This window comes from Phacochoerus africanus, chromosome 9, assembly GCF_016906955.1.
Source record: "Phacochoerus africanus isolate WHEZ1 chromosome 9, ROS_Pafr_v1, whole genome shotgun sequence".
NCBI lineage: Eukaryota > Metazoa > Chordata > Mammalia > Artiodactyla > Suidae > Phacochoerus > Phacochoerus africanus.
The window spans coordinates 21479237-21540184 of record NC_062552.1 but is presented as its reverse complement, the minus strand read 5'-3'; the positions used below and the strand labels follow the sequence as shown (position 1 = coordinate 21540184).

The following is a 60948-nucleotide window of genomic DNA, read 5'->3' as shown; positions in this document are numbered from 1 at the left end:
AGTCAGGTCCATTACCTGGACTGCAGAGCAACTTTGGGCTCTGAGATACCCGGAGGGGTCGAGGTCCACATCCGGCACCTCAATGGAAAGAGGCGGGAAACCTTCGTGAGGCATAACAACGAGGTACACCCTTTCCAGTTCCGGCCTGATCTACCTGCGGGCAGGTGTCAACCCAGGGAGGGGCCGGCCAGTAAAGAAGCTAATTCCTGAGTCACCCTCTACATTCTTTGTTGGTTCTTCTTCCCTCCCTCCCACCACGACTTTCTGTTAAGGATAGTATTTTCAGAAGTCATTTGACCCGGGTATATCTAAAAAGCCCTCTTTATAATCTCTCCCTCCATTTATATGTACATGTGTGCGTATATATCTATATGCATTACATAGTTTCCTTTGGATATGCCCTGCTAAAGTGTTTGGTACCCGGTATTCACTTTTTCCCCCCTAGAAATGAGAATCACATCCGTTGACTAGCTAAATTTGCCATTTATTCTCTAACTTTCCATTTCAATCCTTTGCTTTTAATATCATAAATATCAATGATTCTTTGGTCCTTTATCATCTTTCACTAACTTTATATTTTGAATCAGGAGTCTTTATTTGTTTTGGTCTGTGCTGAAAATTCCGAACGTTTGTAGAGCAGAACCTCATTGTAGTAGCTATCATTCTTGTTTTACAAGGGTACTTGCTATGGTTAAGTGATTCTTGAAAACCTGGGCTACATTCAGACTTACCTTGATAGTAGGCCGCACCCACTTGCTTTTGTCATAGGTTGTTCCCCAGGAAGTAGACACTGAGATGGAGATTTGTGTACAGAGTGGGGGGGGGGGGGCATTCTTAGAATTAACAGCAATGAGAGGGTGAAAGAAGCAGAATTGGGAAGAGTCAGAAGTTGAACTTCATGTTATAACAGAGGCCTCACCTGACCCCTCTGCAATATCTGAACCTGAAATGGCCCTTTACATATGTTCTGAATTGAGGCTGGAGTTGAGCCACACCCAGGGGCAAGTGTAACTTTGAGCATGTGCCTCTTTTCTCTTGAGGACAGTGACCAGAGACCAAACCAGTTTTAGGCCATCAGCAATCTACATTTCTAAAGTTAAGAAATAAGTGCTGATATCCTGGAGGGTGATTTGACAGATGCAACCCAGTGCTTTTAGCAATCATGTATCAAACATGTGCAAATTTTTAACCAGTAACCTCTCCTTCAACACACTAACAAAGAAGAGAGCAGGTATGGTTATAACAAAATGATAGTTAATAGAAAGTCATTTCATTTTTTTCTTTTAAGGGTTCAACAAAGGTCTCTGATCCTCCCCCGCTTGCCAGATTTATAGTCTAGTGGATCCAGTGGTGTCCAGGCTAGAACAATTTCTTAAGAGAAGATAGCTGTCTTAATCCACTCCTGGTATTTATTCTTCCAAAAGAACATTTTTCTTTTTTTATATATATATATTATAGTTGATTTACAATGTTGTGTCAATTTCTGCTGTATAGCAAAGTGACCGTTATACATGTATATATATTCTTTTTCTCACATTACCCTCCATCACATTCCATCACAAGTGATTAGATATAGTTCCATGTGCTATACAGCAGGATCTTATCCACTCCAAATGCAATAGTTTGCAATTACTAACCCCAAACTCCCAGTCCATCCCATTCCCTCTCCCTCCCCCTTGGCAACCACAAGTCTGTTCTCCAGGTCCATGAGTTTGTTTCTTTTCTGTGGATAGGTACATTTGTGCCATATATTAGATTTCAGATATAAGCTGTATCCTATGGTATTTGTCTTTTTCTGACTTACTTCACTTAGTATGAGAGTCTCTAGTTCCATCCATGTTGCTGCAAACGGCATTATTTTGTTCTTTTTTATGGCTGAGTAGTATTCCATTGTGTATATATACCACATCTTCTTAATCCATTCATCTGTCGATGGACATTTAGGTTGTTTCCATGAATTGTGAATAGTGCTGCAATGAACATGGGGTATGTGTGTATTTTTCAATGAAAATTTTGTCCAGATATATGCTCAGTAGTGGGATTGCTGGATCGTAGGATAATTTTTTTTTTTTTTGTCTTTTTGCTATTTCTTGGACCGCTCCTGCGGCATATGGAGGTTCCCAGGCTAGGGGTTGAATCGGAGCTGTAGCCACCAGCCTACGCCAGAGCCACAGCAACGCGGGATCCGAGCCGCGTCTGCAACCTACACCACAGCTCACGGCAACGCCGGATCGTTAACCCACTGAGCAAGGGCAGGGACCGAACCTGCAACCTCATGGTTCCTAGTCGGATTCGTTAACCACTGCGCCACGACGGGAATTCCATCGTAGGATAATTCTATATTTAGTTTTCTAATGTACCTTCACACTGTTTTCTATAGCAGTCGTATCAATTTATATTCCCACCAACAGTGTAGGAGGGTTCACTTTTCTGCATACCCTCTACAGCATTTGTTATTTGTAGACTTATTAATGATGGCCATTCTGACTGGTGTGAAGTGGTTCCCCATTGTAGTTTTGATTTGCACTTCCCTAATAATTAGCAATGTTGAGCATTTTTTCGTGTACCTGTTGGCCATCTGTACATCTTCTTTGGAGAAATGTCTATTCAGGTCTTCTGCCCTTTTTCATTTGGGTTGTTTGGGGGTTTTTTGCTGTTGAGTTGTTTGTATATTTTGGAGATTAAGCTCCTGTCTGTTGCATCATTTCAACTATTTTCTCCCATTCTTTAGGTTGTCTTTTTTTTTTTTTTTTATGGTTTCCTTTGCTGTGCAAAATAGGTTCCATTGGTTTATTTTTGTTTTTATTTCTATCGCTTTGGGAGACTGATTTAAGAAAACATTTGTACAGTTGATGTCAGAGAATGTTTTGCCTATGTTCTCTTCTAGGAGTTTTATGGTGTCTTATGTCCAAGTCTTTAAGCCATTTTGAGTTTCTTTGTGTGCCTGGTGTGAGAGTGTGTTCTAGTTTCACTGATTTACATGCAGCTGTCCAGTTTTGCTCAGCACCACTTCCTGAAGAGACTTTTTCCCGTTGTATATTCTTGCCTCCTTTGACAAAGATTTATTGAACAGAGGAGTCCAAAAGAACATTTTTTTGGTTTTGATTAAGACAAATTTTCTTTTTTGTTTTTTGTTTGTTTGTTTTACTATTAATCACCCAGCGAACCGGTTACTGTAAACCCTTTTGTCCTGTCACTTCATGCATTTATTGTTTCTTTGTCTACAAGATAAAAATCTACCTGCTCTGGTCATTTTTCTTTGTTCTTTGTAGATGAAGAATCCCATCTACATGTAAAAATCCAATAAAATTTCTATGCTTTTCTCTCATTAATCTGTCTCTGTAAGTTCAGGTTTAAGACCCAACCAGGGGCCTTAGGAGGGTCAAGGAAAACTTTTTCCTCTCCCACAGAAGTAATTTACCTATCTGATTTCTGGGTTTTAAAAATGGCTCTTAAAATAGGAGTGTTTCTTCTAAATGGACAGGGGATCACTAAGTTACTATTTGTCAGGCATTTTGCTAGATAACTTGGTAAACATTATGATTTTAATTCTCATTATTACACTATGCACTAGAAATTAACATCTCCACTTTACCAATGAAGAAACTGAGCGGATCCTCGTGTCGGGCTCCGTGGCTTAGCTGGTTAAAGCGCCTGTCTAGTAAACAGGAGATCCTGGGTTCGAATCCCAGCGGGGCCTGTACCGTCCATCTAGGGTGTGAATTTTACGGTCTAACCTGACAGATGTACCCCGCCAAGTGAGTTTAAACGAACTTGAACTGATCCTCCAATATTCAGGATTTAACCTCTGTTTACAGGAGATAAGCAGGATTACCTGAGGTTTGTCCAGCTGTTTGGAATGAAGTGAGGAAAATTCAGCTTTAGGCTCTTACCTTTTAAGATACCCTTTATATTTGCCTGATTACTGAGAGATTTAATTGTTCTTGCAATATATTTACCACTCAGAATGGAGTTGGCACTCAATTTTTTATTTTTATTTTTTACAATGGAGCAGTAAATGACGAATGTCTTTTCTAATTTCAAGGTAATTTGAAGAAGTATTTATCAAATATCTCGGAGAAACAATGGATAGTTCACTGAAGGCAGAAACTCATGGTCAGTGGTGATGAGTTTAAATCTTCTGCTGCTGAATCATTCTTGGTACTTACCACTTCCAGTAAATCTGACGTTTTCTCTTGCATTTTTGCTCTTAGCCCTATTCTAAAGGGGGGAGGGAGAGAAAGAGCTAAAAAAACTAATTGAACTTTGAGTACTGAAAAAGGTGCTTCTACTTTTTCAGTGACTCTGGACTCTAGGACATCACTGAAATTTTTGAAAAGGGAGAAGATGATGTCATCTTAAAAGAAGAATGGTTAGCAACAAAACATATAAAGCATCTAAAAAGAATTTAGAGGCAAATGAAAAAGCATTTTGAGACTGGAAGTCTCAGACTCTTTTCTGGACAGATTTTTACATAAAGGTTCTGAAAATGACATCAAATCCTAAAAACATAAGTCTTTCTATTTTACCTGCTCTCTTTCATTTGGTATTCTAAGATGTAATCTGAAAAAAAAAAATCTGTCAGATTCTGCAAATGCCCATTCCTCAGTACTTAGTAATATGCACAGATTTCGATAGGCAATGCTTGCATCATAAGTAGCTTCTTGCTTCTCACTGTCATGTCCCAAAAGATTAATAACTCCTTTGCTGAGCATCTAGGAATGCAAATACATCAAAAGACTGACATTTTAAGGAAAACTTTTAAAATAGAATTGAATCTAATCAGTGATAGCCTATACCTCCAGAAGTGTTCAGTACTAAGTAGGACTAAATGAAAAGATTGTTTCTCTATAAGACAGTTTTAAACAAATCACGGACATTCACAATTGCGTCTTTGTTAAAGGGTCTTCTCTTTAATTGAAATACCATTTCTTCCTTGACCTAAATTATTCTTCATTCAAAATTCCTCCCCCATTAAAAGTTCTCTGGCTTGGAATCCTCAAATGAACAGGATTTTGTGCTCTTGATGTAGGTCTGACATCGTCCTAGGCCAGCTGTGTAGTTCTTCTTCAATTCCAGGTATTCGTTCCCCCATCTTGGGCACTGGGTAAACTTTGGTGAACTGATTTGTATGGAATGACCCTTAAAAAGGTGAAAAGTTAAGGCATGGTAATGATGGAAAATGTTGGAGAAAGAGAAATGATTAGGAAGTGTTTCCACTTGATGCCCAAGCAGGGAACTTTAGGTGTGCAAAGTGAATATGTTAACAATACACTATGGAAAACTACTTCCAAACATTGTTACTCTGCAGACTCAACAAGATCTGGATTCAACTGTCCTTGTTTCCTGTTATCATTCTTTCATCTCTGGGTTTGCAATTCCACACAAGCAACATCTTAGGCATCTTGAACATCCACAGATTGTTGAGTTTAAAGTTCTCTGAGTCTCGTACCCCAACTACAATAAAACATAGAAAAATTGAAAACACTTGGCACTTTCCAGGGCTGGACATTTACATCTTGGCTCCACTGTGCAGTTTCTGGACCTGATCTGTCTTTCAAAATATTCATGTCTGAAAAGTGGTCTCTCCCTAATTCCAAACTCATATTTCCATTTCCACCTGGACTTCATATAAGTATTACTTGCACAGTACACATGAACTCAACTGATCATCAATCCCACTGGAAAGCTGTGGTTAAACATGACTCCTTCTGCTGCCTCACCCCCCAATCAAATCATCACAAAGTCTTCCTGATTTTACCTTCTGCATATGAGTGATATCTTTCCCTTCTGTTCATTTATTGATTCTTATTTGGATCTTCAATATCTGTTTACCGCAATCCACAACAGCCTCCTCCTGTTCTCCCTGTCTTCAAGACTTGACATCAAAAGCCATTCTCAATGCAGCAGACAAAAATTCTGGCTTAAAATACAAATATCATTTCCTCCTTAAAGTTTTCCAATCTTAAACATTTCTTCTTCAAACATATGTATTCAAACCTATATGTTTCCCTCTAAACATTGCTTTAATTGCCTGTGGTATTTTCATTCTTTCAGTTCAAAATATTTTCTAATTTCCATTGTACTTGTACTTTATTTAGAAGTGTAATGCTTAAGTTTCCCAGTATCTTATTATTTTCTACTTATCTTTTTTGTTATTGACTTCTAGTTGAATTCTGTTACTGTAAGAAAATATTTTTTTAATTACTTTAATTCTTCAAATTGCATTGAGACTTGTTTGCTGGCCCGTGTTTGTTTTGGTGAGCCTTCAAGAGCATGAGGGTAGTTTCCAATTTTCTGGCTGTTCTAAACAGCTTCTCTGAACATTACCAAACGTATCTACATCACAGTAGATACACGCATTTCTACTGGTATGTAATACCATTGACTTCAAAAAATTGTCAGACCTAGGGTATCAAGGAATATTTATATTCTCCTTTCTGAAGCGTTTTCAGCGCGAGGTTTCCGTAGTGTAGTGGTTATCACGTTCGCCTAACACGCGAAAGGTCCCCGGTTCGAAACCGGGCGGAAACATCCTGTCTTTCCTTTTTATTTCGAGTCATTTTCGATTTTAGCACATCTGTAGCCAGCCAGACTTAAGAACACAGCTGGACATGTGACCTTTGGAAGTCCAAGAGTTTAAAATGAAAAGCTGTCCCGAAGCCACAGCCACCTGCGCTTAACTCGCAGTTTCCCCCCTTCCCAGCCCGCTCGCGTCGCGGGCGCCTCTGCTGCGCTCGGCGTCTTCCCGCTAGAAGGGAAGGGCCCGACTGGTGTCAACCGGGGGAGACATCACTGCACAGGACCCCGCCTGCGCCGCGCAGGCGACCCTGGCTCCCTCGGACGTGTGGGTTTTCTGCAAAGTGACTTTCTCCTGAACTTCAGAGGAAGAAAAGTGCTTCCACTTCGAAACAGCAGCGACTGCACAGTAAGAGTCTAGCTATTATTATGACTATTAGTACCGTACAGTAGTTCCAAAGTCATCAGGCGTGGATGGAGAAGAAGCGTTGTGGGAAGGGCGGGGAGTGGAGGGATAAATAAGAGGAGATTCCTGCCCTCAAGAACTCCCCGAATATCTGTCCTGAAGAAAGGAGACCCTTACGTTCATGTTCGGACCGGCTCTCTTCCCTCGGTTCCCACCACCGCCAGAAAGATCCTCTGGGACAGTTTCTCCGAGAGGCTTGATCTTAGGTTACTCAGTTCCAGTGGGTGTCCCCCAAAGGGGGAAATGCAAGACCCCAGGCCCAGGGCGAACTCAGGCCCTCGCTTGTCTCCGGGAGCCTCCTCTTCAACGGAATCAAGGCGAAGTTCTTCTAAAACAGCATCTGGCATCCAGCTCCGCCCCAAGTCGGCGCCCTGCAGCCAGAGACCATCGAGGATGAAAGGTAAGGTCCTGGGACATTCCTGGAATCAGTTAGGTATTAGCGCAGTTTGAGGGATTTCCCGGACATAAGAAAGGATTGAAAGGTTTGGTGACTTGTTTGTGTGTAGTTCCTGGCATATTTTTGCTAAAAATCACTTAGGGAGGACAGGTTTTTCTTTTGGAATGAACGTAACCCTGGAAGGAGAGTGCTTCTATTTTCCTGACCCAAGTTCAGCGAAATAATTTCCTCTTATCTATCGACTGGCATTAAACTCAGTTACCATTCGCGCCTGCACTTAGTGACCACACGGTGGCGACAGAGACTGGTATCTCCGGATGGGACTCAGGCCCTCAATTTGCCCCCATCGAGGACAAGGAGGAGTCTTTGAGGTCTTTCTGACGTGAATTCTTTCAGACTCATTGGTGGGGGGAGTTAATTGGTTTTCCCTTAGAGGTTAAGGCACACCATATCTCATGTTCTGGGTATTTTTGGCTGGATAAAGGCAAGAGGAGGCAGAAACTAGCACTTTAAGAGACTGATACATATTACAATTGTAGATGTCATATTTAACAACACATTATGTAAAACCACCCAAAATGCCAACTCTTGAGTATCACATCTTCTGGTATCAGAGATGAGGAGGGGAACACCTTCACAAAGGGAAATTTATGCCCCGCTTTTAGGTAGAGAGGGAGACAGAGAGCCTTTCCTGTGTTTGCTTTTTCTCCATTGCCTTCAAAACCATCCTTATGGCAATGGCATATTTGGGGTGGCATATTCTGATCCCTTCGCATGCTGTGTTGTTGAAACTTGTAACAGGAAAGAAATAGCTACCATTTATTACCAGCTATTAAATCAAGTAGTTGTGGATTTTTCATAGATAAACTAAGGAGCAAGCCTAAGGGGGTAGGTGCTATTGCTATTGGCAATCTCTTTTACTTGTATCATTGCAGAAGCTGAGGAGTGGTGAGGTTAGATTACTTGCTTAAGATTACCCTGTTTGGAGCCTGTATTTGTACCATGAGTGTCTGACACTAAAGTGTTCCACATTATTGTAGTTTTCTAAAAGAAGTATGAGCCTGTAGAAAGACATGGATATTTAGAGGATGAAACTGAGTATAGAATATGAAAGTGGTTTTTCCAGTTTAGGGAGAAGCAGAGAAAACCAGATATGAATAGTCTCAGAAGACATGGAGAGTAACCAGAGATAACTCTAGCAAACATACGCTTGCTGTTGGTATTTTTCCATACTAATAAGGAACAATTGGACATTTTCAGGACAAAAGGAGAGTCGAATTTTTCCGTTTAAGGGAATGGTTATGAACAACAGTCCTGATGCTGAGGCAGTTTTCCCTAAGACAAATCACATAGATTTCTGCCCATGTACGTGAGCATCAAAAAAGTTCTAGTCAAATACATGGTTCTTGCAGAAGAAGATGTTTGTTCTGAATCATCCCAGTCCCTCATAGTTCTCCCTCTTTCCCCAAGTCAGCCAAGATTGCTTCATTATCCTCCCCCTCAACTCCATCCCGAACCCTTAAGGCACCTCTGGAAGAGTAGAAAGATCTTTTGGCTGGAAGGCTGAACACTGGGTTTCAATCTTGGTTTTATTATGCTGCGATCCTGGGAAACTCAATAACCTCTCTGGATCTCATTTTCTCGTCTGCAAAATGGGACATTAAAACTCATTTCATTCATTTTCAACAAATATTTATTGAATGTCATCAATGTACCAGACAGTCCTCTAGGTACTGGTAGCCTTGCAATATACAGATAAAAATCTCTGCCCTCATTGGAGTTTGCACTATCATAGAGAAGAGAGAAAATGTCCAAAATAAATAAGCTAGTTAAATAGTGCATTAAATGATCATGAGTGACATGGAGAAAAATAAAGCAGAGAATGGGGAGGAGAAGCACTGGAATGAAGGGAGTTTATAGTGAAGGGAGTTTCACTGACAAGGTGATATTTGAGAAAAGATCTGAGGTAGATAAGGTACTGAGTCACACATTTATCAAAGCAAACATTACCAGCAGTGCAAACAGTCAGTGCAAAGGCTCTGAGACAGCACTGTGTCCGTTATATACTATGAAAAACAAGAAGGCAAATAGTAGCTGCAGCAGAGTGGGCAAGAAGGAGTACAGCCAGAGAAATGAGATCACAGACAATCCAGTAGGCTCAGTGAGGACTTTGGCATGTCCTCTGATGAAATGAGGAATTGATGATGAGTTTTGGCCAGAGCTTGCCATTAAGTATTTTAGAAGGATTGCTAGTTCAGAAGGATCTCTCTGATTGCTTTTCACAGAATGTTTTGTAAGGATGAAAAATGGTGGAAGAAAAGAAACGCATTTAAGATTTTTGAAATATTCCATGTTAGAGGTGAATGTTTCCTGCACCAGGGTGGTAGCAGTCGGGGCGGTGAGTTTTTCATTTTGAAGGTACAAGAAAATTCCCTCACATCTGAGGAATGAAAGAATAATTGGAGTAAAAAATGTTGTCAAGATTTTTTTTTTCTTCAATATTTGAAAAGTTGAAATTACCATTAAGTGAAATATGCAAGCCTGGAGTTGGAGAAGGTTTTCTCGGGGACATTCAGGAACCAATGGTCCTATCTTTTCTTCCACCTTGTGTTTTAATGATGCGTACTTATCTTTAGCCTAAGCAGTGGAAGCTCAATCAGGAGAGGCTGTGATGGCCGAGTGGTTAAGGCGTTGGACTCGAAATCCAATGGGGTTTCCCCGCGCAGGTTCAAATCCTGCTCACAGCGGTAGTTTTTGCCCGGTGCGATTTCCCCTTTTAAGCTCTCACAGAGAAATCCCTTAGGTGGCAGAACCTAAATTTTTAGAGGATGGACGCCAGGCAGATTTGACCTCCATCATTCCTTCTTGTTGTGTGATCATCGGTGAGCCTCCTGAGCCCAACCTCCCTACTGTACACGAGCTCCGGGCTTAAAAATGCTGGCTACGTTGGGAAGATGTTTGAGACCACAGCAGCAAAGTGAACAGAGACATTAGTTGGAGTTTCAGGGGGTAGTTTCTCTTTGCGATCATAGAAAGCCAGTAGCTCCCGTAAAACATTCCCAGGCAACAGTCTTCAATATTTGTCCTGACATCGGAGACCGGTGAGAGTCATAAAAATTAAGATAATCCATCACATTTGCCAAGCTTTCTTTAAGAGTAGCACTTTATACCAACGAGGAAATTGAGGCACAGAGAGGACATATTTTAACTTCTGACTTTAGCTTGCATTTTAATCCATACAAAACCTCGCCTCTTTTATAAGCGCTTTTGTGTTTAGCTCTTTTGCCAACTTTGAACGACTAAGTACATTTTAAGCCAATTTTATATGTTAGTAAATGAATTCCTCTTTTCAAAGTTTCTTCATCAAATGAGAACCTTAAAGTGTATTCTTTTACTGAATTCTTGTCTCCTAATTGCATCTTGTGTTTACTGCATTTTGTGGGCAAATGAATATTCTGAAGAAGAAAAAAAGAAATGAAAAAAGCAATACTAAGCACTAATAGAAGCTGGATAAGAGAATGTGAAATGGAGTGAGTAAACAGGGAACAGAGGGAATTGAGTCCATAGAGATGAGTTCAAGCAGCAAAAGCAACTACATATTGAGCACAAACGTTTCCATTGTTTTCAAACAAAACATTTTATATAAATGTACATTATGCAACTAAATCACAAAAGAAATCATGCTTTCCCAAAATCAATACAGTCTCTTCTGGTTTTTATCCCTTGCTAAATTAAAACCAACCAACCAACCAACCAAAACACCCTAATTATTTCTTTGGCTGGCATAAACTGCGATCGTAATGAAAATAATAATATGAAAAACCTTTTACGGGTGTGGGCCAGTGGCGCAATGGATAACGCGTCTGACTACGGATCAGAAGATTCTAGGTTCGACTCCTGGCTGGCTCGGTAAAATAAGCCCACTTTTTCCTTCACATTACCCTAGGTCCTTTTCTCAAAAGGATATTGAAGTAATTTTTAACCGAATGTATTTTCACTTTCCATCTCAGAAACATCGAAGGACCCATCCTGAAAGATTTTCTTCCTACCTATCATCTTTCGTTGAGCTTGATAAAGGCGATTGGCTGAAAAAGACCATTTGAAGGAAAGTTTTAACATCAAAGAAGCTTTAAATAAAAACAAATGGGGGAAAAAAATGTCCTACCAGTATCTTCTCCATCAGTATTTTTCCCCATTGAAAAGAGTTTTCACTCATAGGGGACTCTCCTGCACAGCTCTTTCCTCGCATGGCTACCAGCAAAAAGAAAAGGCACATCTCCTGGGGAAATGTTGAGTCAAGAAAGGATCAGCTTGTGGGGACGCGGGATGCAAAAGCTCTTTGCCTCAGTTGGGCCCTTTGGTCAGAGCTTGGCCCTGAATCTCAGCTAATGCCACTCTCTCCCACCAGCCCCAACCAGCCATCTTCCGGACAAAGGCAGGAGCTGGGGAGGAAACTGGAGAACCAAGACAGAGTCCAACCCTCCTCCGCCCCACTTATTTTGGTAAACACCCCAGGAGAAAATGAGGCGGTAAGGCAAACGTGCGAAGGAAGCTTTGGAGCGGCCACTCTGAACAGATGTGCCTCATTTCTCCGTGTCTTGACACAGCAGAGAGGCTGGGTTGAGAATCATTGCCAAGCAGAGGAAAATTCCTGTAAATAAACCAAAAGAGCACCTCAATACGTGGGTTGATTTCCGAATGTGTAGCTTATTTCCTCGCTCTGCATCGCAGGTAAATTTATTAAAGTTGCCAGCGTGCTCTCTTAGATGCACAAAGCCTGAAGCGCGCTCTGGCTCCAGGGTCCCAAGTCCGTTGGGCTGTGAACAGGTGGAAACTAGAGCATTCCATTCCTGGCTCTTTACTGCTAAAAGGAGAGAAGATTTTCCGTGAAACCAAGCGGCAACCTCACATGGAGCGGGCATTTACCTTGGAAACTGCCTAGGATAAGGAAACAGAACGAAGCACAGATACTATGGTAACAAATCCTGCGTCTTGCTGCTATTAGGATTATGCTCTAAACTAAGTCACTGGCCACGATGAGCCTGCCTCCTTTTCTTGACTGAAACGTTTTTTTAAATTTTTCTTTATTACTCAAATGAATTTATCACATCTGTAGCTGTATAATGTTCGTAACAATCCAATTTCACAGGCTTTCCGTCCCACAGCCCAAGCACATTCCCCCACCCCCAAAACTGTCTCCTCTGGAGACCATAAGTTTTTCAATGTCTATGAATCAGCATCTGTTCTGCAAAGAAGTTCAGCCTGTGCTTTTTTCAGATTCCACATGTCAGTGAAAGCATTTGATGTTGGTGTCTCATTGTATGGCTGACTTCACTTAGCATGATAATTTCTATGTCCATCCATGTTGCTAAAAATACCAGTATTTCATTCCTTTTGATGGCTGAGAAATATTCCATTGTGTATATGTACCACATCTTCTGGATCGACTCCTCTCTTGATGGACATTTAGGTTGTTTCCATGTCTTGGCTATTGCAAATAGTGCTGCAATGAACATCAGAGTACATGTGTCCTTGCCAATCGTGGTTTTCTCTGGATAGATGCCCAGGAGTGGGATTGCTGGATCAAATGGTCATTCTATTTTTAGTTTTCTGAGGAATCTCCATACTGTTTTTCCACAGTGGTTGCACCAATTTACAATCCCATCAACAGTGTACTGGGGTTCCTTTTTCTCCACACCCTCTCCAGCACTTATTGTTTTGTAGACTTTTGGATGGTGGCCATTCTGGCTGGTGTAAGGTGTTACCTCATCGCGGTTTTGATTTGCATCTCTCTAATAATGAGTGATGTTGAAGATCTTTTCATGTGTTTATTGGCCATCTGTATGTCTTCTTTGGAGAACTGTCTGTTTAGATCTTCTGCCCATTTTTTGATGGGGTTGTTTGTTTTTTTGGTATGGAGCTGCAGGAGGTGTTTCTAAATTTTGGAGATTAATCCCTTGTCAGTTGATTCACTTGCAAAGATTTTCTCCCATTCTGTGGGTTGTCTTTTTGTTTTGTTTAGGGTTTCCTTCGCTGTGCAGAAAACTTTTAAGTTTGATTAGGTCCCATTTGTTTATTTTTGTTTTTGTTGTCAATACTCTAAGAGGTGGAGCTGAAAAGATGTTGCTGTCATTTATGTCGGAGAGTGTTTGGCCTATGTTTTCCTCTAAGAGTTTTAGAGTGTCTGGTCTTATATCTAGGTCTTTAATCCATTTGGAGTTTATTTTTGTGTATGGTGTTAGACAGTGTTCTTATTTCACTCTTATACATGTGGCTGTCCAGTTTTCCAGCACCACTTATTGAACAAGCTGTCATTTCTCCATTGTATAGTCTTGCCTCCTTTGTCCTGTTGGCTGTAGGTGTGTCGGTTTAATTCTGGGCTTTCTATCCTGTTCCACTGAACTCTATTTCTGTCATTGTGCCAGTACCATAGGGTTTTGATGACTGTTGCTTTGTAGTATAGTCTGAAGTCCAGGAGCCTGATTCCTCCAGCTCCATTTTTCTTTTTCAGGATGACTTTGGCTAGTCTGGGTCTTTTGTGCTTCCAAACAAACTTTAAAATATTTTGTTCAAGTTCTGTAAAAAATGTCCTTAGTAATTTGATAGGGATTGCATTGAATCTGTATATTGCCTTAGGTAGTATAGTCATTTTGATAATATTAACTCTTCCAATCCACTAGCATGGTATATCTTTCCATCTATTTGTGTCATCTTTGATTTCTTTCATCAGTGTCTTACACTTTTCAGAGTACAGGTCTTTTGTCTCTTTGGGTAGGTTTACTCCTAGGTATTTTATTCTTTTGGATGCAATGGTAAACGGGATTGCTTCTCTAATTTCTTTTTCTGCTCTTCCTTTGTTAGTGTATAGAAATGACGTCTATTTCTGTGTATTAAGTTTGTATCCTGGGAGTTCCCGGCGTGGTGCAGTGGTTAAGGAATTCGACTAGGAACCATGAGGTTTGTGGGTTCAGTCCCTGCCCTTGCTCAGTGGGTTAACGGTCCGGCGTTGCCATGAGCTATGGTGTAGGTTGCAGACGTGGCTCGGATCCCGCGTTGCTGTGGCTCTGGTGCAGGCAGGCGGCTACAGCTCCGATTCAACTCCTAGCCTGGGAACCTCCATATGCCACAGGAGTGACCCAAGAAATAGCAAAAACACAATAAAAATTAAAACATAAAGATTTTGTATCCTGTGACTTTGCCAAATTCATGGATGAGCTCTAACAGTTTTCTGGTAGAGTCTTTAGGATTCTCTAGGTATAGTATCATGTCATCTGCAAATAGGGATAGTTTTACTTCTTCCTTTCCAATTTGGATTCCTTTTATTTCTTTTACTTCTCTGAGTGCTGTGGCTAGGATTTCCAGAACTATGTTGAAGAGTAGTGGCGAGAGCAGACAACCTTGTCGTGTTCCTGATCTCAGCGGGAATTCTTTCAGCTTTTCACCATTGAGAATCATGTTTGCTGTGGGTTTGTCATATACGGGCTTTATTATGTTGAGGTAGGTTCCCACTATGCCTACTTTCTGAAGGGTTTTTATCAGAAATGGGTGTTGGATTTTGTCAAAGGCTTTTTTCACATCTATTGAGAGGATCATATGGGTTTTATTCTTCAGTTTGTTAATGTGGTGTATCACACTGATGGATTTGCGGATATTGAAGAACCCTTGCATCCCTGGGGTAAATCCCACTTGATCATGATGTACAATCCTTTTAATGTATTGTTGGATGCAGTTTGCTAGTATTTTGTTGAGGATTTTTACATCAATATTCGTCAGTGAAATTGACCTGTAGTTTTCTTTTTTTGTGTGGTATCTTTGTCTGGTTTTGGTATCAAGGTGATGGTGGCCTCATAGAATGAGTTTGGGAGTATCCCTTCCTCTGCGATTTTTTGAAATAGTTTCAGAAGGAGAGGTGTTAGCTCTTCTCTAAAAGTTTGATAGAATTCGCCTGTGAAGCCATCTGGTCCTGGACTTTTGTTTGTTGGAAGTTTTTTAATCAAACGATTGAAACTCTTTTAAAGCGCCAAAATAATACTGTCTCCTGAAGTTTCACAAAAACTAAGCAGGCACATTTCGTAATCCTTCCCTGAAACACAATCGCCTCGTTCTCACACTACTCCAATTGTCTTCAATAAACTTTTTATGTTATTTTACTTTAAAAAAGGCTCAGGGTAGGGGGCAGAAGGAAAACACACGGCCTTTTCGGTGGGCCAGAAGGAAGTTGCCTGAGTTTTCATTTACGGGAAAATGTGGGTTTTTAATTGAGACCTTCCACCCTGGTACTGGGAGAAAGCCAAAACTCAACCTTACATGGCCCATACGAGGATCGAACCCGCGATCTTGGCATTACTACCACCACGCTCTAACCAACTGAGCTAACCAGCTAACTCCTAAAAAAAAAATACCTCTTTTACACAAATAAATCCATTTACATTTTTCTGTGTGTCTAAACACTTATAAAGGGAATTTCTTTCCCATTCTATCAAACTGCATTTATAGACTTTGATGGACAACCTATACTATATCAATTCTTCGGATTTGGATTAGAAAATCCATGGAGAAATTTTTGTGCAGATGCTGGGTCTAGTTTATTGGTGGAGAAAGCACTGTAATAGGATTTTCAATCGTAGGTGAAGGGAGCCTCCAGTTTTTAGAAGCATGTTCCTACTAGATCACAAATTGTAAAATTCTTTTTATGATTTGCAACTTAGTGACAATATTTTCTGTTGGTATTAAAATTCATCTGTTAAGGGCTCAAGTCCCGCCAGAGTCTTCCAAGGTTTATTCCTCTGGTCTTCAAGAGCTCTTGTCCTGGGTTTTAAGAGCTAAGGCTTCTGAGTGCTCAAACATCACAGAAAAGAATCTGATACCTCTTCTACAGTCACACGTCCTCTTCACTCGTCAAAATGAACTCCATTATGACTTTTAAATATTCTTGTACATTTCAAAATGTGTGTATAAGACCCCTGATGTTCACAAAGAAAGCCATCGCTAAAGAATGATGAGCTTGTTTTAGCAGTTTGAACATGGAAAGTTTTACTGTGAGTTATGCCCTCATTCTTATTGGTGCCTTTAAAAATATCTATGTGCACACTAAATAAAGCACTAAAGTTGTTTCTGTTTTTGTTTACCTCAAGGAATTAGTGGAAGCTGTGGCAAAATTTATACGCATAGGCACAGAATTGCGTTTTGCCACAGATATCACAAAGGCCCTTTCCATGATACAGGTAAATGTATGTAGCTCCTCACCTTACAGATGGCACTATGGAGTTAAATATTTGAAGACGAGTGGTAAATGGTGCTGAGTTCAGTGTCTCACATTCACCAAAGAGGATAAAAACGATAGTGCCGAAACCCGGGATTGAACCAGGGACCTTTAGATCTTCAGTCTAACGCTCTCCCAACTGAGCTATTTCGGCCGCTCACGGAGCCACCAGTTATCAATTTCTCCCTTTAAATGGTCTTAACAACCTCTTCCATTTTGGAAAAAAATGAGAACACTTTTTGTTTTCTGAAATTGTGTTTCCCATTTCAAAAACACTCGTACCAACAAAAAAATAAGACAATGGGAAAACATCCCCAAAGTTTTCTGAGTATGATAGGAAGAACAAAAAAACACTGATGAAAGAAAACAAGTATGGTTCTCAAGGATGTGAATTGGGTAGCTTCCTGGTGGAATGGAAAGCTTCCTAGAATTCAAGACAATCCCATTTGGAATCATTTCGAGCTTGGCACTTAAATATCTTTTATATTTTCAGTTGTTTCTATTCCTTTGCCTTTATATCTTGTTGAGGTATGTTGTAAACAGTAAAATACTCAACTCCTAAGTGTTGATTTTTACAACTTTGCCTCCCTTTGTCACCATGCATGCTCCCTGTGTTCCCTCTCAATCCAGTTAGCCACTGTTCTGAATTCTTCCACTATCTCTATTGTCTTCTGTTTTTGCACATTGAATTCAGTAGAATCTGCCTTCTTATGTCTGGCTTTTCTCTCAATATTGTTCTTGAGATTTATATAAAAGCAGTTTGTTCCTATTCATTGACTTCCAATTTATGGATATATCACAATTTACTTATCCATTTTAATGTTGATGGATATTTGGTTTTCAATTTCAGGTTATCATAAAAAGCCCGGAACCTTCTCGTACATGGTTTTAGGTGAACATAGTCATTGATTCATTAGATGGATACATAAAAGGAATTGTTGGTCTATAGGCTACACATATATTTAACTTTTTTAGTTGCTGCTAAACAGTTTTCCAAAATGCATATACCAGTTTACACTACTGAAAACAATGTATGAGTCTTCTGGTTGCTTCTCAGCCTAACCAATACAGGATATTGTTATTTTAATTTTAGCTATTCGGTCCAGCATGTAGTGATAGTTCTTTGAGATTTTGATTTATATTTTTGGTGATTATGATATTTTACATCTTCTCATATGCTTTTCCCCACTTGAACAAATTGAATCGATTGTTAGTTTTTTATTTTATTTTTTATTTTTTTTATTACTCAAACGAATTTATCACATCTGTAGTTGTATAATGATCATAACAATCTGATTTCACAGGATTTCCATCCCACAGCCCAAGCACATCCCCCCACCCCCCAAACTGTCTCCTCCAGAGACCATTAAGTTTTTCAATGTCTGTGAGTCAGCATCTGTTCTGCAAAGAAGTTCCGTCTATCCTTTTTTCAGATTCCACATGTCAGTGAAAGCATTTGATGTTGGTGTCTCATTGTATGGCTGACTTCACTTAGCATGATAGTTTCTAGGTCCATCCATGTTGCTAAAAATACCAGTATTTCATTCCTTTTGATGGCTGAGAAATATTCCATTGTGTATATGTACCACATCTTCTGGATCCACTCCTCTGTCGATGGACATTTAGGTTGTTTCCATGTCTTGGCTATTGCAAATAGTGCTGCAATGAACATTGGAGTACATGTGTCTTTGCAAGTCATGGTTTTCTCTGGATAGATGCCCAGGAGTGGGATTGCTGGATCAAATGGTAGTTTTATGTTTAGTTTTCTGAGGAATCTCCATACTGCTTTCCACAGTGGTTGCACCAATTTACAATCCCACCAACAGTGTACAAGGGTTCCTTTTTCTCCACACCCTCTCCAGCACTTATTGTTTGTAGACTTTTGGATGGTGGCCATTCTGGCTGGTGTAAGGTGGTACCTCATTGTGATTTTGATTTGCATTTCTCTAATAATGAGTGATGTTGAACATCTTTTCATGTGTTTCTCGGCCATCTGTATGTCTGTTTTGGAGAACTGTCTGTTTAGCTCTTCTGCCCATTTTTTGATGGGGGATTGTTAGTTTTTTAAAAAACTGTTTTGTACTTCATTATTTATTGTGACTACAAGTCTTTTGTCAGACATATGTGTTGCAAATAACATCTCCCAATTTGTGACACATCTTTAGTTCTCCCAATTTTGTATTTTTAACTTTTTTATCTTAACGAAGTCTAATTTATCAATCTTTACTGTTAGTGTTTTTTGGGATCCTTTTACAAAAACAGGAGAGCAGTCTCGGGTCTTTACATTAACCCTTTTCTGTATGATCCCATTAAAAGTAGCTAGATACACAGAGATAAATATTTTCTATTCATCTGATTGAGATTTCCTTGATTTCAGAGGAATTTCCAAATGTTAATAACCTCACTTATAACTTGTCTACTATTCCCTATAAAATTCTAAGGCAAACAAGCTTGCAGAGACACTGAGTTTTGAATCTGAAGTGCTCTCCTAAATGCAATAGCCTAAATAAAATATCTCCTCATTTATCTGTATTTGACAGTTTGGTACCATGAGTCACATAAGCATGAAAGCCCACCTCCGACACCCATCTTTTCCATCCAGACACCAAGTCCTCTCAAGCCTGTTGTGGTCCTTTCCTTACTGACAAATTAGAGATTCCAGTGAGTCCTGTGCTCCAGACATTTGTCAATGGTAGCATGATAAGGATTTTGGTTTTTTGTTTGTTTGTTTTTGCACTCTTTTGGTTCAGTTCTGCTGCTAGCTTTTGTTCACCTTTGGTATTTTGGGTTAAAATATAAAATATGTCCTACATCCCCCATAATTACATGATTTTTATGACAATTCAGTTCATTACCTCCCCAAACGGCAGAATTTAACTGCTAGGACTCTTTTAATTAAGTCTTGATTATTCAAAGTAACAACGTCATTCCACTTTTGAAACAGCTGAGGTTATTTGTAATTATATTGCCTCCTATGTTTACCTTTTTTTTTTACTAGACTTTATTCTTCAGAGAATTTCTAGGTTTTCATTTTTTAAAATGGGCAGAAAATAGAGTTACTATATAACATCTTCCTCCAACTTCAGGGTTTCCCTATTATTAACATCGCATTAAAATGTGGGATACATTTGTTACAATGGGTGAACCAATATTAGTACATTATTACTGGCTAAAGTCCATAGCTTACATTAGGGTTTGCTCTTTGTGTTGTATGGTTCTACGGATTTTGACTAATGCAAAATGTTGTGTATCCATCATTATAGTATCATACATTATCATAGTTTCACTGCCCTAAAAATCCTCTGTTCTCCAGCTATTCATTCCTCACACAAACCACCAACCCCCGGCAACCATTAACTTTTTATACTTCTATAGCCTTTTCCAGAATGACATGTAGTTGGAATATGACAGGTACCTTATGACAGGCCCCTTATCCTAAAGGTATATAGCTTTTTTAGACTGACTTCTCTCTCTTAGCAATAGGCATATAATATTCCTCCATGTCTTTTCACGGTTTTATAGCTGACTTTTTTATAGGGCTAAATAATTTTTCGTTGTACAGATGTACTACCTTTTGTTTATTCATTTACTTAATTTGGTTGCTTCCAAATTTTGACAATTACACATAAAGCTGCTATAAACTTCTGTGTGCAGATTTTTGTGTGGACACAGGTGTTCAAAGGATTTGGGTAAATACAAAGGTGTGCAATTGTTGAATCATCTGGTAAGACTATGTTTAGCTGTGTAAGAAACTATGAAGCTATCTTCTAAAGTGGCTGTACCATTTTGCATTTCCGCCAGCAATGAATGAGTGTTTCTGTCTCCACAGCCTCAATAGCATTTATGCTGTCAGTCATTCGGGTTTTAGCCTACCACAGATATGTAGTGGTATCTCATTTTAATCTGCAAATCCTTGAAGATACATGATGTTCAACATCTTTTCATATACTTACGTCCCATCTATATTTGTTCTTTGATGAGATATCTGTTCAGATCTTTCGTCCATTTTTAAATTAGGTTATCTCCCTATCATTAAGTTTTAAGAGTTCTTTGTATATTTGGCCCTTTTATTAGATCCGTGTTTTGCAAATATTTTCTCCAGGTTCTGGTTTATCTGGTCATTCTCTTTTCAGGGGCTTTCACAAACAGAAGATTTTAAGTCTTATGTGCTCCTATTTATCAGTTTTGTTCTTTCACATATTGTACTCATGGTGTAGTATCTTAAAAAGTTATCCCCAAACCCAAGGTCACCTAGATTCTCTACAGAAGTTTTATAGCTTTATGTTTTACATTTAGTTTTGGTCCATCATCCACTTGAGTTAATTTTTGTAACATGGGGTTCTTTCTAGACTCAATTTCCCAGAAAGCCTAGAAAAAGAGGAAAAGAGAGAAGTGGTAGGAAGAATTAAATTTATTGGATATATGACAATTGATGGGCTGCACTGTCAAATGGGATCCCCTGAGCTTCCCCAAATTCTGACATTTTTTTGCAAGTTTGAGGTATTTTCCCAAATACCTTTTGGTTTGATAATTCACTAGAAGGATTCAAGAACTCACCAAAGGCTATTTATTATGCTCACTGGTTATGACTTATTATGGGAAAAAGATACAAATGAAAATAAGCCAAAGGAAAAGACATGTAGCATAGGTTCTAGCAGATTATAAGCCCTTCATTGTCCTTGGGATGAGTTATCTTACTGGTATTGATGTGTGACAATATACACAGACTACTGCCAGCTCAGGAATTTCACCCAAGCTTCCTTGTCCAAAAATTTTATTGGGCCTTCATTACACAGGTGTGAGTGATTCATGCTTAAACTCGCTCACTAGGCTGACTGATACTGAGCGACCCAAAGTTACATGGTTGGTCTTTCTGACATGGCTACAGTGTGGCCAACCCTTTCTCAAAAAACACACTACTATTAGATATGATATAGATTATCTCCCAAAAGCTGAGAGCAAAAGCCAGCCCTCTCTTTAGGCATTGCCAAATTTTTCACTACTCAGGAAGAGATGGGCTCCACCCCAGACACTCATCTAGAATGGCATCTAGAAATGAGAATGTAAATAATTCTGTTTTCCCAGGAAACTAATAACCTAGTTGAATAGCCTGTACTGAGGGGAGCTGGTTGGCTGGGGAGAGGAATAGGGGGGACCTTTATACATAAAAGAATTCTGAACCACATGAATGTATTACTTGTGTAAAAAATTTAAAGATTAACAAAATTGTTATGTGAAATATCATTTGGGCATGACCAAAAGATACAAAATAGGCCATATATATGTTATAGATAAAATCCCTTGGAGAACCTTTTAAGAATGTAGATCAGGAGGGGGAGGGAGTGGGAGGGATGGGAGCTTGGGCTTATCAGACACAACTTAGAATAGATTTACAAAGAGATCCTGCTGAATAGCATTGAGAACTTTGTCTAGATACTCATGTTGCAACAGAACAAAGGGTGGGGAAAAAAACATAATTGTAATCTATACATGTAAGGATAACTTGATCCCCTTGCAGTACAGTGGGAAAATAAAAAATAAAAAATTTAAAAATTTAAAAAAAGTTTCCACTTATAACTCAAAAAAAAAAAAGAATGTAGATCATTTCAGCTTGCATCAGAAATAGTAATAGAAACTGGGAAGAAATAAATTAAAGAAACTCAAAATGTCAAAATGGTGAGAAAAGGTTCTTGTTCTATTCTTTAAAGTGTTATCATTCCATAAATAGTCTAAAAACGTATTGGAGTATTCTCATATTGTTGGGGAGATGCTGAGATTGTCGGTGTTGGAAAATAAGACACATGAACACAGGGAGATCTCGTCAAGGCTCTTTACTTCTGCAGAAGGGGGCGGGTACTCAAAAAGCACATGCAAAGAAGAAAAGACCCTCCCTATTTATCCCAAGCATGTGATGTACCTGTCCCCTTCCCATTGGTCAGGTCAGGGTGCACATTCTTCTCGGTTGGCTAATTTGAAACAAATTGTTCCTGGGAGAAGAGGGAAAGAGGAAGGGGGTTCTCGGGAAGGCATTTCAGCCAAAACCAGAGCAAAATGGAGAAACCAAGATTTCCTTTGATAGAAAAGACATTATGTTACTTTCCACAATATGAAGAGAAAAAATTTTCAGAAGAATATTTTGCCCTTTTTGGTAATGTAACTGAGCAGGGCCTTGTGGGCTCCTGGGCACAAAAGCCTTTCCATGTCCCCCATTTCTTGCTTTTAGGAAATAGGCCTCATTCAGCCTCTGTGGCCTTCCCTGTGCTCCAAGGGGGCAGGTTCAGACTGTTGCTGATCAAGGAAGGAAGGGGATGCAGAGACAGGGGAGGAACAGTCAAGCAACAATAGCACAGCCTTGATGCAGAGTCCTGGTTCCCTCTCAAGGGATACACATAATGCTGGAGGCATCTTATACACCTAAGAGAAAAGTCTTATTCCTTATACTTCTTTTAGAAATAAAGACTTTAAAATTGAACACCTTAGAGTCCTACCTTGCCCTTCTCCCTGGCTTAACTGAACCCTAAACACAATCACCAATAAGCTAAAGATTAGGCACCCTGAGCATAGTTGCCTGTGGGTTAAAGATTATTAGCACATGAAGTTTTTCAGGAACTTCCCTAGTTTGTTCTAATCTCTGACTCATATGCCCTTTTCACAAGTACTGTTATTCCAGGCACTAACTCAGAAGACCCCTATCGAGAACATGCTGAGATCTCCTGAGTTCAGATTTGATGACTAAGATTCCCCTAAAAAAAGAAGAATGCATGTTTGCCCTGATCCTGATTCCTACCTGAAAACCAGTTTTTCTCCTTTTTACTGTAAAACTCCCTGCAATTCTTCCCAATGGAGGCCACAGACTTAAAGGCATTAGTCTGCTGTGGCCTCCTTTGCCTGGCAAAGCAATAAATGCTATCTTTTTCTCCTTCACTCCTTCACCCCAAACTCTATCTCCATGTTTCTATTTTGCAACAGTAATAGTATGAGATCACACAATAGTTATCACCCTACAAAGGGACTAAAAAAAAATTCATTTAAGATTTTAATTCTTAACAAAACATATATTAGTCATTTATTTGGCAGAAGCTTATATCGACTCTAAAAAAACTTTGAGTTACAGTATTTAAAATATCCAATATTTTCACCTAGAACAACCAAGAAGAAACATTTTTTTTCCCTCCTCATTTTTCCCATCCAAACCACCTTATTTTTTCCTTCTTCTATCATCCTCAAACTTCTGACTTTATTCCACTGTCCTGTTTTGAGACTCAATTGATATCTCTAAGCCTTTACTAAGTGACTCAGACTGGACTATTAAATGAAATCTTTTAAAAAGACAGGAGTCCTGGTAATTGTCCTTGATAAGCAAACGAGTAGGAAGATAGTTATATGTCTAAATACATCTTTTTTTACATTGACATAAATGCAAATTTTGTGTTACAAATTATCTATTAGTAAGAAGAAAGACATTATCAGATTCTTTTTCTAGGCCATGAAGAATGAGTAGGAATCTGTTATACCGGAGACAAGAGGAAGAAGAGCATTCGCTGTGGAGAAAAGAGCTTAAGAGGTCTTTTTTATTATTATTATTATTTGCATTGGCAAATCTCTTCTGGCCTGGGATCTTTACATTCCTTTAGGGAAAGAAACTACAAGACAAAAGCAAACCTCTCTTGCTAATGTTGTTCATTTCCCAGAGCCTAAGTTTAACCTTTATTTTGCCAAAATAAATAAATTAAATCAACAAAATAAACTCTCACCTTAAGGAACGAGAATGGGGGAAGACAGGAAGCAGAGACCTCCAGGATACCACAGGTGGGAAAGTATACCAAGAGTTACAATCTATTCAGAGCCGGCAGCTAATGAAACAGGTAGTGAGGATGCAGCCCTTGTCTCCCCAGGGAGCTTATGACCCAGTAAGTGAGAGAGTAAATTCAAGAGAAGACTGAACTAATGCATCAAGTGCCTGGCACAGCACATGTAGCTCACAGCACAGCCTCTGGTCCAAACTGTGGAGATGGAGAGCTCATCGCGCCCTGAGAACAGAGATACGATCTCCAGAAGAAGATGTCGAGGCAAATAAAGAGGAGGAGAAAACGTTCGGGGCAAAAGAGGGGCTTGACCAAGGTACAGAGGCCTTTGGGAACATGGACTGTGAGCAGTGAAATAATGAGAAATATGAAAGAGATACGATAGAATCAAGAAGACTTAGTCACAGATAGATATAGGGAGTCTGGAGAAGCCAGGAATCAAAAATGAAATCTCTGACACAGAGATGAACACAGTATTAAGCTAGGTAAAAGGAATCTAATACAAAAGACTACAAACTGTGCATATTTACATGAGATTCTACAAAATGATGCTCTACAGTGATAGAAAGCAGATCAATAGCCGCCCAGGGCAGGATGGGTTGTGGAGGGTGATGAATTGCAAAAAGAGCAGGAGGAAACTCTTTAGGGAAAAGGTACCATTTCTCTCTCTTAAATGTGGTGGGTTTTTTTATTTGTTTGCTTGCTTGCTTGCTTTTTTTTTTTTTTTTTTCAATAAAATAAGAAGCTGAGACATAAGGAAGTTCCCAGGCTCGGGGTAGAATCAGATCACTGGAGCCGCAGCTGCCAGCCTATACCACAAGTGCAGCAACTCGGGATCTGAGCAGCATCTGCAACCTTTAACCAAAGCTCAAAGCAACCCACTGAGTGAAAACAGGGATCGAACCTGCACCCTCATGGATCCTAGTCCAGTTCTGCTGAGACACAGCAGAAACTCCTTAAATGTGGTGTGCTTTACACAACAGTATGCAATTATTGTGGTAGGCAAACTAAGGGTTCCCGAGTGATGTCTACACCAAAATCTCCAGAACCTGTGAATGTTCCTCCTTACATGGCAAAAGGGTCTTTGCGGATGTGATTAAGGTAAGGGGCTTTAAAAAAGATTACCCCAGATTAGCCAAGTGGGCTCACTATAATCACAGAGTCCTTGAAAAATGGTAGAGAGAGGCATAAGAAGATGACAGTCGGAGATGTGACAACAGATGCAGAAACCAGAATGAAGCAATTGCTAACTTTGAACATGAATGGCACCCACGGCCAAGGAATGTGGGAAAACGCTAGAAGCTAGAGAAAGAATTCTCTCCTAGAATTTCCAGAAGGAACACAGTCCTTCCAATAGCTTGATTTTAGTCCAATGAGAGCCGTTTTGGACTGCTAACCTACAGAACAGCAAGACCATGATTTTGTGTTATTTTAAGCCACCAAGTTTGTGCTAATTGATTAGAGCAGCAGTAGGAAATTAATACAATTATCAAACTTCATCAAACTGTGCACTTAAAATGGCTGACATTACAGAAACGTTTTACTAAAAAGGAAACGTTAGAGAATTGCATTACTGCTTTCTCTTTTTAACAACGGTACAGGAGCAGGTGTGATCAGAGTCAAGATGTGGAAACTAGGGACAACCCCATTCCTTGACAGGTCAGGGATTCCTACAGGACACAGAAATAACTTCTGGAGACATTTTTTGTGCCTCTGGCAATGTTACGTTCACATTGTTTCCTCAAACGTCATTTGGTCACTGTCTTAACTAGTACTACATAATACCATGTCAGGTATTAGCTTTTAAAAATTATTGGAGGAATTCCTGTTGTGGTGCAGTGGTTAACAAATCTGACTAGGAGCCATGAGGTTGCAGGTTCAATATCTGATCTTGCTCAGTGGGTTAAGGATCTGACGTGGCCGTGAGCTGTGTTGCAGGTCGCAGACGCAGCTTGGATCCCACATTGCTGTGGCTCTGGTGTAGACCGGTGGCTGCAGCTCTGATTAGACCCCTAGCCTGGGAACCTCCATATGCCGAGGGAGAGGCCCTAGAAAAGGTAAAAAGACAAAATAAATAAATAAATAAAAATTATTGAAAAGGCTTTTCTCTTGAAAAAATACGCTGGGGTGTACTCTTTTCCCTGTTCTTCTCTAACTATGCTTCTGGGGCCATTGCCATATAGTTAGGCTTTTGCATTTGTTCTTACCTCTCTCTGGACCTGTTTTCCACCATATATCTCTAAGACTTTCTCCTTCATTTCCTTCAGGTTTCTGCTTAAATGTCACTTGCTTAGAGAGGCCTTCTATAATAACCCTAGAGGATATAGCACTCCCGGCATATCCCCTGGTATCCCCGATCCTGTTTATCCTTTGTTTTTCTCCATAAAACTTATCATCACTTTATATATTTACATTTAATTGTTCATTTTTTATTTCTCCCTACTAGAACTTAGGTTCCAGAGAGCAGAGGCTTGCTCTTTTTATTTTACCATGGTAACCTGAGTACCTAAAGTGGACCTGGCAAAAATTAGACATCACCTGTTTGTTGAATGACTCTTTCTGGGATAAAGAGCACAGGCAAAGGAGTGGATTTGAGGTTGATAATTTTCCCACGTGTGTTAATGTTACAGACCTACAGGAATTTCCAGTCGGAAATGTCCAGTAGTCAGTAGGATGCATCGCTCTGGATTCAAATGAAAGGCCCGAGTGGGAAAGAAATCTTACAAGCATCAGTATTTAGAGAGATATTGTAATCAAGGGAATGAATATAACACAAAGAATGCGTGTTTGCCATTAGATGAGAGAAAAGCTTGGATGGAATTGCGGGAAATATCCATATTTAAGGGACAGAAGAGAAGGAGGGCCCTGTGAGACAGAATGAAATACAGGGGAGACTGGATAAAAGCAGAGTAACCTTCAGTCATTTGTTTCAGAACAACGTCAGGATGAATGCCGTTTTTCGAAACTAGGCCGTTTTTTTTCTGATGAAATTAGGAAGAAACACACACACAGCCACCCATGTTTCACTGCTAGTGTAATTATTTCCTGTTCCCCAGTCTAGATTATGTAAAGTAGGCGGTAAAGCGCCACTCTAAGTACATTTATATTTCACAGGTGGAGTTCAGTAATCTCACTGCAAACCTTGTGGAAGTCAAAGCTGAGATGCCTGGGAGCAGCTTCCGCACATCCGTGACCCCTGTGACAGCTTCATGGAACCGCAGAGCACAAGCTCCAGGTTTTCCTCTTGCTTGCTCAGTCCCCAAAGGTCTGAGGAATGGTTTTATAAAGGGAGAGAGGAAAGGGTGGGGGAGGCTCATTTTTAGCTGTGCAGGTTTCGAATTTGCTTGAATAAGCCCAGTGTGTTTCGTTTTGGCTTGTGATTTCTTCCTATGTTAGAAAACGACCAAATATCCTCCCTAAACAAGGGAACGTCTGCGTTCTCACCGTAGAAAACGTAAGCTCCTTATATCTTGTTCTTTGCGGGGGCGGGGGGGGGGGAGGCGGAGCAGGAGAATGAAAACAGACTGAAACCGTAAAGGGAAGAAAACATGCTCCAGGTGAGGCTCGAACTCACAACCTCGGCATCACCCGCACATATACTGCTGTATAAGTACCGCGCGCTAACCGATTGCGCCACTGGAGCATGCTTTCCTTGCGGTCTCGGTGCGCACTCTACAGAGCCACGAGCGGCGGGCGCGCGCGATCCCCGCGACACGCGGGAGCGAGAACGCGCGGGCCTGCTCTAGACACCCCCCCTTCCCTTACTCACCTTAGCAGCGGCTAGCCTGGCGAATAAAACACGCGTTGATAGAGACGCTTCCATCTATCCCGGAGGCATGTGTGCGATCTTTCTTCTACTCAACCGGAAATCAGCATTTCCCAGGGATCCAGGGATGCTCCTTTCAGAAGCCCCGAAAGAAGGCTGAGGAGAGAGGGCGAGCGGATCCCGGCGCCTCCTCGCCTTGACTCCAAGAAAAGAACCGTTTCCGTGGAAGACACGACACGGGCTATCTGGGCGAGGTACGACATCACCGAGCACCGCCTGGCTGGTCGGTGATGCATCCGACTAGATCGAGGACGCCGAGAAGCAGAAACAGCCCAGCCCTAGCTTGGCCGCTTCTCCCAGCACCCGCTGCGCTCCGGGCGGTTCTACCCACCTCGCTATCCCGCACCTCCAGGCTGCGCACCCTGGTTCCGCCAAATCCTCCCCGCGCCTGCCTGAAAACCGTATTCGAAGTCATAGCAGCTCTTTCGGAAAAACAGCAAAAGGAATCACTCCTTTGTGCCGCGAGTTACATCAAGGCGGTGTCCATCACCCCCACTGCCACCCTTCTCCACCTGGTTTGACCTTTAGAGGTTTATTGCAGATGGTTTTCCTCTGAGACAAAATGCCCACCTAGTATCCTCATTTCCTGCCACGTTTCGTTTGTTTGTTTGCTTGCTTGTTTTTGGCGTGGGGAAATCGCAGCTGTCACATATACACCAGATATGAAGCTTTTGGGCTTTTCGGAATAATACCTGTCAGTGAGAAGGAGAGTTGTGTAAAGAACAGAATAATCTGACCACATAGTACCTAACAAACAGGACTGAGAGTAATAGACCAGTGACCAAGTTTCTCCATACAGACACATGAAGGGGTATGTGTGGAGAACTGTTTCCACATCTCTGTGTCTACTACATTGCTGTATAGGGATTATTGCATGTGCTTTAAATACACCTTAAAGTGAGAAGCAGTGAGAAGACACAGGCTCTATAGTAATGACCATCTCACCACATCATCTCTTCCTACATTGGCACCACACCTTCCTAGAGAGGGATGGAGCTCTCCCTGTACAGCTAGAGGTTATTCAATTTAAATAACAATAGCATTGCAGCACTATTCGCAATAGCCAAGACATGGAAACAACCTAAATGCCCATCGACAAATGAATGGGTTAGGAAGATGTGATACCTATATATATAATGGAATACTACTCAGCCATAAAAAGGACAAAATAACGCCATTTGCAGCAACATGGGTGGAACTAGAGACTCTCATACTGAGTGAAGAAAGTCAGAAAGAGAAAGACACCATATGATACCACTTATATGTGGAGTCTAAAATATGACACAAATGATCTGGAATGATCATGGACATGTAGGACAGACTAGTGTTTGCTGGGAGGGAAGGGGAGGCAGTGAGATGCATTGGGAATCTGAGCTTAGTAGATAAAAAGTCTTGCATTTGGAGTGGAGAGATCCTGCTGTATAGCACAGGGAACTATATATCTAATCTCTTGTGATGGAACGTTATGAAGGATAATGTGAGAAAAAGAATGTATGTATATATACGTATATTACTGGGTCACTTTGTTATACAACAGAAATTGACAGCGCATTGTGAGTCAATCATAATAAAAAATTAAAATAAATAAATAAATAACAATAGCAGCCACACATTGGATGGAGCTTATCATGGGCCTGACACTGTTCTAAGACATTTATTTAAACTTCAAAATAGCACTCATGGAGCTATGTTCCAAGTCTGGATGTAGATAAGAAGAACCAGTATCTAGGGAATTATTGTTCTTAAAGAGATGAAATTTTCTGAGACTCATAGCATGCCACTGGTTATTAAACCAGCTTTCACAACATAGGCATTATAAGCATAAAATAATGCTCACGGAGAAAAATGTAAATAGAAAACTAAGTGTTTTGAATTGTTAATATAAAAAAAAAACGAAAACAAAAACTTCTGATCTCTGCCTACTCTTCCATGGAAAGCTGGCCTGTATGGACTATAACATGGACTCCTCTGCCCTGTGACTTCAACTTGAATTTAATTTGTGGGAGCACTAGCAGGAAACCAGAATGAGAGAGGGCAGAGAGGTTGGAGTATTCATTTCTCTGAATCACTTTCTCTGAATCATTTGGTCTAGTTCATCAAGGTAGACTTTTCCTCCAAGTTCCAGTAATGGCTCCTTTTCTCTCTCTTTCAGTACTAAGGGTGGTACCATCCTGATGTCAGCAGCCCTCTTCTTTGCCCTCCCCTAACCTGCCCACACCTGTATTAAAGAGTCTCCTTATGAAATCCTCCTAAACTTATCCCAATGTGAACATGCTGTCTTTTCTTTCCTGAGATACTGATTGATAGAAATGTGATACAATTGATAACATTGTTATGAATGACATGAAGTAATTTTGAGGATAGTACATAAAGTTATGTTTTGAATATGGGAGCGAAATAATTGAAATAAACATATTTGTGTAATTGAGGATGTTCAGAACATGCTACCCCAAATTATGGCATCTTGGCATATTAAATATTTTAAGCAGAAAGAGTTTGAGAAAATGGTAGAAGGAAGAGGGTCACTCTGACCCTCCCCCTGTCCTTCTCTTCTGAAGCAGGTCATAAAACCCTCATGTGACAAGTAACCAGAGGAAAGAAGCACTCTACCTCCAAAGATAAGGGGACTCTGAGAAGAATCCAAACAAACATTTCCCCCAGGTTACCACACTTACCTCATATCCTTTGAGCCATCATATTTCTCCATGACTGGCCACTTTTCATCAAACCTAGCATTAAAATACTCATAACAAAATAATCCCAGTTCCTTTCTCCTGACTTTGCATTGTTTCTGTCATTCATTTCATATATATGTAAACATACCTAAGCAAATTCATATACACACCTGTGATATATAAATGAGCATACATGATCAAATACTTTGTTGATGCTAATATTTTGAACTGCTGTATGTTAGATCAAATAAAAATAAGCAAAATACAAGTTTTTATTTTACCTTCACTTATTTCTTCTTCAAGGCTCTTTATTTTTCTATGTAGACCTGAGTTTCTGACCTATGTGTATTTTCCCTCTTTCTTAAGAAGTTCTTTTAGATTTTTCTCTTTTTTTTGGCAAGACTGCTAGCAACACATTCCCTAAATTTTGGATTTTGGTTGGTCTTAGAAAGTCTTTATTCCTTGGTTTTGAAGGAGAATTTTGCAGGGTACAGATTCTGGGTTGGTGGGGTTTTTTCTCTCAACATTGTAACTATTTCACTTGATTCTGTCTTTGATTTTGTCGTTTCTAAGGAGAGATCTGATGTAATTCTTATCTCTGTTCCTCTAGAAGTAAGGTGTTTTCCCCTCTGGCTTCTTTCAGGATTTTATCCTTGATTTTCTGTGATTTGAAAATGATATACCTAGTTGTGGTTTTCTTGACACATATTCTGCCTGGTGTTCTCTGAGCTTTCTTAACTTGTGGTTTGGTGTCTGACATTAATTTTAGGGAATTTCTCAGTATTCATTGTTTCAAGTATTTCTTTTATTCCTTTCTCTCTTCTTCTGGTATTGCCATTACTTATACATTACACCTTTTCTAGTTCTCCTACCATCCTTGGATACTCTGCTTTTTTTGCTTTGTTTTGTTTTGTTTTTTGTTTTTATTCTCTTTGCTTTTTCAGTTTTGAGGGAGAGCTGTTGGATTTCATTTAAAACTCTGTTCAGTTTTTTAATTGTTGTTAAGACAGAATGGTGATTTCCCAGCTCTTTACCTGAGAAATTAGAAACTGTGTGTTGCCTTTTAAAAATTACTGAACATGATGCCATATAATTAACAGCTTTTTACAAATGTGTGCCAAAATCATAGTCCCTGAAGTTCAGTGGATAAACTGCAAATATTATCGACATTAACACTGTATATTTATTACAAAGATGATTTTAGTTTTCCATATTATATTCTTTTAGCATCTGGCTAAATAATTTCCTGATAACATCATCTGTATATAGAGCACGTGCAGGCTTGGAAAGGTAGCCTTTACTTAATTAGTTTTTATAAAATATATTCTCTACATATATGTGAATGCCAACTTGCTTATAGTAATATAGCTCTCAACAAGACTTGGTTTCTACTATCAAAAAGTGTCATTTTAGAAGAAAAAGAGAAAAAATATATCAGTAATTTACTAGATATTACTCAATATATGCTATAATAAAGGTGTACAAATGGTGCTATGAAAAATCACTTCTCGCTTAGATTGAAAGTAAAAATCATCATCACCATAATAATAGAATTTCAGTCTTGGCTCAGCGGTTAATGAATCTGACTAGGATCCATAAGGACTCAGGCTCGATCCCTGTCCTTGCTCAGTGGGTTGAGGGTCTGCATTGCAGTGATCTGTAGTTTAGATTGCAGACGTGGCTGGAACCTGCATTCTGTGGCTGTGGTGTCGGCCAGCAGCTACAGCTCTGATTCAACCCCGAGCCTGGAATCTCCATATCCCACGGGTGCAGCACTAAAAAGCGTGCACACACACACACACACACACAAAAGAAAAAAAAAAGAAAGAAAGTAAAGTGATACCTTTGCTGAATTCTGAAGGATGAGTAGGACTTAGAAGAAGAAATGGAGACACATTTGGAGAAGAGAGTATGATATCCATGAAGCTGTGAAAGCGTAAAGAACCCCAAAGACCAAGGAAAACCTAGAATCCTCAGTTGCAAGCAAATAGAAAGCTGCTCTGGCTGATTTTAATAAAAATGATTTACCTGTGCCTGTCCTGCATCTTTAGCAATTTACAATAAAATTTTCAAACATTCAAGAATCCAAAGTATTTTTTTGTGGAAATGTATCTGTGGCTTATGGGCATCTCTATATTATTAGTTATTTAATCCAAATGTGGTGTATGGAAATTCCATCATCTTAATCTTTGATGCAAATTCTTGATTTTTTAGCATTTATGTTAGCTATTCATAGGTGATCAAGGGCTTGTTTTTGCAGGCAGTAGCTAATTCCAATAATGAAATAGTAAGTTGAGACCAGGAAGATTAGCTGCTTCACATTTAGTTAGAATCTTTATCAGAGATGTGTTTGCTCTTCTCTATTAGTTGACCTTGGTTCCTTGGCCTTCAGGTAATTTTTATACTTCTTAAGGTGTTTGCAAACTCACCACACTCTAGTTATGGTCTTTAGCTTGGCTTAAGTCAACAAACCCTTACTGAGCACACACTAGGGTCCATACTCCACAAAGCTCTGAGACAATTTCAAAAAAGATATGACTCCTGTCTTCAAAGGAGCTTGGAGTTCAGTAGTTAAGTATGATAAAATAATTATGATATTTCTCTGGGCCTATGGCACCTAAGTTACTCAGAACTCTAGATTGCAATTGATTGAATCTCAATAGAAATTAGTTGGTTTATGTTGGTATTGATTGTTTCATCGGTGTCACTTCAAGTCAGGTTTTCTGCATCTGAATTTCAAGTTTCGCCAAGAACTCAGCTGGTACAGTAGCTTTATTCCAGATGTGGAATAAACTTTCCATACTCAAGAAGGTCCACTTTTATTTCTGTATTTCGGTAACAAGGAAACACTCCCCCGTAAAAATCAAGATGGAAAACAAGCAGCCTCCCAAGGCCCCAGTGAGATTCGAACTCACGACCCCTGGTTTACGAGACCAGTGCTCTAACCCCTGAGCTACGGAGCCTCGGCTGGTGAGCTTTTAACTCCTTGTCTTAAAGTAGATTTTATGTTGCAGTCTGGGTTTTTGTTTTGTTGTGATGGATTTCTAGAAAATTTGAGACTCCATTTTCATCCTCTTTCCAATTTTCTGAGCTGTAGTCAAACAAATTTCCACTCTGATAGTTTTAACATCCTGTTCGATTGACTTTTATCAAAGAAGTACAGGACCCCTAATTGACCCCTGAGAGTTTTGTTTGAATCCAGAACAGCCGAGGGTCAGAGAGTAGGGAACAAGTAGCTTGCCCATTTGCCAAGATGCGGTGTTTGGGGTGAAGACTAGGGGCCACTTTAGTACAGCCATGCCTTCTGCTTTGTAGTACCTTGCACACCAATTGAAGCCCCAATATTCCGGCCCTCAATTCTTGGAGCTTTGGAGGAAATCAAGAGAGATCTGTCTCAAATTCCCCGATATCAGATATCAGAAGAGAGATTAAGAGATGAGGATAAAGATGAGGCCAGCAGGAAGGAAGACGTGAAGGGGTGTCTTGGGATCAGAAGCCAAAGAGGCTTCGCCTGTTGTAGCCTTGTCTTTAAGGCTGAGGTGTCTCTGGGATCTGAGGGCGTAAAGAAAGCGCCATGTTTCTCTTCTCTGCTGGGCGTCGTTGAAATCCAAATAGAAAAGTTCTGTCCAAAGGAGCTGTGGCAAAGATACCAGAAAATTGTTCATTTCCACCTGGGAAAAGGGGCTGTGGGAGTCACCCAAAAAAGTTGTTTTAAGAACTCAGTTCAGACAAGCAACAACCATAACGTAAGGAGACATGGTGAAGAAGAAAACTCAACCACAAAGTCCTAGGTCTTCTGTCACAAGTTAGAGTCCCTGTGCATCTGAAACAAAGCAAGGATTATTTTCCTGCCCACTTTCAGGAGCTCATAAAGATAGAGCTCTTAATTACAAACAAAACAAACAAACAAACAAAACGGCTAGACTACTGACAAATGCAAGTAACTTATTAAATCAATTCAGAAAAGCAAGACTCTATAGAGAGCAAGCCAGCCAGATCTCTAAAAGATCCCATGGGGTAAAACAGTCACATATGCCACATCCCACTCACCAAAGTCATACAGAGGCAAAACAATGCCCTTGTGACCTGGGGTGTCGTATGTGTAGGTAACAGGAAAACACAACAAAAACAAGAAATGGACATATTAGTGAAGTTGACAGTGAAGGGAGTGAAAGAAATGTGAGGTCAATTTTATCGCTGTCATTCATCATCTGTTTCCTAAACTTCTTGGAGCTAAAGGTCTGCCTCCCACCTTCTGGAGGGGCCAGTTTGTTCAGCTCTCCCAAATCCTGAACTTGTCTGTGCAGAAGGACCTACCTCCTGTGCCTTCCCCAACAAGGTCCAGATCTAAGCTAGGGGTGGGATGATGGGCAGAGGGATCTTCCTTCTGTGCTTTATCTCAGCTGTGGGTGAGGGCGCACTTTCTAAGCTGTTCCATCAGCCTGGAGGTAGTGACTGCCCCTTATGTCCACTATTCCTATACTCTTTAGCATTCTCTCTACTTTTTACTAGACAGTTCCTTGTTTTCCCAATACCTTTTGTAGTTAATAATTCTCTTTATTAAACTTTCCCAGTTCATTGCAAGGACTTTCTGAGAAGGTAATGTAGAGTGTGACAGCTATAGTTAACAATCCTGTATTGTATATGTTAAAGTTGATAAGAAGTGGAACTTAAAAGTTCTCATCACAGGAAAAAAGTTATAGCTATGTGAAGTGGTAATCTTACCATGATAATTTATTTTGCAGTGTATACATATATCAAATCACTATGTTGTACACCTTAAATTTATACAATATTATATGTCAAATATATCTCAAGAAAACTGGAAAAACAATAAATAAACAATGTCCCCTGTCAAATTACTGGTTTCTCTCTCCGGACTGAACAAAGGCTGATCCATACCTAACTATTGCTGCATAACAAGTCATACTAAATCTTAATGGCTTAATTTAATACCTATTATTTATTCTTTCTCTGAGATTTGTTAGTTCTCACAGAGTTTGGGCACAGTATAATGGGGACAGCTTGTCTTTGCTCCACGATTTCTGAAAACTCAACTGGAAGAATATAAAACGGGGGGCAGGAAATCTCCTGTCACTCAAATGTCCAGTAGTTGCTTGTGGCTGTGGGCTGGAGGCCTTAGTTGTCCTTCATGTGGTCTCTCCCTGTGGTCTAGTTTGGGTTTCCTCATAGTGTGGTAGCTGGGTTCTGGAGACAAAGGTTTTGAGAGAAAGCTGTTGGAAACTTCTATCACCTTTTATGGACTAGCATTGAAATTCATGTAGCATCCCTTCTAGGCCTATTCAGATTCAAGGGGAGAGAACAAAGGACTCCCACCTCTGGAAGGAAATGTGTCAAAACTGCATTAACAGAAAAATACAGGGCATGAGATATATCAGTATAGCTATCTTTGGAAAATAAATGTGCAACAAGTTTTTTTAAATGGCTGAACTCTAGCCACTTAGAAGCCTCTGTTAAACAACGTTCCCTGGACTTGAAAGAAAAATTAAATAATAAATTAAAATAAAGTGAGGAAACATACTACCCAACAGTTCATGAAATACTGACTGTGCTGGGCCCTGCAAGAATGAATCCATTAAAAAAAATTGAATTAGGGAATATTTCAGTTGCAATAACTCGTTTACATTACATTTTGATAATATCCATTTTCAAGTATCCCAAATATCTTAAATCTGTACTCAGAGGTTTTCATTTCTACTAAAAATATATAAATAGACTTTAAGGATGTACAGGAATATCCCTATGCTTCAAGGTATAGGAAACATTAGTGCAAATATTCGACATATGTATATGTTAAAATATACACTGTCAATTTTGCATACTGTTTTAATTGAACTGTTAGTGTAGAGAAAACATAGACACAATAAAAAGGGTAAAATCTACAAACAATAAACTAATTTTTAAGAGTTATTTCTCCTTTAATTTTAGGGTAACAGATGAGGAAATTACAAATTTAAAAGTGATAGCTCCCAAATTTAAGTGTCCTATAGATTTAGACCTTTACAGTCTAATTATAGTAACTTGGTGATACTCCAAGTTATTGGAATTTTAAAATTCTTCTTTTCTTTAATCCTAAAATAATCACTGAGGCAAAGATATTTTTCTCTCTTTTTTTTCTTTTTCTCCCCCCTCCCTTTGGCTACTTCATTTTCAGTCATTTAAACCTATGTCTCAGTCATAAAGGGTAAATATTATGTTTCAGAATAGCTACAGCTACCCAAGATGGGTAATATTTTCTAAAAAGCCTCTGTGAGCTCTGGAGAGAGGAAAGGCAGGATTCATACTGTAGAACCCAAGCTTCCCTGCAGGACACAAGACGGTGATGGGCACTGAACTGTGTAGCGAAATCAACGATCTAAGTACGGCTTCGGGCGATAAAATCACAGCAGAGAGGGGTAAAGAGCAAGCGGAGTGACCCTCTCCTGTCCAGAGCAGTGGATTTGGCCATTAGTTCACTGAAAGTTTCCACCGATCCTGGGGCAGCATCGAATTGGACCTGCTGGATGAGGATCTGAGTTTCGTGGGGTGCAGGTAACAGGTAGGAAGGAGTCAGGAGTAGGTCGAGATTTGTGCAAGGTGCGAGGCCTTGGTCTGGCTCGCCAGGGGAGAGCAGGGGCCAGAGGAAGGGTCGCAGGAACCCTGGCTCTCCCACTCCTGGGCAGAAAGAATTATTCAGGTCCGCTCCGCACTGACGCTCGTACTCTCCAGCCTTTGTGTTTCTCAGTCTCTGAACTCAGAACTCCGGCCTAGTTTGACAGATAATCAGAATCTGGGACGCAGCTAGGAGCTAATCTCTCAGAATCTGCAGTTTAACATTTCCCAAGGTGGAGCTCCGGGTGTCAGGATGGCCGAGTGGTCTAAGGCGCCAGACTCAAGCGGCAGCTTCCCACCTTGGGCGTTCTGGTCTCCGAATGGAGGCGTGGGTTCGAATCCCACTTCTGACACATTGCGTTTTGCTCGTTCAGATCAAGTTTTTTCCAGTTGAGAGAATCCTTGGATGTTTTTAGAGCCATGTGGAGAAAATCTCCAGCTCGGCCATCTGAGATCCACACCTCCCAGAAAAAAAGTAAAATAACCTGGAATCTTTTCCTTAGTTGTGGATCAACTGACTGGTCATCTACAATTGGATCTCGGGTTTTTACTGCGGGGAGAGTTATTGAAATCTTCACTGCCTTTCTGCTCAAGGAAAAGTATCTGTTATAAAGTTTTAACGCATTTACTGTTGCCCGGTAGGTAGTTCAGCTGGTTAAAGAGCCTGCATTGCCACTGCTGTGCAAGTGTCCCATCCCTCATATGGGAACTTTTGCGTGCCATAGGCGAAGCCAAAAGGAACAAAAAAAAAAAAAGTTATTTTTGTTCTTTTGTCACTTTCCCATATCATCTCTAAACTCCAAGTGGGAAAGTTCCTCGAGATTATGAAACTACAGAAAACGTTTTAGGTTATTCTTTGCTACTGCAAAGAAATGCTCGTGTTGTTAAAGTTTTGTAAATTGATAGCCCCGAGACTTCTTTTCAAAATGATGTGATTTAGATATCTTTTCTTTTGCTTTATGGAGGTAACAAAAGCATTCCATGAAGTTCTACATAGGCCAAGATCCTTGGTCTTAAAATTAAGATCTTAAACTTTTGCAGGTTTGACATTAAATGAGTTGTTCTTCCATATATATAGTTTTTAAATTATCACACAGAAATTTTTCTCCTAGGGATGTACATCAGTGAAATTCCAGTTCAACTCCTTGGTTGGCCTTGCCTAGTGTAGCACTTTGCAGTACCTGATTGGTAGCAGCAGCCTAGAGGTCCACTAGGTGTACTGCAATGGCTACCCATGCATTTCATAATATGCCACAGCTGCACATAAAGGCAGATGTAAATGTAGCAGGACAATAGATTTTTCAAACCATGTTGAGTAAAAGGAAAGAACTATCAGAATTAACAAATAAAAAATCAACAGCATTTTTTGAAAGTAGTTTCTTCTCTAAAGAATATTAAATACTTTAGAAAGGATCTTATGTTGGAAATGACAATAAAGGAATGGATATAGGACATGACAAAGAAAAATGCTTATAAAACAAAGTAAACGGAGAAGGACCTTTCAAGAAACAATAACACAAATGAGCCCTGGACAGCCAAGTGTGATTAACTTACCTTTTGAGGCCACAACCTCTCTTTCTCTTCTATCATTTAATTCCACTTCTTTTACACTCTTTCATTCCCCCACTCTTTCTTGCTCTGCATTTCCCCTGAAATGATGAAATTCCAAATTATTTTTCTCCGTTCTCCATTTGCATCTTTTCCAACATTTTTTTTTCAAATTGGGACTGTTTATTTTCCTGTTACTGGTTTTACTTTCCATTTCAAAGCAATCCTAGAATGTTTTGGGCTAGATGAGGAAACATAGCAAGTAAAATAAAATAAAAATACCCAGCACTGTAAAGTACCCAGCACCTGCTCAGGACACTGGGTACTGAACTCTGAGGATCCTTGTAGCCAGGAAACTGTTACAGAGTTTGATTTAAACAAAAACAAAACAAACAAAAAATCTTGGGAAACAAAGTTTGGGGTATTTGCTACTTTCCCCAATGCGACATTTCTTATTTAACCTAGAAGATAGTAACATAAGGTACTGTGATGCTGTTTTTAAAGGCAAAAAGCAAAATCTACTTTTTTCTTTGTATGTCTTTCTCACACTAATGCAAAATTACAAAGGCTGTACATTGATTCTAGATATTGTATGACTCCATTTTGTTTCTTTCCATTCCTCTCTCTGGAAAAAGCAGTGAATTTTCCAGTACTTTCCCCACTGGAAAAAAAAAAAAAATAGGACTTTGTGTGGGAGCCCCTTAAGCTGAGCTAGCTATCACTAAAGTCTGGGTCCTCCTTGTTCGTGTGTTCCTGCAGGAGACTGGCATTTGATTTGTCAATGGCCAGGCAGACAATGTAACATTTTCCTCCTCAACAATCTGGTTTCAGGTCTCTCAAGAAATTTGTCTGGTTACTCTGTTTTTGTGTTTTGTTTCATTTGTTGTAAAGTCAAGTTCTTGGGTTTCTTTACCATCAACAACAGGCTGATGGAGCAAGACAGGACCTTCTAATGGAAATCCACTGTCCCCTTCTGTCTGGAAAGAGGAGTCATCCGTGGTTCTTAAAACGTGCCCAATTGGCTGTGGGAATTCTCCAGGTCCTCTAATTGGGAATTTTCATTTGTCAAAGGCTTAGCTGGATAACTTTCGTGCTTTGTAGGGTGTGTTCTAGGAGCACCAGGAACTTGGTGAGCATAGGCCAGACGGAACTGCTGCTAGAGGGGCAGGGGATGGGGATTTGGGGAGGGGGGTGAGAAAGGAACTGCGGAAAAACAAGGGGTTTGCTAAAGTTCCCCCGGAAAAAAAGGTGGTAGGGTAAGAGGTTTGAAGGCTGAAAGGCGAATTTTGTTGGACGCAGTGTGCCAAGAGCAAAAGTGAGTCTGTCAGAAGTGGGATTCGAACCCACGCCTCCATTCGGAGACCAGAACGCCCAAGGTGGGAAGCTGCCGCTTGAGTCTGGCGCCTTAGACCACTCGGCCATCCTGACAGCGACAACAGCATTATGGTAACATCTACATCAAAGATTGAAGATTGTTCCATCTAAGAAGGAGAAGAATAAAGTATTTCCACAAGCTACGGAGCAAACCAAGCACTAGCTGCAAAACCAAAAGACAGGAAAGGAGGAGTATTACCATGAAGAAGTTCGCGGGGCGACAGAATTGATGCTGCTCTGAAGATCGGAAGCCCACACCATCTACCTTGAGTATTTTTCTCCCACTCCGTCCCTGCTGACCACGAGTTAGTTACTCGACCCACCTTCAGGAGTAGGGGACTAGTGATTTAGATTTTATCAGCCCAGGTTGCAACTAGCGTCTTGCAGGAGCTTTCTGAGGTGTTCACAGTATCTCCCGCCCCAGTGTCTTACAATATTCTATCTTAAGAAGTTTTATTAGTGGATATTGGGCCTGAGGGTCGGCCTTGATTCCCCATTGAATAGTATTTTCCGCATTTTCACGGTTCCTGCAAGAATACGTGGCATTCTTGATTGTTATTGCACAATCTCTCCCTTTCCTTCCCCAAAGGTTTCCCCTTTGCACTACCTCTTTCCTCCTCTCCACCCCTTCCTCTCCCGCTCTTCTCTCCTCTCTTTCCTTCCCTTGTCCTTTTTTTCTCTCCTGGTAAAGGTATCTTCTCCCTTCTGTCCTTTGGGCCAGCACCGAAAGAATGGATGCGAAGTGAAGAGATATGACAGTGGTTTATTATAGGACACATAATAAGAGAAACAGAGAAGGGAGAACTAAAATAAGGTCTTCGTCTTAGTTTAAAGTCTCCACTGATTTTTTTTTAATATGTATATTTTAAATCTCTCCTGCTTTGATTAAGGTGAGAAGTATTCACCCAATGTTTATTTTCCATTCTGTCCCATAGTAGTTTTTGGTTAGTCTCCCAAATTAATAGCCTTCAGAAATTTTTCATTTCCCACAGAGGACAAGCCAAACACGTATCATAAACTGGCGAACAGCTATTTTGTGTGCACAAAGATCAAGGGTGAGTAGTTTTCTTTTGCCTTGTTTTTGATTTTCATATAAAGCACCTAAAATAGTTTTAAAGGCAATGCAGAATAGTAGAAAACATGAGAATCTTGAATTAGATGCATGTGTTTGATTTTAAGCCTCATTACTTTAAAAAGTGTGATGTGGAATGTTTTATATTATTTTCACCATCTGTGACTATTTCCTTCATTTGTAAATTTAGAGGGAAATCCCTACCTCAATATTCTTGAAGGGATTTAAAAAGAATGTATATAGGTATTTTTTCCCAGCAAAGCATGTGACAAGTAGCAATTGCTCAAGAGACCATTCACCTTCATGTTTCTATTCACAACCTCTGGCATTTTGACAGTTTTGCAACAATCCCAATTCCCTGCTCCATTGCCTTTTCTGAACTCTGGTGTTCTACCTTTCAAACACTTAGAAAATGTACTCTGAGTCCTCCTTTTCTGGCAATTAATACTCTTCCAAACATAATAGCTCTTCCGCTCTTTTTGGTCACATTCTCTGTCATTCAGCCCTTCACAATCCAATCAGGACTTCTCTCTCCCTCTTTTGAACTCCCCAATTTGATAACATATTGATGTTACCCCCATTTGATATCAACTCCCACTTTGATAACATATTGATGTTATAGATCCAATTAAAAGCTGAAAATTTGACTTTCAAACAAACATAATATCAACACAGCATCAAAGATTTCATATATCTCTCTAATCAATGAGTAAGCTGAAAAAACAAAATTGCTTCAAAGGAGAATATGAAGAACAAACAACATACATCTGAAAAGCTGAAATGAATTTGCGAACAGATGCAATGTTGGTTAATATCCTGCAGGGCAATAAAACTTAAGATTGGAGTTATTCCTTCTATTGGGCAAATCGTATCTCAACTGAGCAAAATCTTTTGCACTGATGTAAACAAGAATCATTTGCATTATTATCACTTTTCAATGAGTTAACTTTCCCTACCTGAGAGTTCTAGAATAGCCTAGTGAATAGAAAGCCAGTCAAAGATACACACCCCCATAAAATCAGATAATTCCTGATTGGTCTGCTAAACAATGCCCAGCACTTCAGTAAAGAAAGACCCAGGGATTGGAACAAATGAATATTGTTCATTTTAAAATCTTTGATAAAATATTTTCCTGACACATAAGACAATTTATATAAGTTGTTCAATAGTAAGTTATTTAGGAGAGTGTTAGTGGATATGCAGACATGTCTGATTTGGTCACTTAGTTGTGACACTTGCCTTAGTGATGCCGGAAAGATGTTACCAGAATCTGGGTTCTTGTTCATGCAGTCAAAGAATGAACTCCACCAACACACAGACAGCAAGCAAGCAAAGACTTTATTAAAAGAAAGCAAATAGCTCCCAGGACAGCTGGGAGGGGGAGAAGAGCCCCCCTACTGTTGTCCTATGGAGTTTTTATCCCTTAAAGATGGGGGATACCAACGTGGGGTCCAGAAAGATGTGGTTTTCTCCCATTGGCCTTGCCCAATTACCTATATCAGTCCTTGTCCAATAGGGGTTTTAGGGGTGGAAATTTCCCATAAGTTTTATGGTTTCTTTGTCCTTCTCTTCCTGTAAACTGAGTCACAGGGGGTTAGGGGTTAATGTTCATCTGGGCATAGGTACACTCCCTATAGTAAACAAGGCCTGTGGGGATGTTATTCCCTGGAGCCCTTAAGCCACAAATATTAATCAATAGCCATATCAAAGAATGCCTTGAAGCCCAGGCTCCTATATTGACTACCTGATTTAGTATTCTGTCTCATTAGTTTACCTATTTGTAACACTTGGGGTGTATATATTTAATTTCAGTGCTGTGGTCAGGTGGAACATTTTAAAAGCTTTTTTGCTTTCCTTAGTTTACATGCTTTCTAATGGACTCATGTCTCCAAGATGAATAAAAACAAGTGTATCATTCTGTTTTTGTTTTGAATCTTTCTTTTATTCTTCCTTGCTTGATTATTTAAAATATCAGATGTATGTAATGTGAAGAGAATTCACAATCGAGAGGGCCTCCAAAGTCATGTGAATTTTGTTTCCCAAGCCCAATACAATATGCAATGCTGTGGTCTGTGCGCATGGATCAGAAGAATTTCTGGATTCAAGGCAAGGTAAAGAAAGGACCAGTTCATTGAGCATGGCAAGGTGGAGAGAAAGTAGAGTTTATTGAAATGAAGAGATTCTGCAAGTGCAGCGGGATGACTCCCTGATGATCAGGGAGCGTCTGCACAGAGCGTGTGGTCATTGATAAGTTCCCAGGAGGACAGAGACAAACCCCCACCCCCACCCCCAAATGTGGCCATTTATGTTGGAGACTTGCTGTGTACACCCTTTCCCAGAATGTAGAAACTCAAGCTGGGCAGCAAGAAACAATGGCCTTCGGAAAACAACTGCCTGCATAGATTAACCACCTACAAGGATTAACTGCCCTCTGTGATGGGACTCGACCTCTTCCTTGACCTTCCCCTTCTCCTTCGTCATAGTTCCTGCCACAAGTTCTGGCCATGTACTCCAGCCACAGATCCTTTATAAGCCTAGCACCTCCTCAGAATCAGAGCTGGTGCCATTTCGAGCTCAGCCCAAAGCCCCCTGATGCCTTAATAAATCTCTTTTGCTTTATTAACTTGGCCTTGCATGTTCCTCCCTCTGCAAACCTAACAGTCATATCTGTTTTTATAACTTAGGGAGAGACGAGGTCTCAGGATACACCTACTGACCTGCTGATTGGTTGAGGAAAGAGGGGTCTTATGATACACCTGCTGGTTGGTTAGGGGTGTAAATGGCTCTACAGAGGCTGGGGTGAGGAGTAGGCCACATACATTTCCTAGCAGGGGGGAGGAAGGAGTAGGCCAGGTTGCTCAAGGTGGGGGGAGTGGCATTACAATGAGATGGGTGATGATAAGGTGATGATAAGGCCTTGAATTCTATCTCCTCGAAGGGGCCTTGAAGTCCAACATGCAGGTCAGTTGAAATGGTCAACATCTGGCAAACCAGAGGCTTGTTGTGCCATCCTGAGTTGAGGAATGGGATAAGGCCTTGGACTTCAAATGGGAGATGGATAATTCACAGGGGATAAGAAGAGCAGCTGTGTGGTAACTAGAATTTTGCCCTGCCACACAGATAGGTCTTTCAGACAAAAAACTTACATCTGGTAGTAGGTTGCGGGCGTGGGTTAAGTGCGTGTGTATGTGTTTCTGGTACAGGCTTCCTTATCAGAACTATTTTTAGGTAGTTGTGGGAGAGGTAGAATTTTTTTCCTGAGTCAGCTAGATCTTGATCACTTTCGGCACAAAATAATTCACATGCCAAAGTGGTATATTTTGGGATGGCACAGTCTGCTTCCCTTCAACATTTAATTTTTGGGAGATTACATTTTTTTATCTCTTAATAAACATGGTACTATCTTTTCATACTAATAGGAAAAACACCTATTATGTGATATCTTAATTCCAGGATCTATAGGCTCTAAATAACCACTGGCTAATTCTGCAGTCAAGGAAAAACTTCTATCCTAGTTTCTCTATTTCTTGTTTGGAATTTTTAATCTACTTTTCATGGATCTTTACTAGTCTTTCATGTTTTTAATCTCGACCTCTATTTTATTAATTTTGGAATATTTACTTATATTTTTTCCTTTTTCTCTCTTCATTTATATCCATTTTTTTTCATTTAGTCCTTCTCTTGAGTGTTGAATGATATGTGATATTTTAAATGAAAAATTCTTTATTTTAATATCATCCCAGTTTGTCGATCTTTGTCTTTATAGTGGATGTTTCCTTTTTATTTAAAAGTTCTTTTCTACCTTTAGTTCTTCAAGATATTCTTCACGTCATTCTTTCAATGTTTATATTTTGTCTCTTTACTGGAATGAAATTCACTTCAAGATCACTTTAGTACAGTTCAATTCAGAAGACCACATTTTAAAAAATCTACTGCAGGGGAGTGTTGAAGCAGCATTAAGGAGTGGGATTTCAAAATGAGGGTTTGAAACTGAATACAAGCCCCTGTGCACCTGCCCTTTGAAGTAAAAGGCTTTTTGCTTTAGTTGCCCAAGCCTCTCCTGAATCTCAAAAGGCTGGCTCAAGAGTTAATGATTAGGAATTGCGAAGACCTAGAGACAAAGAATACTGTTGGGCCAGGAAGCTGGTAACAATTTAGGCCATAAACTAGCCACAGTCACTGAACACAATCACACATAGCACAATCACTGAACTCCCAGTTCTTGAAAGACATAGCTAAAGGTCTGATACACATTCCAAAGTTTTTACAGCAAGGAGACTACCCCCCCATCAGATGAAAACTGCTGACCGCAGCATGTAGACCCCTGACTGGTTGAAACCAGATTGGTGATGCTCAAAACTTCACCTTGATGCGTACCAATCCGAGAATTGTGCCCAAGCTGATCATGCACCCTGTGGCCCCCTCCCTCACACTGCCTTTAAAAGCCCCTTGCCTGTACTGAGATATTTAGATGGTTTTTTAAGGGCACCAGTCCACCATCTTCTTGGTTAGCCAGCTTTCTCAAATAATGTCGCTTTCCTTGCCTCAATAGCTTGTTACTCAACTTATTGGCCTGTCCTGTGATGAGTTCAGCAACAGCTTCTAAGTTCAGTAACAGCTTCTGCAGTCTTCCCTTGAAAACATCAAGCTTCTTCTTTGAGAGTTCAGGGCTGACATTTCAAAGATGAGCACAAGATAGTAAAAAATGGGGTGGGTAGAAGTTGCAGGAAAGAAAACCAGATGCTACGGAAATTTAAGGAGTGGGACTAGCTACATAATTTACAGGACCCAGTGAAAAATGAAAACCAGGGCCCGTTATTTAAAAAGCAGGAAGAGAGTGCTGTTACAATTTTGAAAATATAACCACATGAGTGTGGACTAGAGATTCACGCCAACCAAGATATCCTCCCAACTTACCCTGGCACTGTTGGGCTGCCAGCCTGAGGCAGGAACAAAGGGCACTGTGCCACGCCAAAAGAGGCACCAGGGTTAGGCTGCTGGACTGTGATCCCTCTTCCTTAGACCTCCTGGGGTCTTCCTGCTGGAGGCAGGTGTTAGAGGAAGATGGGGAAGGAGAGTAGGGCAGGTCACCAGCTGTAGTGTAAATTGGCTACTGAAAACCCGTCTCTGGGGGACAGAACCTGTGAGAGCTGAGGCTTCAACTAAAGCCCCACACCTGCTCATACTTCCAAACATGTGTAAAGAACTATTGAGAATTTCAAGAGAGCAGTTGCAAAGCATTAAACCCCAAGAGTGTAAGTCTGGCAGTGGTGAGCTGTTCACCTGCCTAGATCTCAGGCCCTTAAAATTGCCCCTTTTGGGGAGCATAAATCCTGTTCAGAATCATGTGGGAGAGATACTGGCTTGGTCCCTCTGATGATGAAATGTCATCTGAGGTCCTCTAGCAGCTTCAAGCTGTAGCTGAACTGTGACTGCAACAGGGGCCTTTAAAATAAGAACTTTAAGCTGATGGATAGAAACTGAAAGATAATTTTGAAGCCAAAGATGAGGCAGTAAGGAGTGAGTGATACAAAAGAAATATGTGGCATATGCCCTGGAGTCTAAAGCTACATAAATGCCCACAAAGAGGGAGCGACCCTCAAGGACTCAGGTTGCTTTGCTGGAATAAGAACACTTGCATTGTGCTTTTGAAGAGCTTTAAAGAAGGTCACTAACAATGCCAACAGTATCTCATTGAATTTCCAAGGCTTCCTTCCAAGGTTTCCCTGGAGGAGTCATGCTAGGACTAAAAATTACTGGCTTACAAAACCATGGGCCAATGATCTTCTCTTTGAAGGTGGTAGTTTTTTCCTGTCATTGTAGCTGGGGAGGTTACTGGGAATGAAAAGATCTGAAGAAATGATGACCCCATGGCTTCTGTTTTAGGAGGTTAAGACAGTCTGTGGCTTCTGTAGCAAAGAAATCAAAAACAAAAACAAAAACTAGAACCAGTGCCCTGCAGAATTCTGAGGGAAATTGAAAAGGAAAGAATAGCTCAGAAAAGGAATGAATCGGCATCTCCTGAAGTAGACTTATGCAGCAAAAATCACCCTTCTGGATTTTGAATATTGGTGACTAGATTCATCTCAAGAAACTTGACTCTCTGCCTTTGGAAAATAATGATTTCTGGTTCTTAAGGAACTTGGAGTATTGATAATCTGTTTTTGTAAAAATCCACTTAAAGAAAATCTCACCTCTCCAGTAGCACCTTCGATGTCCAAGACCTAAAAAAAAAAAAAAATAGCGGAGTCATACAAAATCATACAAAAGAATCTCTTGAAAGGGAAGAAGTTTGGTTTTGAATAAGCAAGCAGCAGGTGGCGTTGGTGTTATGCTGAGATGTGAACAAAGATTCCAGACAGCAGATCACCTTGAGCTTTGATAACTATAAGGCCAAGGGCCTAGAGAAGGAAAAGAAAAATGACCTGTGGGAACTGAAAGGAAAGAGGAGAGGAACGAAAAGAAGAGCTGAGAGAAAGCCTGTTACCTAAGAAATGAGGAGACGGAGGCTTTAAAATGGTTTTGGAGAATTCCTCCGCTGAAAGGACCAGGCTTCATTGACCAACACGGGTCCAGGGACATAGCTAGAAAGAGATCTGAGCCTCTGTGTTCTGAGCCAGTTTTCAACATTCATAGACAAGTGGTCAAAATACAGACACACACACACACACACACACTCACACACACACACACAGGGAGGGAGAAAGAGAGAGAGAGTGCCTGCTACAATCTTGTGAAGGAAATTTCATTGTGGTGGAAAAAAAAGAATTGAACCTCCTGTGAGTCGGCAATGTAGTGTCCATGTCTCTCTCAACTCAGCGAGTGACTATTCTCAGAAGCAGTTGCTTTTCCATCTCTTCCGCCACGTCTTCAGCTTCTCCAGGTGCGCGACCAAACCTAGCCCCTACCCTGTCCTCAGCCTTGCCATTGATGCAGAGAAGCCAAGGCGTCCTAACTTCAGAGTCAGGGAGTGCGCAGTAGGAGGCTCAGGAGGGAAAACTCTGTTCTAAATCCATCCCTAGAAATCGGTGTAGGAGACCCTAACCGGTTGAATACCAAGTTTCATCGATAGAGTTTCAGAGCTTTTGTTTTCTTGAGTAAATTGCAAAAGCTCAGATGCTTTAGAGATTTGCTTGTAGACAGCAATCTTCAGAAAGAAATGTGGGGTGGGCTCAGAGAGATGAAGATGGAGATTAGAGGAGAGGAGTGGGAAAGGGAGAGGGGAAGAAATTGACTGGAACCTGTTTTAAAACATATACACATTAACAAAGCACGAGAACGGCCACCGGCACAAGCAGCAGAGTGGCGCAGCGGAAGCGTGCTGGGCCCATAACCCAGAGGTCGATGGATCGAAACCATCCTCTGCTAGTGCCCATTTTTTGGCCCCTCCCCCATGAACTTTGAGCTAATATGTTATTCTCTTCGTCAAACCCAAGGATTCCCACAAGAACATCAGGCAGAGGCAACCAAGTTCAAACGCTCGTGAGAGCGACACTATTGATTTACATCACTTGTTTTCTTTTGGATCTTGAGAAAAATTGGCCTCTTATCAAAGCTCACAACATATTGGGAAACAATGTAACATTATTTTTTTCTTTTTGTATTTTTTGTTTTCAATGCAACATCTTAATTATCACCTATGTGCAGTGACTCTTACCACTGCTTCTTTGTCTAGGCAGAGGTGCTAACAAGAGGCAGCGAACGCTGTTTGGCCTGCTTGGTCCTTATTGTCTTTAAATAGAATGGAGCTCAAGATAAAATGTTGAGTTGAAAAGAATAGGAAAAGGACAAATGTGGACCCTTCGAAATGGCAAAAATGTTGGAGAGACGAAAAGGAGAGCAGGAAAGGGAACTGGAGAGAGGCAGAAAAGCAATGTGAAGGTGAAGAAAGGTGGGCATGCAGAAAAATGAGATTACAAAAATTTTTGGAGAGCTGGGTGTTCAGGGAGTTAGTTTCCTGGACAGAGCATCCCTTCTAAGTGGACGTCACATTTATTTCTTGCTCCGGCTTTAAAGTTCCAGGAAACCTCAACCCTGAAGGAAAATACTGGAGGAAACAACGGTAAATGAACCACTTCCTTGTGCCATAATTCGTTCTTGACCCAACTTTTGATTCTCCTGATTTTCTTCCCTCTTAACTGAAGTCATTGGTGAAAAGAGTACTCAGTAAATAGGTGAAGGAGCCTGCGTGCCAACTCTAAAGCGCTAATGAGTAGATGTGGTCTCTAAGGGCTCTGTCTGCCATCATTATTCTAGAGGAATATTCCCTCCCCAACAGATCCCACCCTACTCTGAGCAAGACCTTCCCCCTGTAATAAATTCTACACAGTAATTTTGTATGTGCAACAAAGAAACAAAATAGGAGTTAGGTGGAATGCTCAATACAATCAAGCTCAGTTGCTGCGCTGGGGAGGGAAGGGACGGTGACCAGTGCCCTTGGGGAACTGGTAATTGCCAAAACCATAAACATCACTAGCATACTTAATCATTTTATATAGTGAAGTAGAAAGCAGAGAATAGAGCCTGGATAGCTCAGTCGGTAGAGCATCAGACTTTTAATCTGAGGGTCCAGGGTTCAAGTCCCTGTTCAGGCGTCTATATTTAACCTTTTCCTCCACCGAAGTTTAGGTAACCGATCTCCCTTAGGAATACCTGTAAAAGTGGGGAAGGAAGTCTGAACACCTAACGCAGGCAAAAGCACGGTCCTAAAACTGTTTACTTTCTAATTAATGAAAAAATTAACTTTCCTTTCTCCTTTCCCCATATTAACAAAAACTCTTCCCTAATTTTCTAAGAAGAATTTAAAAAGGGTATCATATAAAAAATAATAAACTAGTGATAGAATCACTGAGAAGTAAGCCATTTTCAAGTTCCCTTCAAATGATTCATTAATCTGGAAACGGAGGGGAGTGATTTGGGTGGACCCAACTAGAATGTAAGAGAGCAGTGACTTTCAATATTTTGTCTTTGAGGTTCCCAATGGTTTGGGTCAGCTCTTCTTACATAGAAAATTTGTGCCACTTAGCAAAAGTCCCTGGTTGAAAAACCCATTTCCAAACACATTTTGAAATCATCTTAGCTAGCTTTTTCATGTTTACATTAAAAAAATCTCTGGTCATTATCCAGGAATTTGGATTATGGTAAAAGATCCTGATCATGGGCCTCTACTGCATAATTTCTGTGGACAGTGGATTAAACAATGACACGGTGAAACAAAAGTACTGAGAATTCAGTGCTTATTGTAATTCTTTTTGTTTATCCTCAAAATATATAATACACTTAAGAGTTCTGTTGTGTTAGTTTTCCTCTTTCTTTTTGGTTATATTATTGATTTTAAATAATTAAGTCCATACAATTTTGATTCTGTGCCCTGTCCGTGTTTAGTTTATTTATTTTTGTACATACATGAAAGATAACATTCTTCTAAGATTCAAAACTCTGCAAAGAGATATACTCAGAGAAATGTCACTTGCCTCGTTGATTCTTTCCCTTTCCTGACCTCCACCTTCCTCAACTCATTCCCACACACCCTCTATAGGTAATCAATATCACGTTTCTGGTTTATCCTTTCAGTATCTCTTTTTGAATAAGCAAGCAGATACATTTTTTAAAAAGAAATTTTAAAAATTCCCCTTCTTTCTTAGTCTAAAGATGGTATACTATAGATGTTGATTGGTATTTTTTAAATTTAACAATATATCCTAGATATCTTTCCATATCAGTTCATAGAGATCATCCTCCCTGTTCTTTTTTATAGCTGCATATGTACTTCTCCGTGTAGAAGTAAAAGTCTTTTTTTTTTTTTTTTTTTAAGAAACAATCTTATCCTCCTGAGTAGCATTGAGAACTATGTCTAGATACTCATGTTGCAACAGAACAAAGGGTGGGGGGAAAAAATGTAATGTATACATGTAAGGATAACTTGATCCCCTTGCTGTTCAGTGGGAAAATAAAATAAAATAAAATAAAGAAAAAAGAAACAATCTTTTTTAACCACTCTCTTAGATATGAGCACTGGGTTGCTTGCAATTACAAACAATGCTGCAACAAATAAATATATGAGCACGTGTATTTTCACTTAGTTGGAGGCAGATTTTCAAGGTAAAGCATTAGAATTGGGATTGTTAGATATAACCAAATTCTCTTCCAGAAAGACTGTATCAATTTGCTCTCCCACCATAACAAGAGTGCCTGTTCCCCATAGCCTTGACCTTTTTTTTTTAATGTTGCAAACCTGATGGCAGAAAAATGGTATCTCACTATGGTTTCAATTTGCATTTCTTTATCTATTAGAGGGTTTGGATATATGCATAAGGGCCTTTTTGGTATACTTTTAAAATCATTTATTACTGTCTTTTGACTAGTTTGCTATGAAACTGTGGCCTTTCCTTTCAATTGTTAACTGTTAATTAATAGTTGTTTCATCTCTATTAGGAATATTAACCCTTTATCTATGATATAGATTGCAAATACTCCCAGATCCTCTCCCTTTCCCCAAAACCCATTTATCAGTTGCCTTTAGAGTTTGCTTATCATATTTTTTGTAACATAAACACTTCTTGGTATTTAAATATATCAAATTTTCTTTTATTGTCTGGAGTTTAAGTCAAAATTAGAAAATTCTTCTTTCATGCAAGTTACAAGGGAATTCACATGTGATTCTTTTTAATACTTGAAGGTCTTCTTCAGTGTTTACATTTAGATTATTGATCCCTTTTTGAGTTTATTCTTTCTTAAGATGTGAGGTTTGAATTTCTTTTTAGGTATTCCTCATTGAGTAATACATTGTTCCTGAACTATTCATCAAAAAATCTACCTTTGTGGAGTTTCCTGGTGGCTCAGCAGGGTGAGGATCTGGTGTTGTCACTGAAGCAGCTTGGATCACTGCTGTGGTGTGGGTTGGATCCCTGACCTAGGAACTTCTACAGGCTGCCGGCACAGCAAAAAAAAAAAAAAAAAAAAATCTATCTTTTTACCTGTAGTTTGAGACATTCTTTATCATACATTAAATATCTTTACACAATTTGGGCATTGTATTCCAATACACTGATCTGTTTATCTATTCATTTGTGAGCACTACTTTGTTTTAATTATCAGTGCATTAAGAGCTTGTTTAGTATCTGGCAGGGCTACCCCTCTCTATCTGGTATGATTAGATCTTAAGCCAAATAGTTTCCATTCCTAGTATATTAAATACATTATTAAAATGATGTCTCTTCCAGAAGATATGATGTTTTGCTTTTCTTTTGGGGGAGAGTTTGAGGACTTTTTTGGGGTATAGTGCTTTTGCTTTTGAGCGTGAGTCAAATTTTGGTAAAATGCTGAAATCTAATGATGACTGGCAAAAGTGGTAGACGTCAAAATCTGTTTTGTCATCATTCATGCTTTTTTGTACTCTATATCCTGTTTGCCGTATTAGCTCTTCTATCGCTAGGATAGCCAATTTACCATATTCAATTTCTCTATCATATTATTACCTAGAATAATAGTATATACAGGTTCCTGATTGATTCATATATATGCTACTGAGTGTTTAAACTTTCTTTTTGACATTTACATCCTTGATCTTTCTAGTTTTACTCTTTATCCAATTTCATATTTTCCCCCGTATGAGAGCAAGATATTTTTTCCTAACTCCATTTGTTACATAGCTTTAGCATTCCTCTGATCTGAAAAGATGCCTCTGTCAATATAACAAATTATGTATATGCATAAATTTCTTTCTGAGTGTTCTATCCCATTTTGCCAGTTTCAGGTTCTGTACCAGTGCTTGTATTTTAATATATTAATTACTGGATTATGTAACAAGTCTTGCAAGCTTATTGGCAATTCTCTCATTTTTAGTAAAATTGTCCTTGCTATTATAGGCCCTATACACTTGCATACAGTTTTATAACAGTTTATCAAGTCCTTGGAAAACACTCTTTGGGTTTTATATTGAAATTAAATTGAATGTAGGAAGAAATGATAACTTTGGTATACTTTGTCTGTATCCATAAACATGATCAATTTCTCCATTTATTTGTATTTCTGGTGTCTATTTTGAAAATAGATGATTTTGTCATTCTACCTCCTCTAATAGTTTTAGAATGTTTGTAATTTTTATCTGTTATCATCATATTATTTAAGAGATTTGCTCTTTGTTCTTTTTCTTTAAACTATTTTTTCTTTAATCTGAACAAAAATAACATAAAATTGTATACTCTTTTTTCCTTTTCTCTTCCCTCTCACCCACAACAAGTTCTAAACAGTACTTTTATAGCCCTTAATGTATACTTTGGTATAGTTAACTACATTTGTGTACGTAACACTTCATCCTTTATTATTAATTTTAGTGGTTTAAATAGTGTGGGCCAGAACCTCTGAATGTGATTTTACTTGGAAATAGGTTTTTGTAGATGTAATTAGTTACACTAAGATGAGGTCATACTGGGTTATGGTGGGACCTAAATCCAATAACTCCTATCCTTATTAGAGAGGACACACAGACACAGGCAGAAAGAACATCATATGAAGACAGAGGCATAGATTGGAATAATACAGGTAAAGCCAAAAAACATCAAGAATTTTGGGGATCCACCAGAAACTAGGAGGAAGCAAGGAAAGAGCCCAGAGAGCCTTCATAGAGAGCATGGCCCTGCCAACATCTTATTTTTGGACTCCTTGTCCTCATAAATGAGAGAGTAAATTTCTTTTAAGCCAACCAGTTTATAGTAATCTCTTATGGCAGCCCTAGGAAACTTACTGCTTTTCTCTCTGTGTAGCACATTCATTTTAGTAATAGATATTCAAGTTGTCTCCAATTTTCTGCTGCCTGGAATTGCCACGGTGACTATCCCTTGTGAAGCCACCTGTGGAATTAGGCCAGAATTTCACTGAAGAATATTCCTACTAGTGGAATTTCTACTATGAAGAGGCTACACAAAAATAAACCCATTTAACAACAACCTTGCAAAATCAAAGACCTAGATTTTAAAGCAAAGTCCTTACTTTTGCTCCATGTAGAAATTCATACGTCTATGTACTATCTTATCAAGACAAAGTGAAACAGAGGAAGTACGTTGAAATCACGTCGGTGTGAGAAAAAGTCCCAAGGGAACATGACACTTTGAGGTAAATCTAAAATAACAAATAAACTTGAGATGAAGAAGAAAGGAAATAATTTTGAGCAGAGGGAGTTTTTTTTTTTTTTTAAGTTTAATGCCTTCTTTGTTATTAGTGATGTAAGTATTTACAGCAATGTTACAACCTTTTGTGAGGCTGTCATTTTTAGATTTAGATAACATGGGGAATACTGTTTTATAGACTTTATAGCATATTCTTACTGTAAAAATGGATGAAAGTCCCAGGAATTCACTGCCCAGAATAGCATTCAAGACACGATGTGTGAATGCCTTTTCAACAGAGGCTCTTTTAAAGAACTACCGTATGTCTTCCTCGTTAGTATAGTGGTGAGTATCCCCGCCTGTCACGCGGGAGACCGGGGTTCGATTCCCCGACGGGGAGACGGTACTTTCAACCCTTTTCGTGCCCAAAATCTTTCTGCTTTGTTGAGATCTGATTTTGACTTTTAGTTTTAATCTGAATTCCTCCGTGCTTGTTTATCAAGGCATTCACCGAGCAAGCAACGGCTTTCCTTGACTGCCTTCTTCTGGGAGAACTCAAGTCAGACAGACACGTAGTTCTTTCCGCGGGCCTGTCTTCATCCGGGGCTGAGAAGGGAAAACACACTCAAACTGGCAAGACCCGATCATCTCTTGATTCTCATGAGGTTTCTCCTTGCTTACTCTAACTAAATTAGACACGCCCACTCTTCAAGTTCATAAAAGAACCCAGTGTCCTGCTCTTCTCTTGTAAGTACATGCCCTCTTCCCAGGGCCTCTCTGCTCTGCCTCGCTACCCCCTTTCTGCAATCACTGATCGACTCCAGTGAAAATGCTCCCAAATGGATCATATTCTTTTTTGAGATCAACCTTCATCTTCATATCCCATATCTTCATAAAATGTTAATCACTGTTTTAACAAATGTGAATGTAGAGGTTAAATGAGCTGCTCAGTGATGGAAGTTTCTGGTACAAGTCCTAAACTCTAGGTGATTAAGCCACATTTTGCTGAGTGCCTGAGAGTCTGCAACTGTGGATTATCTCTAGCTCTTCTTGGAGATCTCATCCTTTTGCCACCCACCAGATTAGGACTCAAGGGCTGGCTAGAGATTCAATCTGGAGAACAGAAGACTTTTGAAATGTGTGTGTGTGTGTGTGTGTGTGTGTGTGTGTGTTGAGGAGCTATTTGACATCTTTACGTCAGGCACATCTAGATACAGAATTTCCGCTGCCCTGTCCCTTGGAGAATATCTGAGGTCCCTGTTTAAGGAGGTTAAACGTCCCCACAACTTTTCAGATACGGTGTTTCTCTAATAAGAATTCTTTCACTCCTCTTCTCCTGGGGATATAAGGTATTAGTGGAAATGAGGGAAATGATCGTGAAGTAAATGCAATCTTGCTTTGCGCACACCGTGTCCACCAGGTGAAAACTTTGACCTTTTGTCCAAAAAACCATTTAAAGTCTTAAAAAAACCTACAGTTCTGCACAGAGAAAATAATGCATAGAAAACCATTTCCAGAGTTTTTATAGATTATCTAAATTCCAGGTTAAGGAGAGTAGCTTTTTAAAGAAATTGCAAAGTGGAGGCTAACAATTTCAAATGCGTTTGTATTTTAGTTTCTTAATTATGTTTTGCAGAAGTTCTTTGTCTGGCAAAAGACCTAGAGAACCCCAGAGATCAAAGATAAATAGCACTTCTCTTAGAATTTATACATTACTAAGATCCAACCAAACTGCATCTTACCTTCTAGAGTCACCCCCACACCAGGCAAGGGAATTTAAATTTGGTATAATTCATAGTATTTCAATCACAAGCTATTTCTTGTTAAAATGTCTTTTTCTCTGTTATCCATGACTCCATATTACTTTAAAAAATCTAGGACAGAATAATGAAAAGAAGGAATAATATTAAGGTAGACAAGACTGGAATAACATAAAGGTAGTCAAGACTAAAACAAAAGCAAGCAGGAAGCGCCTGAACAGGGACTTGAACCCTGGACCCTCAGATTAAAAGTCTGATGCTCTACCGACTGAGCTATCCAGGCCCCTTGATTTTGGGCTTGTAATCTATTCCTTAAGTAACTAAATCCAATTAGCAATTCTGCTCCTCAGGAAGAACTGGAAATAATCCAAGGCTTCAGAAATAAGCAGGATCTTCTAAAAGTGTGGTTCGATCACTTGGGTCATTTATTCACCAAGCAGATTGTTTAACCTCCACACTGTACTTTCATTAAACACACTTTTTAGTTGCTGGAAAAATGAATATTATTCCTTGAGCCAATTACTGCTGAAGGGGATTTGCCAGTCTGGGCAGAAGGATTCTCTCATGTATGTTTGAAGAGCTGATGCACAAGTTGGTTACCTTTGGGGGAACCCAGAGGAGATGACCTTTTTAGGAATGATTGGAGTAACTGAGGAGAATCTTAGAGACTGAAAAGATGGGGAAAGAAGATAAAGTTTATAACTCTAACACAAGGTAGGGGAATCAAATCTAGTTGAACCCTTAGATATTTTCCATGCACTTTCAGAAACGGGGCATCTGGGTTCTTTAGGGCTATCTCTGAGCTTTATGCAATTTTAAGTACCTTTTTCTGACTCTTAAGGTCATGGATAAGATAAAAATCAGAGGTGGAAGAAGTGATAGGATGAGAGCAGGTGAGGCCTAGAGAATGGAGGAGTAGGCAGGAAGGGATGATAATCTTGATTTGGGAAAGGGTGGAGACATGTTAAGCAATGAGATTATATGTTGCACAATTTCTCTGCCATCTACATAGATTTCTTTGCCTTTACTCAAAAACATCAGGCTTCATCCCATTTCATCAACTTTGCCTTTGCCATTCCTTCTGCCTGGAAATATCTACCTTAGGTATTCACATGACAGTTATTTCAGGCCTTTGTTCAAATGCCACCTTCTCAATGAGATCTTCAATAATAACACTTTAATATTGTAAAAATCTCTCTCACATCCCATACCTCTTCCTTGCTTAATGATTCTTTATGGCTTTTAGCACCATCTAGCTGTCTGCAGATGTTAATTTGAGACAGGGGAAAGCATCCTTGGACATCCAGAAGTTGACCCAGCATTTATAGCTATGACTTGATGTTTTCTTGTTGAATGCAAACGATTTCCCAGAATATCAGTATCAGACAAGACCTCTCCAGTTGATTAAGACAGAAACAAAAAAACAAAACAAAACAAGACAGAAACAAGATAACTCCATAATCGTGTCTGAACACAAATAAAACATGGACATTGACCAAGCCACAGAATACCACACATTTCTCTCTCCCACTGCTGCTTCTTTACCAATTTCAGCTCTATGTTTGGTCCAGTACACTCTCCTTTTAGATAAAATTAATTAATATATCCAACCACAGAATTATCTCCTCCTCCTAGCAGTATGCAAACCAGTGCAAGGCCCTACTTCCTTAAGCTCTCCTTTAAATCACCTTACCAAAGTCTAAGTCTTATAATTGCTTCTTTCTAGCACTCTCCTACTGAGACACTCCAGTTTCCCTGCGATGCATTCTCCCTTGCTGCAACAAATAAAGTCAACGTTTTCAATTACATGTGTGTCCCTAGTGGATTTTTGCAGAAGTACCTTTTGGCACTCATTAGTTTGGTGTATTGTCTGCCTCCACGCCCACCCCCACCCCGTCTCCACCCCCTCACCCCCGTTTACACTTCTGTATATTCAGACTCAACTACAGAATCTGATAATACATTAAATAAATGGTGTTAAATAAATAAGGGAATCAAGAGTCAGCTTTATCCACAAGAAAGCAAAATGTCACATTCTTGGGAAGGGAAGGGCAAAAATGCAGCAAGCGTTGCCATGTATCTGGCTCCCCAGAAAGATTGATTCAGTTTAGCTGGCTCTCTCCTTGCCTGTGTTACTTTTTAATTTATTGTGGGAAGGAGAGAGCATAAACGCCGCGGAAAACAGGCTGAAGCAGTCTTCGCAAACTAGAGCTAACTTGGCTCTACACGACACTTTTCTATGATTTGCAAAATTCCCGCACCGTGGGGACCGTCGTGGGCCGTGAGCTGTCGGATTTTTTGGAGGCAGGGAGCGCGGTGCGGGAAGGGAAAGGGTGGTGTGGCAGGAGCTGCTTCTCCATACCTCCGGCTACCGGGCTCTGGGGCTACCTTAACTTTGTGCCATCGCAACAGCCTCTAACTTCCATCAAAACTTCTCTTTTCTCCTCTTCGATTTAGAAATCAATTCAGAGCTTGTGCTTCGTCCTGAATATTCTGAAAGTAATAGAGTTCATTGGCTGTTAATTCAAGTAATCGATTATAGTGATTGTTTACATAAGCATGTCAGGATGGCCGAGTGGTCTAAGGCGCCAGACTCAAGCTCCTGCTTCCCAAGCTCGGGATTTCTGGTCTCCAACTGGAGGCGTGGGTTCGGATCCCACTTCTGACATGACGTTTTCTCTCCTGTTATTATGTTCAAATTCTGCAATTTCTGGAACTGAATTTCTGGGTCTCAGTCACAACCATTTCCTGGCGTTACTAAATCTTACCCTTTTCCCCCATTACCACTGCGATTTAGATGTCTTTCCCCTCCCCCCCCCCCCCCCGCCTGCCTTCCCTCTCTCCTTTTCTTTTCTTCCCCTCTTGATAAAAATTACGTATTTATGAATATGTACATGGAATGACAGCAATATATCAGTACTGAAATGCAGTTCTTAAAACATATATTAGGTGAGAGTTATAAGTTCCTATTTTCAGTGTTTTAACTGTTCTGTGAGCCTAAGTTTTTTTTCCACACGTCTCCTTTATGTCCCTCCCTCTCTGTCCTCACCTGACCCCATCTTTTTCTTCCTCTTTACTTTCTTGCACACCTTCTCCCATCATTTCTCTTTGCTAGTCTAAGGTTATGGGTTATCAGGTGAAGCGGGTGGATGTGACATGGCATAACAGTGATTCGAGAGGCAGAGGAAGAACAGTGATTCCCAACCAGTGTGATTTTAAAATTAAGTTGTTTTTATAGACAGAAGCCCTGCAAAAAAAAGAAGAAAAGAAAGGGAGGAAAGAAGAGAAGAAAAAAAAGAAACTTGCACAGGTCCCATTGCCCCTAAGTATGACTCTACCTACCAGGGACTACATTATCTGTTAAATATATGTTCTGTTTTATTACTGTGTTTGTTTGTTTAATCTAGTAATTCATGTGTTGGATCTCCTTTACTTTTTAAGTATCATTTTTCTGCCTAATCCTTTTTTTTTAATTTTTATTCTGTTTCTGTTATTCTCCTTCACTAGCCTCTTTATTGTTTGCTGTTTTCCTCGTTGTTGATTCTCTTTTGCACTCATTTAGCTCTTCATTCTATTCCATGCTGATCTAGGCCATTGGAACTGGCCTGTATGGGTTTTTCATGCTCTCTGGTTTCTCCGTGGTTTAGGTCAGTGGGAATCCCAGCAAGAGAAATGTGGGATCAAGGAGGGCAAGCAGCAGGGATTTATTTCTTGTCTCCCTCTCTGCAGGTCACTTCAGATGGGCTGCACCCCTTGACTAAAGGCCACACCTGTTCAAGGCGACCCTCTCTACAAGGCTGTCTTTTGGGTTCAAGTAATTATACTCTCCCTGTGCCTCCTTAGGAATTAATTTAATAATGCCCCTACTGGAGTTCCCGTCATGGCCCAGTGGTTGGCGAATCCAACTAGGAACCATGAGATTGCAGGTTTGATCCCTCACCTTGCTCAGTGGGTTAAGGATCCAGCATTGCCGTGAGCTGTGGTGTAGGCTGCATACGTGGCTTCGAACCCGCATTGCTGTGGCTCTCTCATAGGCCGGCGACTACAGTTCCAATTCAACCCCCAGCCTGGGAACCTGCATATGCTGCAAAAAGACAAAAGTAATAATAATAATAATAATGCCCCTACTGTTACTTTTCTTGGAGAAGTACATTTTCCCCGGTCGTTTTCCTCCAATTGTACACATCTTTACAAATAGAACTTACATTAATGGTAAAAACGAGTGCTTTCTGAATGTCTTACTATAAATTTCTCTAGCATGCATATACTTTAAAAGGCTCAGTATTACTTATTGAGTAATACATGAGGCGTATTGTGAAAAACATGTCTTCTGTCTCCTAATTCCTCAAATTATCTTAACTAGATGCCACCAAAATTAACATTTCAACTATTACCTTCTTGAATTTGCAGATATCTATTTTCCTAAATAATATATATAAATGCAATTACGATTAATCAATTTTTTGAGGAAGGTCTTTCTAGGGCTGAACCTGTGGCATATAGAGGTTCCCAGACTAGGGGTCTAA

The 60948-nt window shown here is 39.9% G+C and overlaps 14 non-coding genes across 14 annotated transcripts; 9 read left to right on the top strand and 5 right to left on the bottom strand.

Annotated features, from left to right (window-relative positions):
- The first annotated feature begins 3626 nt into the window (after nt 1-3626).
- Nucleotides 3627-3700, top strand: TRNAT-AGU (transfer RNA threonine (anticodon AGU)). Its single transcript has one exon. It is a non-coding gene; the product is annotated as a tRNA-Thr (tRNA).
- Nucleotides 3701-6461: 2761 nt separating this feature from the next.
- Nucleotides 6462-6534, top strand: TRNAV-AAC (transfer RNA valine (anticodon AAC)). Its single transcript has one exon. It is a non-coding gene; the product is annotated as a tRNA-Val (tRNA).
- Nucleotides 6535-10047: 3513 nt separating this feature from the next.
- On the top strand, nt 10048-10129 carry TRNAS-CGA (transfer RNA serine (anticodon CGA)). The gene has a single exon. It is a non-coding gene; the product is annotated as a tRNA-Ser (tRNA).
- A 1089-nt stretch (nt 10130-11218) lies between these two features.
- Nucleotides 11219-11291, top strand: TRNAR-ACG (transfer RNA arginine (anticodon ACG)). The gene has a single exon. It is a non-coding gene; the product is annotated as a tRNA-Arg (tRNA).
- Nucleotides 11292-16725: 5434 nt separating this feature from the next.
- On the bottom strand, nt 16726-16798 carry TRNAF-GAA (transfer RNA phenylalanine (anticodon GAA)). The gene has a single exon. It is a non-coding gene; the product is annotated as a tRNA-Phe (tRNA).
- Nucleotides 16799-27998: 11200 nt separating this feature from the next.
- On the bottom strand, nt 27999-28092 carry TRNAI-UAU (transfer RNA isoleucine (anticodon UAU)). The gene is made up of 2 exons: nt 28055-28092; nt 27999-28034 (listed from the first exon to the last, which is right to left on the bottom strand). It is a non-coding gene; the product is annotated as a tRNA-Ile (tRNA).
- A 5748-nt stretch (nt 28093-33840) lies between these two features.
- Nucleotides 33841-33913, bottom strand: TRNAT-CGU (transfer RNA threonine (anticodon CGU)). The gene has a single exon. It is a non-coding gene; the product is annotated as a tRNA-Thr (tRNA).
- Nucleotides 33914-37809: 3896 nt separating this feature from the next.
- TRNAL-CAA (transfer RNA leucine (anticodon CAA)) lies at nt 37810-37915 on the top strand. The gene is made up of 2 exons: nt 37810-37847; nt 37870-37915. It is a non-coding gene; the product is annotated as a tRNA-Leu (tRNA).
- A 2517-nt stretch (nt 37916-40432) lies between these two features.
- On the bottom strand, nt 40433-40538 carry TRNAL-CAA (transfer RNA leucine (anticodon CAA)). Its single transcript has 2 exons — nt 40501-40538; nt 40433-40478 (listed from the first exon to the last, which is right to left on the bottom strand). It is a non-coding gene; the product is annotated as a tRNA-Leu (tRNA).
- Nucleotides 40539-48852: 8314 nt separating this feature from the next.
- Nucleotides 48853-48924, top strand: TRNAM-CAU (transfer RNA methionine (anticodon CAU)). The gene has a single exon. It is a non-coding gene; the product is annotated as a tRNA-Met (tRNA).
- A 1153-nt stretch (nt 48925-50077) lies between these two features.
- Nucleotides 50078-50150, top strand: TRNAK-UUU (transfer RNA lysine (anticodon UUU)). Its single transcript has one exon. It is a non-coding gene; the product is annotated as a tRNA-Lys (tRNA).
- A 4840-nt stretch (nt 50151-54990) lies between these two features.
- Nucleotides 54991-55062, top strand: TRNAD-GUC (transfer RNA aspartic acid (anticodon GUC)). Its single transcript has one exon. It is a non-coding gene; the product is annotated as a tRNA-Asp (tRNA).
- Nucleotides 55063-56632: 1570 nt separating this feature from the next.
- On the bottom strand, nt 56633-56705 carry TRNAK-UUU (transfer RNA lysine (anticodon UUU)). Its single transcript has one exon. It is a non-coding gene; the product is annotated as a tRNA-Lys (tRNA).
- A 2278-nt stretch (nt 56706-58983) lies between these two features.
- Nucleotides 58984-59090, top strand: TRNAL-CAA (transfer RNA leucine (anticodon CAA)). The gene is made up of 2 exons: nt 58984-59021; nt 59045-59090. It is a non-coding gene; the product is annotated as a tRNA-Leu (tRNA).
- Nucleotides 59091-60948: the final 1858 nt, after the last annotated feature.